This window comes from Leucoraja erinacea, chromosome 11, assembly GCF_028641065.1.
Source record: "Leucoraja erinacea ecotype New England chromosome 11, Leri_hhj_1, whole genome shotgun sequence".
Lineage (NCBI taxonomy): Eukaryota > Metazoa > Chordata > Chondrichthyes > Rajiformes > Rajidae > Leucoraja > Leucoraja erinaceus.
The window spans coordinates 8,876,432-8,937,379 of record NC_073387.1 but is presented as its reverse complement, the minus strand read 5'-3'; the positions used below and the strand labels follow the sequence as shown (position 1 = coordinate 8,937,379).

The 60,948-nt window shown below is 41.0% G+C and overlaps 1 protein-coding gene across 6 annotated transcripts; it reads right to left on the bottom strand.

The window, feature by feature from the left end:
- Window positions 1-277: 277 nt before the first annotated feature.
- LOC129701444 (myelin-associated glycoprotein-like) lies at window positions 278-48,988 on the bottom strand. Of its 6 annotated transcripts, XM_055642626.1 has the most exons (11): window positions 48,756-48,988; window positions 48,159-48,207; window positions 44,889-45,007; window positions 40,270-40,629; window positions 35,338-35,646; window positions 25,010-25,288; window positions 23,402-23,656; window positions 15,950-16,060; window positions 10,368-10,429; window positions 7,318-7,390; window positions 278-4,076 (listed from the first exon to the last, which is right to left on the bottom strand). In XM_055642626.1, the coding sequence occupies exons 3-11, from the start codon at window positions 44,938-44,940 to the stop codon at window positions 4,057-4,059; spliced, it is 1,521 nt and encodes a 506-aa protein (XP_055498601.1). In that variant the 5' UTR covers window positions 44,941-45,007; window positions 48,159-48,207; window positions 48,756-48,988; the 3' UTR covers window positions 278-4,056. The 6 variants fall into 6 exon arrangements, with proteins under 6 accessions (XP_055498601.1, XP_055498596.1, XP_055498597.1 ...); XM_055642621.1 differs by lacking the exon at window positions 7,318-7,390 and having other exon boundaries at window positions 48,756-48,984; XM_055642622.1 differs by lacking the exons at window positions 7,318-7,390; window positions 48,756-48,988 and adding an exon at window positions 48,546-48,749.
- Between the last annotated feature and the right edge of the window lie 11,960 nt (window positions 48,989-60,948).

Sequence of the window (60,948 nt, the reverse complement as noted above, 5' to 3'; positions counted from 1 at the left end):
TTATTGATCTATAAACTGCTGGGCTCCACCACCCCCTCAGGCAGTGTGTTCCAGACTCCAACCACTTTCTGGATGAAAGAATTATTTCTGATTTTCCCTCCAAATAGTTTATCCAACTGTGGCAATGAATTGAATCTGGATTGAGGCAAACCATCTTCAGAGATTATTCTCAGCAAACAAATGTTATACCTCGGGTTCCAGTATTTTTATTGATTCATAAGCAAGCAGCAAAACAACCCATCATTTCCAACAACTAAAAAGAACTGAACACAGTAGCTCTTAATAATCCACAGAGTTAATTTATTTGTCAGGATGCGTTAGTCATTAAACTGTAATTATATAATTTACATACTTTTTACATAATCTTAATGAACAGTGTAATTGATAGACAAAGCACACAGCTGTACAGTCATAAGGCTACTTTCACTAAATATATAAAATAAGATATTGAAACATACCATACATCCCCAGGCCACTGATTACTGTTTGTCAGTGGATTGCACAAAGTGTGGTTACTTTAGCTTTGGCTGAGGTCAATGATAAATTGGCTGCCCACTCTCTACCAGCGACCAATGGGGAGAGAGATCAGATGGGTTAGACACTCATGACCAATTTGATATCAGCATTGCCCAAGTTAAGATAACTGTGCAGAGTAACGCTGTAATGTTTGCCTCTGCTATAGAGCCACAGCTGTCCTGCATTTCATTGCATTACACTCTCGCCAGGCACAGCTGGATGGGTGCACCACCTCCCTTTTGCAGACTTGTTAACAAATATAAGCATTGTATAATTATCCAAATTCAGAATATTAATACAATCTCTTTGTGAAATACAAATCTCGTTTCCACTGAAGTGGCGGCATGGTTCATTCCTGAGATTCAGTGCCTGGAGATTCTGAGTATTTCTAGTAACAGAAATAAGCTTTTGTATATAAAGAATAGTGAAACACAAAAATTATTAATTCTGATTTGCTAAAATTTTGATTAATTATTGACATTATTTCTAGATTTAACTTATGGTACTTTTAATGTTAGTTTCTAGTTAAACTCCTCCCTATACCTGCATTGACAGACCATATATTTTAATTGCAATTATTTCAATAGATGCCAAAATTTAGTTCTGTAGAAGTTTTACAATGGAATGTTAGGCTACATTGTAAGTTAAAGCGAATAAAACAAATCAGAGAGAGAGAGAGAGAGAGAGAGAGAGAGAGAGAGAGCAAGAGAGTGCCAGACAGACAGAAAATGAAATAAAGTAGGTTGGGAAAAAGCAAATAGATGTTTCCATAGAAATGGAAAAATGGTGAGATATATAAAGTAAGACTAACAGAGAACAAGAGTGCGAAAGACAGGTTGAAGGAAAAAGAGACAGAAAAACGTTCAAAAATGTGATTAGATCAATACATGTGGAGATACGTATAGAGGTAGAGAGAGAAAAAAATAGCTAGCAAGCAAGCAAGCAAGCAAGATAGATAGATAGATAGATAGATAGATAGATAGATAGATAGATAGATAGATAGATAGATAGATAGATAGATAGATAGATAGATAGATAGATAGATAGATAGATAGATAGATAGATAGATAGATATGGGTTCATACAGACTAACACATAAAGGTTGTCAGTTCTCCTGGATTTTCCTGGATTTCTCAGGAGTAAAGATTAATATTCCAGGATATTGCCGACAACACCCAAAAGAAAAATCAGAGGACAGTAGAATCAATATTGGGAATCAATGAAAGAAGATTGACCAACAATGCATTAATGAATGTGGCAATGCAGTTGGCATGAGAAGGTAGCGCTCTGCAAAGACTCTCCTGTCAGATTGACTTTAATTGAAGGGAAAAAGAGTGGGATTATTGTTCTATATGGTGAACTGTCTGGAATATGCTCAAGCAGACTTGGGAACCTGAAGAGGCAGTTGATTGAATGGGAGATGGACAGTGAGAAAGGAAACCAAACATAATAATTGTAAGGAGAAGGAGAGGAAGCTTTGGAGTTTGGGAGCAGGTAATGGTATGAAAACCTTATACGTGTTCTTCTGAGAATATTTGCATACGAGGGGAAATCCCAACACAATGAATCACTGGCTAACATACAAGTGTGTGGTGTTTACGAGAAACATTGACAGATTGTGGTTTAGAAGTGCATACAATTATCTACATGTGTTGTAAAAAGGAGAAGATATTGCAGCTAAAATAACCTTTTCTGAACCCTTCATGTCTGTGTAAAGAGGCAGAGTTGACACATAATTCATCTTCATCTAGCAATGTCACATACACTATACCAGCAGCCTCCTCCTGTAAAGCTTTACCTTCCAATTAATGTTCCTCTTTATATAAATGCTTTAGATAATTAGCTGGCACAAATTACATGAGCTTCTCAGTTTAATTTGATAATATTTTGCTTGTCAACGTCAGAAGAAATGAGCACTGCACATATAAGAGAGTTATTTTTCCTATCTTATGTTGCAGACAGGACTGATAATTTCTGATAGCCTTTCATTGCCCTTCCTACACCCACTCCAGTACATCCACAGATTACTTGGTGAATGTTGTTGAAGAATTGGCTCTTTTGGAACGCAATGCATTAAACATTCATGTTGTTAAATACAATGCAAAACGCCCTCTAAGCTGCACCAGCCTGTGAGCACCTTAACACACCCAAAGTTAAACAGGGGTTTTCAGCAAGACATGACGGTCATTTAGTAAACAGGACTTGGTGTAAATTAGGATATTTGTGGTATACTTTAACAGCATCTGGAATGGTTTCAGTCACCATGCATGCTCAGCCAATTTAAATCAGATCAGTCAGACCCAGGGTAATTAAAAATTTGAATACAGCTCACTGTTCAGATCGTACCATATTAGTCAGTAGACTGAGAAAATTCTGATCCCATGTGCAGAGGATAATTCATTTTCAATGTGTCAAGGTCAAGGTCAGTTTATTGTCACATGTACCAATTAAGGTACAGTGAAATTCGATTCAGGCGCTCAAGGTAAGAGAACACCATTTTACATCCACTGTTCCATCCAATACTGGAGCTTGCACATATTTCCAGTACTGTGACTTTTTAAATGCAAAAGCAGGGGGAGACTTAGTTAACATCCACGGTTGCAAATAATGGCAGCCTTTGTACTGAGTAGAATGCAAATGGTGGATGAATTATTCTATCAATCAGGTATGATGCTCACATTACTGAGTGCCAGGTTGATTTTATGCACACAATTTGTATGTAGCATTGCTTCATGCTTTGCATTTTCTTCTAGGGAAATTATCGTGCTATTATTGGGAGAATCTTGTTTTTTCTTTATGTAGACTATTTACTGAGTTCATTGATATTGTTTGCTGCATAATACACTGTCTATGCTGTATTATAGCTCAATTCATTGGTGGAGACAATTTTGGAACAATTCTGCACATCCAAGATAAAAAGAGTTTAGAAGTATTTACAGAGCCCTCGTGTACAGCCAGGCTTGTTCAACCATTTATGGGACATTACTCACAACTATGAGAGTAAAGACTGGGTTCAAGTTGGAAGCAGAAAAAAATTGGATGAGCGAACTGGGATGGGATAAACGAAGCAGGGTAAATAAATTAATGGCGTGCAAGTTCCGTGCAAGGAGCAAAGTAAGAAGTAGAAACGTATATGATTGAAAGAGTCAGAAGAGGAGAAGTAGAAAGGGCAAACATTTGTCAGGAGAAAGTGTGCCACAAAGTGTGGAAGTAAACTGCAGAAGGACACATAATCTGCAAGGTTTCTGATATATTATATAGATAACAGCCTGTGCCTATTTTGTTTTCATTGCACAAACAAAATACAGTCAGGGTTTACCCGTAAAAACCACCACGCACCACCTTGTTCGGCTCCAGTTTCAGGTGTTGTCAATTCTGTGCTGCCTGTGTGTTATTTAACTGATTGCAGGCATTCGTTCCAGGTTCTTTCACACGGCTCCCAAGAACTCCACTCTGTTGCTCTGACCTTTAGCTTGTTTGCCATTTGATTCGTGCTGCAGGTTGGCATAGGCAAATTCATTCTCTCGTCTCCCGCTGGTCTCAGACTGAGTTCCCAGAGTCTGCAGAGAGAGGGACAATAAGAGATGCTGCTAAAGTTCAACTCTCCCTCACAATGCCTCATATTCTTCTAGTTTAGTTTGGTTTAGAGATACAGGGCGGAAACAGGCCTTCCGGCCTACCGAGTCCACACACTAACACTATCCTACACACACTAGGGGCAATTTACAATTATACCAAGCCAATGAACCTACAAACCTGTATATCTTTGGAGTGTGGGAGGAAGCGGAACATTTGGAGAAAACCCACACGGTCACGGTGGAGAACGTACAAACTCCAAACAGATAGCATAATTCAGTTTCAAAAGATGTACAAAAACACTTGTTTAAAAGGATATTGGGATGAGGATAGGTGATTGTTAGTGGGATATTTGTTATACTGTTTGTATTGGGAAGGGTGATTATAGAGTGATGGGTTGTATATATGACTAAGATACTGTATAGTATATGAGGGTTTTTTCTTTTTTGTATGGCTTTGTAAATATTTGATTAGTGTTTAAATGTAAATAATTTGGTGTACATATAGTGGCTGGTGTACATATGGTGTACATATAGCCTCTAAATTTGTACAAGATAATTACAAGCACTTGAATAAGGGGTGGGAATTAATAAGCTTTGGCTTCTTCAGCTCCTTTTCGGACACATACGATTTCATTTATTTATAGATATTGTTTATGACACTTTATAAATATTTTTGTTTTCTTTATTGTATGCTGTTTCACACTTGCTTTTTATTCTTTTATTCTGTTCGAAATAAACAATAAAATAAAATTAAATAAAATAGCACCTGAAGATGGGATTGAACCAGGATCTCTGGCGCTGCAACTCTATCGCTGTGCTGCCCATATTTGTTCATCCCCATGAATTTCCGCCCCAACCATGCTCACGGATTCATCCTTACTTTTCCAATATATCCACAATCTCACTCCTCGCCTTCACTGTAAATTCCTCTGTACCCTGAGCGCTCAATCTTATTCTGACCTCTTGTCCATCCCCAAATTTCAGCATTGCTTCATCGGCAGTTCAGGCTTGAACTATCTAAACAGAAGTCAGAAATTCCTGCAGTAATTCTTTCTTCTTGTTACAACTCCTCTACTTTAAGAAACTTCTTCAAATCTACTGGGCATCAACGCTAATGCCCATGTGTCCATTTTATCAACTTAGTCATTGAGTCATGACATACAGCACAGAAACACGCCCTTCAACCCAACTTGTCGATGATGACCAAAATGCCCATTCAAACCCGTCCCATCTGACCCACATCCCTCTAAATCTTTCCGATCCCTTTACCTGTCGAAATGTCCCTTAAATGTTGCCTTTGTACATGTCTCAATCACCTTATCTCACCTATGTAACTGAAGTGACCTAAAGTTAAGTTTCACCTGAACGTTTTATTATTTCACAGTTGCTGTACAAAAGCAAGTTTTTGTGTTATTTTGGAATGAAGAACATTCAGTAAACCAAGGAAGCCAATCTCACAGAATTTCAGATAACTGCAGTCAGAACTGTGTGCCAACATAATTAATTACCTTGCCATTGGATTCTGCAATTCTCATTGAGTAATATTCAGGACAATGACCTTGCAATGACCTTGTAGTATTTGTTTTACATTGCTCATGTAATTAAATGGGATTAAACAGATGGTGATTTATGGTCATCATATGGTGGCCTGGAGGGTCTGTTTCAGTATCTGTATCTTTCTGTGACTTTATAATTTCTATTTTTATTCTCGTGCCAGTTTAGGAACTAAGTTGATAAATTACTCCTCTATGCCTGTGATCAGATGTTTTCTTCTCGACCCAAAACATCACCCATTCCTTCTTTCCAGAGATTCTGCCTGTCCCACTGAGTTAATCCAGCATTTTGTGTCTATCTTCAAAACAAAATCCTACAGTTGGCTCCAATATTGTTACACCTTGTTACGTCTGTAACCTATGCGCCTCGACACCTCACCCACACGTTTTGTAAACATAGCTTTCCATATCTGCCTCTTTTTGTGACAACTTTCCTCATCTTCTCAATTCCTCTACCTTATTGTCCACAATTTCAAAATCCATCTTAGTATATACATAGAACGTAGAACAGTGCAGCACAGGAACAGGCCTTTAGTCTACCATGTCTGTGCTGAACATAATAGTACCTAAGCTAATCCCTTTCCCTGCATGTTTTCCATATCCCTCCATGCCTTTCCCTATCTAAAACCTTTTAAATACGTCTACCACCCTCACAATGCATTACAGGCACATACCGCACACAATATAATATACTTGCCTCGCACATCGCCTTTAAACTTTCTTCCTCTGATCTTAAAGCTATGCTCTCTAGTTTTTGACATTTCCAAGTTTTGAAAATAGTTTTGACTATCTAACCCATCTGAGCCTCCCATAATTGGAGCAACTTCTGTTAGTTCTCCCCTCAGCCTCGAACACTCCAGAGATACCAATCCAAGTTTGACCAACCTATTGTTAATACCCTCTAATCCACGCAATTTCCTGGTAAGCCTCTTCTGCACCCTTTCCAAGATCTCCACTTCCTTTCCTGTAATGGGGTGATCAGAACTACACACTATTCCAAATATGCCCAACAAAATTCAATAAAAATGTAAATTGATTTCTTGTACTCAATGCTCTTACGATGAAGAAAATCATACCATACACCATCTTTTATTACTTTATCTACTTGCGTTGTTACTTTCAGTGGAGTTATGGACTTCGACCCCAAGATCTCTCTGCACATCAATGCTGTTAAAGGGCCTGCCCCACTTGGCCATCATTTGCGCATCACGCAGATGCCGCACAAAGATTTTGTACATACCAAAATCCTGGGGAGCCATGCGCGGCCACACATCACTGCCTATGTCACCACGCACCATGCGCGCATCATGTGCGTGTCACCACACCCGCGTCGTGTGTCGTGATGTGTAAATGATGTTGCGTAAATTACGCGCAAATGACGGCCAAGTGGGACAGACCCTTAAGGGTCCTGCCATTAACTGTACCCTTTTCCCTCCCAAAGTGTGACACCTCACACTTGCCCAGATAAAATGATAAATGTCATTCCCAGCTTATATCTTAACTGATCTATATCCCACTGCATCTTTTGACAGCCTTCTTCACCCTCTGCAATTGTACCAATTTTTGTATCATTTGGAAACAACAGAGCTCCCAGCATAGATCCCTATAGAACACTCTGGTCACAGACCTCCAGCCAGGATAACATAATTCCACCTCCGCCATCTACTTACTATGGGTAAGCCAGTTCTGAATCCGAGCTACCAATTCACCATGGATCCTTGCATCTTTGCCTTCTGGATCAGTCTGCCATGTCAATGGACAATGGTTCAATATTTTTATTGTCACATGTACCGAGGTACAGTGAAACTATGCATACAATTCAGTAAAAGTATTAGTAGACATAAGTACAGATTCAGTACCAGTTATTGGAATAGTACACTGAAACAGTATACAAGAGTCACCTAGTTTGGTGACATTATCAAGTCTGAGTTGTTATAGAAGTAGAGTTCTTAACATGGCCATAAAGGCCCATTGTCTTGGCGGTATTGTAGTGTCAGCTTGGCCACTTACTTGTACTGTTGGTGACTTTGGAAGAGGAAGCATGAGGACCCTCAAACCTGTCTTTATCAATGGGACAATGGTGGAGAGAGTCAAAAAATTTGAATTCCTGGGCATGCATATTTGTGAAGATCTTTCCTGGACCCAGCACACTGATGCAATTATAAAGGAATCCTGAGAAGATTGCGGTGAGTCGGTATGTCAGATAGGACTCTCTTGAACTACAGTAGAGAGCATATTGACTGGTTGTGTCACCGCCTGGTTCCGCAAATTGAATGCCCTAGAGCGAAGAAGACTGCAAACAGTGGTGAGCACTGTCCAGTCCATCACAGGTTCTGACCTCCCCACCATCGAAGGGATTTACAGGAGTTATTGTCTCAAAAAGGCAGCCAACATCATCAGAGATCCACACCACCCTGGCCACACACTCATTTCATCTCTGCCATCAGAAAGAAGATACAGGAGCCTGAAAACTGTAATGTCCAGGTTCAGGAATGGCTTTTCCCCACTATTCCCTTTCAGCCTATTAAACACTACAAACTCCAATTAAGCTCTGAACTACATAGACTTAGTGGCATTGGCTATATATATACACACCCATTCCTTATCCATAGCCCCCACAGCAGGCTATGGGGGCTATGGATGGGCTATAGAAACACTTCAAGAGTTCAGTCTTTCCTTTGAACATCACAGAGAACAACTCAAGCCATTCCCAAATGTAAGATTCCAGCACACCCCTACCTCCCTCAGCAGCTTTAAAAAAAATCCAATTGTACTTGCCCTGTGTGTTGCAATAGCAATTTGCCCTAGCCATCTGTGAGGTGCCCTGTGAGGTGAAAAGTTCAGAGTGTTCCTGTGTCGCAACATTGTATCAAAGTGTGTTGGAAGCTGGCAGGAATGATTTTAACAATTAAAAAAATGGCTTGTGAAAGTTGGCATTTTTAAAACTTTAATTGCAAATAACGTGAAATCACTGCTAGCCAAGCCATTGTGACATCATCAGTTGATGCTGGTCGTTTTAAATTCAAAGTCTTTTGATTATTTTTAACTTATAATCAGTAATGAGTCGAGAATAAGTCGAGAAATAAAGCATAAAATGTTCAGTGAAGGTGATCTCTGCCTCGATGGGAAAATTGTCAATCAGAATATGTAAAAATGTAATCATTACCATGTAGTGTTTTTTTGATGATGTAAAGACAAAGACACACCACACACACACAACCACACACACACACACACACGTACACACACACACATACACACACACACACATACATATATATACACTTTATATATGTGTGTGTGTGTGTGTGTGTGTGTGTATGTATGTATATATAGAAAAAGTATATATTAGAATGTGTGTGTATGTATATGTAGTGTGTATGTGTATATATGTGCATATATATGTGTGTGTGTATATATATATATATATACACACACACACACACATATATATATATATAAATATACACACACACACACACATATATCATATCAAATATTTATTAAAAGTCTGATCTTGAAGTGTGCATATGTGTGTGTGTATATGTGTGTGTATATGTGGTTGTCTTTACATCTTTGCAAAAACACTACTCAGTAAAAATCACATTTTTACATATTCTGATTGATATTTTTCTCCTCGAGGCAGAGAAACCCTTCACTGAACATTTTATGTTTTATTTCTCGACATATTCTCGACTCATTACTGGATAAAAGTTTAAAAAAATCAAAAGACTAAATTTAAAACAACCAGCTTCAACTGATGACATCACAATGGCTCGGCTAGCAGTGATCAGCTTCAATTAACATTTCATCCTATATTTCACGTTATTCATGATTAAAGCTTTAAAAATGCCACCTTCCACAAGATTTTTCCTGTTAAAATTATTCCTGCCAGCTTCCAACACACTTTGATACAAAGTTTCAAGACAAAAACACTGAACTTTTCACAATGGGATTTTTCAACAGGAGGGGAAGGGCCAATTGGTATTGCAGTTCGAACTGATGTGGCAGGCAGTGGAAGTGGAATTGGAATTGAAGTGGAAATGGCAGTGGAATTGAAGTCCACTGCTGAGGTAAGCAGAGCAGTGCTGGAATCTTACGTTCGGGAATGGGTTAAGTTGTGTTGGGGGAATGACTGATGGTGGAATATTGCATTGGGAGACCACACTGTTGGGGGAGCAGACATATTGTAATTCACATTTTTCATTAAAATCATTCCTGCCAGCTTCCAATACACTTTGATAAAATGGTGTGACACAGAAACACTCTGAACTTTTCACCTCACAGGAGGGGGAGGGCGGATTGCTATTGCAACACGCAGGGCAAGTGCAATTGGATTTTTTTTTTAAGCCCACTTCTGAGGGAGGCAGGCGATTGCTGGAATCTTACATTCGGGAATGGCTTGAGTTGGAGGACCAAACCTCCCCTGGGGGGAACTGGTAGGGAACTAGTAGGGAAAGGGGGAATTAGGGGAGGCTTGTGTTTAATGTTTGCAGAGTACTATGTTTACATATTCTGTTGTGCTGCTGCAAGTAAGAATTTCATTGTTCTATTTGGTACATATGACAATAAAACACTCATGACTCTTGAACCAGTTTAAAGCAAACAGCTACACCTTGTCTCCCCTCTCTGTGACACCCCAACAGGTGATTTAATTCTTCATGAAGCAATATCAATGCAGAAAGTAGAAGCTGGATTAAATAGTATCACTTTTACCAACCTTTTTTGGTGTCTGTACCTCAGTATAGATCACTGGTTGGGAATCACTCTCCAGCTCTTGCCCTGAAACAAAACAAAGCAAGAGATAAATAAAGACCAAACATTCTTCAAATCCTATGAGAACCCAAACTCAAAAAGGAATATACACTTTATTCTTCCATGGACTTCCTTGCCTGAGCCTTTTTAAATAGGTTGAAATGAAAATAGAAAGTGTCAGTGATGAACAGATGTCCAAACACAAAGTTAAAAATAAAGAGTAATGGGCCAGTCCCACTTAGGCAATTGTTTGGGCGACTACAGGCGATTGCCGCGAAATATTCAACATGTTGAAAAATTCTCGGCGACAGTGGCAGCAATTTTTGCTGTTGTAGGTTGACATAGGTGCTGTCGAAGGTTGTCGCCAGGTGTCGTTGGTGAATTCCATTAAAACTAGTCCCTGGCAGTCGTGTACAGAATCACCTAGGTGGGACAGGCCCTTAACTAAGTATAACAGAAAATTTATAAAATGTATCAAATCTATAGTGGAGTAACATGCCATAATGATGAAGTCAAAGGGATTTCATACTTCATAGATCTGTACAATGCTCTCAGGACAAGCGGCAGATTAAATGAGCTATTGACAGGGTAGAGATTCTTGTGCTAAGACAACTTTTTATTTTCCCACTCGTTTGTAAAGAAAATCAAGAGAAACTCCTACCTGCATGCATTTTTGAGGTCCTTGGTTTTACAATACAATACACTACAATAATAATTTATTAACCAAGTATGTTTTGCAACATACGAGGAATTTCATTTGCCAAGTTAGTCATAAAAATAAAAAGCAACAGAATGCACAAAAAACATTTTAACATAAACATCCGCCACAGTGACCTCCAAATTCCTCACTGTGACTTCCCCTCTTTGTCCTACCCCAGTCAGGGGTCTTGAGCCTTCCGTTGAAGGAATGATCTTACTCCTGTAGCCGGTGGCGTTCAGGCCCTCCGCGTCGGGGCAAACACTCCTGCATCGGAGGGGAATCTCAGCTCCCCCGCGCTGAGTGATCGGATCCCAGGTCAGGGCTTGTCGAACCTTCTGCGTCATTGGAGATCCCAACATCCACAGTCTCTCCCGAGATGTGAGCTCTCATTGGTAAAGTCCGCAGGTCGCATTTGGAGCGATGGGGCTCAAAGTCACCGCGCCCCGCGGTGGGGCTCTATGTCAGTCCTAAGTGAGGCCTCCATCTCCAAGATGTTAGGCTCCAGAGCGACCGGAGAAATTAGCCGGAAAGTAATCTGGCAGGGTAAGAAAATAAAAGTTTTCCCCGACCCCTCCCCCACCCCCCACATAAAACGTCAGAGAACATTAAAACAATCTTTCAAAACAGACTAAAAATAACAAAAAAAGACGAAAAAACAGACACTGTTGGTGAGGTTGCCAATCGTACAACGCCCCTGGTTGACCTCAAAACCACAGACAGGGATTGAGATAAATATTTAAAGTGTGGGTGTCCCCCAATAAATGGAAGCACATTCACTTTGTTGGCATCATTAAAGCTCTTTCATTTTATAAACTTTTCAGATTTCCATTTTCCACCAAATACATTGTCAGATATCTGAGCATAGACCCTATGGTATAATTTGTTGAACCTCTTGAAATGATGCATCTGTCTGGTTTTATTCTTTTAAACTGTCATTGGATGGTAGTTCTTATTTTTATGGACCACGAACACTGTAATGTTGATTTTATTTTGCTCTCCAAGCCAGTCACTTGATCTGGTCAATGTTTCATCATACTGTGGTCTTTGTGGCATTCTACTTTGGTGGACGTTGTTTTTTATTCAGGAGGTAAAAGTGAATTGATTTTCTCCGCATTCAATTCAAGTCATGTCAAGTTGGGTTTTATGCACCACACAGCGATGCACAGATACAATACAGATCTTGATTGTGGCAACATCGCAGACTCATGGACTTAGACCACAATATAATATATTACACATAAAAGAAAGAAACATTTGCAAAAAAAACATTAGTCCAAAATCATAATTAGAAATAAAACAAGTCCATGGTAGTGCAAGATGTGGACCACAGTGTTTGAGATAGGATTAGGGTTGTTCAGGCTGCTTCAAAAACCTTAGAGTTGTAAGAAGATGGCTGTTCATAATTAGAAATAAAACAAGTCCATGTTAGTGCAAGATGTGGACCACAATGTTTGAGATAGGATTAGGGTTGTTCAGGCTGCTTCAAAAACCTTAGAGTTGTAAGAAGATGGCTGTTCCTTCACCTGTCAGTTTGGGACATAGGGGTTTTGGACCTCCTGCCTGATGGTAGCAATGAGAAGAGGGTATAGCCTCGATGGTGGGTATCCTTGATGATAAACTCTTGAGGCAGCGCCTCATTTAGATGTGTTCAATGGATGGTAGAGGTTGTGCGCAGGATGGATCAGGTTGACTCAACCACTCCCTGCGCCTATTGCATTCCCATGCATTGGAATTATCATACTAGACCCTGATGCAACTATTCAGTTTACTTACGACAGTGTGGAAGTTTGTTAGAGTATTCAGAGATACACCAGATCTATTTAAACTTCTAAGAAATTAGAGGCTCTGGTGTACTTTCTTAGTGATCACATCAATGTGTTGGTGCCAGATCTGAAATGTTAATGCCCAAGAATCTAAATTTGAAGATGTTAACTCTCTCCACCACCAACCTATTGATCAATTTCAATCACAAAATGACAATTAAAGTCATGTTATACAATCTAATCACAAGGCAAATGTGCCAAGAATGAATATGTACCACAGTGATGTGCTGAACCTGAAGATCACCTGGGATCTCCAGCCGCTGGAGCTCATTGTAGATTGCAAGCACTTGGAAACAATCAGGGGTCCCTTGCTCCAGTAAATTATCTAGGAGCTTCAGGCACTGGAAATCAGATGGGGCATCTACCTTCTGGCGATTATTTAGAAATCCCACCATTTGAGATGATCTGAGATCCACATCATATCATGTTGAGGGTGGCACAATGGTGCAGCGGTAGAGTTGCTGCCTTGCAGCGCCGAAGACCAGAGTTTGATCCAGACTCCGGCTGCTTTCTGTATGGAGTTTGTACGTTCTCCCTGTGATCACGTGGGTTTTCTTCAAGTGCTCTGGTTTACTTCCACACTCCAAAGATGTACAGGTTTGTAGGTTAACTGGCCTCAGTACAATTGTAAGTTGTCCCTAGTGTGCAGGAAAGTGTTAGTGCATGTGGTGATCGCTGGTCGGTGCGGACTCGGTGGGCCAAAGGGCCTGTTTCTGTACTGTCTCTCTAGAGTCTAAAGTCTAAAAAGCGATTCCAAAAGGCTGAAGAGTTCACAATCAAAACAATGAACTCAGGCTGAAGCCAAAAGCCCAAATTTTAAAATAAATACATATGATATATAAACAATTGATATGCTAAAGAATAAAATTTTAAATTAAATAGAAGCATATGACGAGGGATTTTTTTTCATATTAGGTACAGTTTATTTCTTATAACGTTTCATGAGAAAAGCTGCAAATAAGTAGTCAGTTGATGTAACAATATGGCATGAACTTCCAATGTGTCCATTATTCAGGTTTTAGCTCAGACCTGCAACCTTTGGAGTATTGCCCAGGCCGAAGAAAATTCAGAAGTCAGGCATGTCAGTCATCATCAAATCTAAACACAAATTAAATGGATGTAGTTCACCATCATCAAAATACAAACTGCTAGAGGAACTCAGCAGGTCATCTGAGGAGGGACAGCATTTCTGATTTGGACCCTTCTTCAGACAGATAATATCTCAGGGTGGCACGGTGGCGTAGCGGCAGAGCTACTGCCTACAGTGCCAGAGACCCAGGTTTGATCCTGACTACGGGTGCTTGTCTATATAGAATTTGTACGTTCTCCCCGTGACTTGCGTGGGTTTTCTCCGAGATCCTCAGCTTCCTCCCAAACTCCAAAGACAGTTAATTGTAGGTTAATTGGCTTGGTAAAATTGTCCCTAGTGTTGTAGGGTAGTGTTAATGTGCGGGAATTTTTGGTCAGTGTGGACTCGGTGGGCAAAAGGGCCTGATTCCACACTGTATCTCGAAACTAAACTGAAACTAAAGATAAAGTAGAAGGGTGATGACTAATAGAAATATGTGAGATAAAGGTGTTGGGATAGAACTGACAAGAGGTAGGTGGATTCAGGTGAGGAGGGGCTAGTGGCAGATGACAGAAGGAGGGAGATATAATGACCAATGGTGGAGGAGATAAGTGAAGATAAATGAGTAGAAAATGCTGGAATCTGATTAGAAAGGAAGGTGGGAAATAAAACGATGAACCAGAGGTTAGGCATGGCAGTGGTGGTGGAAGTGGTGGAACATGGGGCCAGGTACCGTTGAGGGTGGGTGATGAGCAGAAGGAGGAAATGCAGGAGGGAAAATGAATTGGGTGAGGGGAATGACGGTGAGTGGAAAAAAAGGCGTGCATTAGTGGATCTGGGAAGATGAGGAGATAGAATAATGGGGTGTGGGGTGCGGGGGAAGTTACTGCTTATCTGAAATAGGAAAATTCAATGTTAATGGTGTAAGGTTATGGTCCACCCAAGTGGAAGTGAGGTGCCGTTTTTTCAGCTTGGGTGTGACCTCACTTGACAATGGAGGAAGCCAGGGGGAGAAAGGTCAGAGACCACATCAAGAGCACCAAATACAATCGGTGTAGCTGGTGGAGGTACAATGGAAACCTTCGTCTCACCTGGCAGGGGAGTTGGGTTTTTAAATGGAGGCAAAGGAGAAGGTCTTGCATCGCCTGCATACCTTTCTTTCCACTTCCTTTGCCCTTGTCAAACACTTCCTTCCCCCTCTTTCAAGTCCCTCAGGTCTCCTATTGCCCATCCTGCACCTTAATTGTTACACGTGACAATAAACTGACCTCATTCCCATCTACCCACCATCCTTACCTTGGTTCAACATCCCACCCTTTCTTATCCAAATCCACCCTCTACAGCCCTCTGTCCTTCACTTATCACCTCCAGACTTTGTCACTACCCCAACCCTTCTCTCCCCACCTGAGTCATCTGTCAATTGCCCCCTCCTTATTTGGTTCCACCTATCACTTGCCAATTCTTCCCACACCCCGTCCCCTCTCCTCTCCCTACCAGCTTTCTGCCATCTACTCCAGTCTTGAAGATGTGTTCCAACCCAAAATATCACCTGTCCATTTCCGCTCAGATGCTGTGTGACCTGTTCAGATTCTCCAGCAGTTTTTTTTTTGCTCAGCATTACAGCCTCAAGTAGCTCATAATAATAACGAGCAAATGTTCACATATCAATCTCACACCATTTACCTGCTTTGCCCATGCACTATTTAATTAACACCAAAAATTACTATCCAGGAGCCAAACAACTGGTCTTTGCATGCTCAAGATTCTGAGCATGGCACCATTGCTATTAGTGCCATGAAGTGTGCTTCATCCATGCTTGGTATGGCCATACAAGAGAAGTCCTTGGATCAAGCATGTTTGCAGCTTGCTATGTTGAAATGAAAAGATCTTATCACTTGTTAAAGGGTTCCCTCTGCAAGAGGATGCAAGAGGTTCAAGGATGATAACAAGCTTACCTTCAATCACTTCTTTCTTCCGCTTCCAAGCGACAATTATAAATATAATGATGACAACTGCTCCACTGGCAATTACCCCAACGATCAGGAGCAACACTTTTGTATATGAACCTACCGAAAAAAATGGCAGAGGTAAAATTAGGTAAAGCCTGTTCATGCTCAGTATCAAACGTATGACAGTAATGAGCAAGGGTATGAAAATGGATCTAACTAACCCATAAATATTGTCATGGCCTCAAAACAAGGCTCTTGCTCAAGTTGGCCCATTCCTCTCCATTGCTGCTCCCCTGACCCCCTGTTTTAGCTTTGTTCCCCGGTAATACTGTCTCTTTTGTAAAGCAGTTTTTTTTTTCATTATAATAAAGTTGCTGAGAGATACAGCATGGAAACAGGTCCTTCGGCCTACTAATATCCCGCTGGCCACCAGGCCATTCCTTTTCTTACCCATTTTATTCTTCCTACATTCCTGGCAACTTGCTGCAGATTCTACCGCCCACCCGCACACTAAAGACAATTTACAATTGCCAGTCAACCGACCAACTCAGACATGAGAGCAGAGCAGCCAATGGAAACCCATGCACTTAGAGGATGAAGGTGCCCACTCCACACAGGCATCACCCCACATAGGGAATGAACCTCTGTTTCTGGAGCTGAGGCAACAGCACAATCTGCTGCAACACCATACCATCAAATGGTGTCATTGGCAAAAAGTAAGATTAATGTGCCCATAGATGCAATATAAGGTGCACCACCTCATCCTTACAAGCAATATTTAATTGATGAAATATTGTGGCCATGTGCAGCAAGCTATTAGATGGGACAAATCAGTTCTGGGCAACTCCAGGTGATTTCTCTTTTATTAGTAAGTGTTTGATGAAGCAACACATACTAAACAGTAGCAATGAAATATGTCTGCAGAGCAAGAGATTCTACAAAATTACACATGATGGTTACAAATCAGGAGAACCATTTTGGACATTTGAGGATTGAGGAGTCAGGGAGATTCTTTATGTGGTAAATGCAGGAACCTGAGTTCAAAGGGAGCAACGGTCAGAGAATTTAATCTCTAGCCTTTTTCCAACTACATTCACATCTTTTCGCATGACCCATCACTTGCTAACTTTTGTCCTGCCCTCTTCTCTTCCAGCTTTCTTACCTCTCCTCCTCATCACATTCAGTCTGAAGAAGGGTCTCGTCCTGAAACATCGCCTATCCATGTTCTCCAGAGATCATGACTGGGATCCGCATTTACTCCAGCTGTTTGCGTCTTTTTTTGTAAGCCAGCATCTGTAGAGAACTGGCTACACAACTTTCAGCCTTAAATATGGCTGCTAAGAATTGACCCAATGAGAGGCTTGTTCTGAGAAGCCTTTCAGCTTGGCTTGGAGCTGGTTTGTGAGCTTTCACCCACATAAATCACCTCTTGCAACTTAACCCAATATCTCTATCTTCTTCACTGTATTACAGAGATTGATAATTTCCTCAAATACATCAATAAAGACGCTCAATTATATGGAGAAACAAAAATTGTTCTTCTAAGAGAATCAGGAGTCAAGAAATGTGTGAACTATTAATAGTATTAAACAGCAAAGAAACTGGCCCTGGCCCAACTCATCCAAACTGACCAAGATACCCAATCTTTTCCCATGTTTGGCCCATATCCCTCTAAAACATTCCAATCCATATGTTGTTTAAATATTGCTTTTGTACCTGCCTCAACTTCTTCCTCTTGTACTTCATTTGGCTTATTTTGTGTGTCTTTAAATTTTAGACTGCCCGTTATTATGTGGGTGGGATTTATGACGTATTCTAAGGTGTGTTTGGAGCTAGGTTTCTTGCGCAGAAGCTTAGTTTTTAGTTTAGTTTTGAACTTAGATGGGGAAGGTTAACTCTTTGACCATGTGACGTTTAACCGAGACACGAGGAGTTTTCTAATGTTTAAGCGATATGCTAGAGTTTAATAACTGAGTTATTAATCTTTTGATTAATAAAGAAACTATTCATCAAAAGACAGTGTATGAAGATTTAAATGTGAAGAAGCTCTGACGGCCTTATGGAGAGCTCACATGCATATTACGACATTCTCCTTAATCATGTAGTTCAACTAACTGGCTAGAGGGAGTAATCTCTTGAATGATATAAAAATCTGCTGCTACATAAGGTACAAGAATACCTCTGATGGGAGGGGGGTGGAAGCCAGTCCCAGAGAGTGGGACAGAAGAAAGACTAGGACCTCGAAAGAGGTATTAGTCAAAAGGATGGTTCCAGCCGAGGAACTGAAGATAATAGATCTCGGCCAGAGATGGCCTAGAGGTTTATCAACAGCGACAGGACTTATCTGAAGATCTGAATACATTTTAACGAACGTGAATGGAAATCGACTATTATTTCTTTTAATTTTGAAGTTGCAAAGCTTTAATTTAACCCGCTTCTGTAAAAGAAGAGCCAGAAAAAATAAATGTGAGCCACTTGCTTGGAAGATAGCCAAATAAGTGTTTGTTCCAATCTGTCTGAAAAAACAGAAGAGACTGACCTTGGATTATTTTGAAGTCTAGAATACACACATTCCTTCTGAACTAATGTCATTGTTAAGCCTGTGGATGTTTGAGAGATGTTGCCTACAATCTCAGTTTGTTATTATTCTGATGAAGATGTTGACAAAACAAAATTAAAGCAACTGGAAGAAGACTTTGTTTGTTCGATTTAAAGACTTGGCAATCTGCCAAGACCTCTTTTTAAATGATGGAGCAAGAAGATGAAGAAAGTGCCACGCCAGAAGAACCATAAGGTGGTGAAGTCAAGCTCAGTCAAGGACAAGCTGCCTACCTGAAAGAATCCAAGAAGAAGAGAAACAAGTTACGGCAGCAGGTTACCAAATCAATTGAAAAACAGAAGAAACTAATGGAATCCGTTAAGAACATGATCAAAGTAGAATCTAATCTGGGCCAACTATGGAACTTGTGCCAAGAGGTTGGAAAGAAACAAAATGTTCTGCTGTGTTCACAGCCACCTCGGGAAGAACGCGTAAGACACATCCAGTGGTTGAAAGACAGGGTGGAGGTATTCAATGGTTTCATGGATAAGGCAGAGGAGTGGTTATCTGAAATTATACCACCACTTACGTGCTTAAGAGCTGGAGGTGCGATGCAACAAGGTGTTGGAATGGAAGGTGAAATTACATCACAAGATAATATCTCGAACGTATCTACACGATGATCAGGACAAATCTGGTTCTAGAGCCAGTTCAGTATCAAGGGTTTCTGCCCGATTGAGAGTTGAAGCTGATCTAGCCTCGCTCTCAATTGAAGCGGATGCCTTGAAGAAGAACCATGAGATTGAGCGACAGAATGAAGAGATGACATGACAAGAAGAACAACTGGAACTAGAGACAAAGATGGCGGTGGTCAAATCTAAGAAGAAGATATTGGAAAGTGAGGGTTCAAGATGCAGTTCCAGAGCATCGAAGATGATGAACCCTGGACAATGAGGAAAAACTGCTCCAAGTGAGTCAGCAGTTGGATCAATTCCACAATTGAGGTCCACTGAAAGCCCATTGGAACAGAGTAAGATGGGTAAAACTTAATCTCAGCTAATGAGTGCTAGATCGAAACAAACTACTTATGGAGCGCCTGTGGATGCTCGCGACAAACCAATAGCGGACAATGTTTTTCAGAGGCCTGGCATTGGTGAAAAGTCAAGCTTAATTCATAGCTCGACAAAATACCTCTCTCACTCTATCACCAGCAGAAATTCCTACATATGATGGAGATCCTTTGTGGTATGAAGCTTTCGTAAGGGCATTAGAAGAAGTATTAGAAACAAGAATTATGGATGAAAAGGAGCGCTTATGATTTCTGGTGAAGTACACAAGCGGAGATGTTCAGGTACTTGCTTGTGAAAAGTTGTCAAAATGAGCCTGACAACAAAGGGTATAAAGTGGCAAGAAGGTTACTTAAAGAACGTTGTGGTAATGAACAGAGGATTGCTAATGCATACATGGAGAAGGTCCATGCATTGGAAAGAAATCAAGCCAGAAGATGGGGAGGCATTGAGTATTTATACAATATTTCTGAGAGGTTGTTGCAGCTCGATAAGAAATCTCGGCCACATGGAGCAAATGAATCTTGCAAGTAATACTAGAATCATCATTAGCAAGTTGCCCAGAAAACTGAGAGAAAGATGGAGATATGAAGCAGGCGGAATATTGGATAAGAGAAACCAAGGAGCCAGGCTACCAGACCTGGTGGATTTCTTAGAAAGGGAAGTACAGTACATGTTAGAACCACACCACGGGACTATTGAAGACTATAAACCAATTGCAACTAACAAAGGTTCTACCTTTACCAAAACTAAAGAAAGATCAGAACCTATGAGAAGCAGTTTTGCTACCACAACCATAGCTGTGGAAATGACAGACGGAATGAAAGGAAATGTATTTACTAGCAAGCAAATAATATTTTGTTTGCTATGTGATGAAGTTGGTCACACCATAAGATGGTGTTGAAGATTCAAGATGAAAGAATATGAAAAAAAGATGGATTTCTTGAAAGGAGGGAATCTGTTTTGGATGTTTGAAAAAAGGACATATGGTGAGAGACTGTAAGGGTCCTATAATTTGTTATAAGTGCAGGCAATATCATCCTGAAGCACTTCACATTGCAAAGAAGCCACCAGAGCATTGGGAAGAGGAAGAACCAGAGCAAGTAGAAGAAGAGCTGTCAGAGCAAATAGAAGAGGATGAACCGGAGCAAACAGAACAGAAGAAGAAGCCAGCTACTAGTGATGCCATCACCTCACCTCAAGTCATATTGGGGCTGGGGTTGAAGCCTGTATCTTTTCTAACTTACTAGTGCAGGTGAGGAATAGCAAAACGAATACAGTGTTGCAAACATATACTTTTTCGGATCACGGAAGTTCGACTACCTTTTGTACAGAAAACCTGATGAGAAGACTGAACATCACAGGAGAAGAGACTAAGATTCGATTGCGTACCATGAAAAAAGATAAAGAGAGCAGGAGTCATTACATTACAAGTGTGGAGATATCCAGTCTGGATGAAGATAATTTTATAACAATATCAGAAGTGTTTACACATGGAACCATGCCTGTTGGTCTTCAAAATATACCAAGACATGAATTCATGGCAGGAAACATGGCCTTAACTTCAGGATGTCAAGATATCTGAAATAAATTATAGTGTTGACCTATTGATGAAAACAAATGCTTTGAAGGCATTTTTACCTATACAGATTGTGAGGAGCCAAGGTGATGGACCGTATGCTGTGAAAATCTGACTTGGATGGGTTATCTATGGCTCCTTGAGAAGGAATAACAAAAACTGGATCCGGAAGAACTATCCTACCATTGCTGTTAATCAAATATCTACTGATAAATTAGAAAAGCCGGTGATGAAGCAATAAGATCAATAATCAAGTTATGCTTGCGTCTAGAAAGCAAAAGTGAAGAGGGAAGAGTTGTTGAAGAATTCTGATTGCTGATATATAGTGCATGCTATTTTCCTCGTTAGTATAGTGGTTAGTATCCCTGCCGGTCATGCAGGAGACCGGGGTTCAATTCCCCGACCTTTTGCTTTTGATATATGACCTTCATGGCTACTTTTTTGATGTTTATTAATAATTGGCTCGTTATATACTCAGAACCATTAGGGGCCAGTATGTAGTGGCCATTTGGCTTATTTTGTGTTTCATTAATTATGGCATGTGTTTTAGACTGCCCGTTATTATGTGGGTGGGATTTATGACGTATTCTAGGGTGTGCTTGGAGCTAGGTTTCTTGCGCAGAATCTTAGTTTTTAGTTTAGTTTTTAATTTAGATGGGGAAGGTTAACCTTTCGACCATGTGATGTTTAACTGAGACACGAGGAGTTTTCTAATGTTTAAGCGATATGCTGGAGTTTGAGGAAGATTAAAGTGTACGAGTCGAAGTATAAGGTCGGATGATTACCTTATTATTTTTCTTTAACAATAAAGAAACTATTAATCAAAAGACTGTGTTATGAAGATTTATCTGTGACAAAGCTCTGAAGGTCTCACGGAGAGCTCACATGCGTATTACAACATTTTCCTTAACTATGTAGTTCAACAGTGGCTAGAGGGAGTAATCTCTTGAATGATATAAAAATCTGCCGCTACACTTCATTCCATATATCTATTCATAAGAAAGTTGTCACTCAAGTTCTTATTAAATCTTTCCTCTCTCACCTCCTTAAAATCACCCTCGCTCTCCTATGCTCCAAGGAATTAAGTCCTAGCCTGCCCGACCTCTCCCTATTATTTGACCCTTGAATCCTGGTCACATCCTCAAAGATTTTCTCTGGACTCTTTCCAACTGAATGGTATCTTTCCCATAGCAAGGTGATCTAAACTGAACATCAAGTGCGGCCTCACCAACATCTTGTACAATTGTAACAAAATATCGTAACTTCTATACTCCATTGCCAGAATAACGTCAATGTTTAAAAGCCTTCTTCACCACCTTTTCCAGCTGTATCCCCATTAATATTAATGTTTTAATGAGAACATAAGAAGAAGATGCTACAAATAGCATGGGGGAAGTCAGTAATACAGATTTAAGATGATTGGCCAAAGAAATTAAGCCCACCAGAAGAAATCTGCTTATGGAGCAAGTTGTTATGATCTACATCGTCTGAATATGTGGTAGAAGCAGATTCAGAATATCTTTCAAACAAAAAAATTGTCAAGGGAAAAGATTTATAGGGCTATGGCATAAGGCCAAGTGGTGGGACCAATTGGTTGGCTGTACTAAATTGCAGACACAATTACAATGGACATATTTTTGCACCGTATTCCCAATGGTTCTGTGATACCATCACCATCTTGTTCCACCGCAACACATGTATCAAATCCGTCATTCCCACTGCCCCCATTGTAAAAAACACCTGCAAAATTATTTATCTAATCTTGAATAGTTAATCCAAAATGAATAATCTAATTGGATTTTTTTTTTAATCATCAATGGTTTAAATTTTAAAGTTTGTTTCTAATTCATCCCTTTTCCAATGAAAAGTACCAAAAGGCAACACAACCTCATTACTGCATCCTCATAATTTGAGCAACATCTAACTTTGCTGCTCAAAAGTTAAGTGTTCAATACTTATTTTCTGTAAGGAAGCCATAATGAAACATGGCATCCAGTTGTGGTCTAATCATGGCTCAATATTAAACTAATGCTCCTTACGATTCAGACTGGCACACCATTCTATAACTATTATTATCAAAGCTAACTTTTGGCCTACAGCGTTAATGTGACAGAACTAAGCAGCCCCTGCTGAACGAGACAAGATGTGATTGTACAGTTAGTCTTTATTCATGTTATGTGAAACTATTGTTGCTGAACAATGTAAGGATTAATTAAAACATGCATTGAAAGTACTTACTCTTTGTTAAGTTAGAGAACTCCTTTTATACTTACCAGGTGGGCACCTCTCTGTCACCGACACTCCATGTTTATTCTGAGCTAGGCACGAAACACAAAAGCTTGCTGTTGTTTCCAATTTCAGTGTACTAACTGTATGAGTGCCATTGAATTCTGACTTTATACTGACCCTGGGATCAGTGAGATTTATACTGTCGTCACTGATCTTCCATGTGATGACTGCAGGAGGACTGGCCTCAGCAATGCACTTGTATAGAAGTTCCTGGCTGATTGTAACTTTATCCGGTTTGTCTGCAACACAAAATTAAACTTGTTGCTTAGAAAGATTGAAATGTCACCTTAATGGACTAATGCACTGCTCTAAGTTCACTCCTAACTCTACAGGTATGAATCTTAGCTTTAGCTTTTCAGTTCAGTTTTAGAGATACAGCAAGGAAACAGGCCCTTCAGCCCTCTGAGCCCACAGTGACCATCGATCACACATTCACACTAGTTCTATTTTATCTCACTTTCTCATCCACACCCGACAAATTAGGGGAAACGTTCTCTACAGAGCCCAAGTAATTCACAAACCTGCATTCCTTTGGAATGTGGAAGGAAACCTGAGCACCCAGAGGAAACCCGTGTGGTCACAGGGAGAATGTGCAAACTGCACACAGACAGCACCTGAGATCAGTATTGAACCTGTGTCTCTGGAGCTGTAAGGCAGCAGGTCTACCAGTTGTACCACTGTGGCTCCATAATCTCATTACAATAGCCAATGCTTAATTAATATTAATTCATTCAATTAACTAATCTCATTCAGGAATTTCTGAAGCCGTCTTAAGTAAGGAATCATTTCTGACCATGCTTATTTACTTTTGCATATTCATACGTGCCTGTTAATCTGGACTGCATGTGGGTGAAATGGATGTATGTGTGTAATATATTCACTTGCTTAAGGAAACGTGCCATTAAGCTGGAAAGAATGCAGAGAAGATTCATGAGGATGTTGTCAGGATTTGAGGTGATGAGATATAGGGAGAAGTTGCACAGGTTAGGACTTTATACTTTGGAGCACAGGAGGCTGAGAGATGATCTTACAAAGGTTTATTAAATCATGAGAGGAATAGATAGGGTGAATGCAGTCTTTTAACCAGTGCAGGGGAATCAAGATATTTGTTAGATATAGCTCTTAGGCATAATGGAATCAAGGGATATGGGGAAAAAGCAGGAACAGGATATTGATTCAGGATGATCAGCCATGATCATATTGAATGGCGATGCTGGCTCAAAGGGCTGAATGGCCTAGTCCTGCAGCCACTTTCTATGCTTCTAACAACAAGAGGACATTTGTTCAAGGTGAGAGGGGCAAGATTTAATGCAAACTTGAGGGGCAGCTTTTCCACTCAGAGGGTGCTGAGTATATAGAACAAGCTTACAGAAGAGGTAGTTGAGACAGATACTGTAAGTGCATTTAAAAGGTGCTTGGACAGGTACATGGGTAAGAAAAGCTCAGAGAGATATGGGCCAAATGCGGACAAATGGCTATATTAGCTGTGGCATCATGGTTGACAGGGACAGGTTGTGCTGTAGGGCCTGTTCCTGTACGGTATAATTCCATCACTTTCCTCGAACAGAGCAAAGAGACACCCAAATACTCACACTGCACGTCAATTTCTACTTCTGAAGACAAACTGTGTCCCAAATAATTTGTAGCCATGCAGTTATAGAATCCGGAATTCTTCCTTGAAATTTTTTTGAATAATATATCGCCGCTTGCAGTATTAAGGATCTCCGTTTTATTCATGGATTGTTCTTTTTTGTACCAGGTGTAGTTAGCCTCAGGGAAACTGTTCCCAACACACACAAGCGTAACGCAGTCACCTTCTTTTACTTCCTCCTGCGTTGCATTCACAAGGAGGATAGTATTTCTTGGAGGGTCTAGATGTACAAGGAAACACGTATGGTCAGTGACTCTTAAGGCACAAGAAACACTTCTCAATAGTTAATACCAAAGCTATACACTATATACACTATAGACATTTGAAATTTGAAATAAAACAGAAGATGGTGGAAATACTCAGCAGGCCAGGGGGGTCTTTGGAGTGAGAAATAGAATCAAAATTTCGGACTGATAACCCTTCATCAGAACAGAACAGAACACTCACCAATTTTATAAACTAATCAGACTAAAAGATTAACTCTCTCTACTGATCCTGCCTGATCCATTGAGGCACAGATGGCTGTGGAGGCCAAGTCAATGGCTATTTTAAAGGTAGAGATAGGTAGATTCTTGATTAGTAACGGTGTCAGGGGTTACGGGGAGAAGGGGTTGAGAGGGAAAGATAGACTGGCCATGATTTAAGTACACCAGACTGGATGGGCCAAATTGCCTAATTCTGCTCCTATCACTTGCGAACTTATGAACATGAGTATTTTCACCATTTCATGTTACCTTGCAGCTGTTTGATAACAATACACGTAATTCTGCTATGATATATTTTCATAATGGATATAATGCAACTGGTGAGTTAGTTCTAATGTGATTTTGATCAGGGGCTAGAGAACCACTTTGATACTAATGGGAAATTAAAAAATACAAATTTATAAAAGACACACAATGTTGAGGTACACCGGTACTTTATGTCGTTTTTTTGTAAAACACCACCTGTAGTCCCTTATATCTCCAATTTTAAAAATAAAAGCTGGCTTGGGAAAAAAAGTCAAGAGAAAAATAACTTTCCCACAGTAATCAGGTACCATTATCTTTTAACAACACAGTCTGTCAGCTTCACCACAGGAGGTCATTGCAATTGACAAGCAATCACTTCTATTAACAGTTGTGCAAAGATACCCTATTAAACAATGTAACATACAGCCACAGAATACTTAGCTTGCAGTTAGAAAAATAGATTTACATCTATTGAAAATAAATTTATTTTTGAAAATCCTGCAGGAAAAATAACTTTGCTATCATGAGTCTTAAATTCTCTAGCACATAAACTCCTTTTCCCAATGAAATAATTGTTTTTATGATGTGACTTTTTTTTAATAAATATGACATTTTTTAGGAATGCAAATATTGTGCTATAGCAAACCTGTCTGCAACATGGGAAATGGGCAGAGTCTTTTGCAGTTGGTACAATTAATCTTCACAACCGAACCAAGCTTCATCTTCTATCCAGATTCCACCCATTCAATTATCATCAGATGCAACGGTTATAACTGTACATATAATGTTCAGATATAATGATATACTGTATGTATGTAGCACATATACAATAAAGGATACACTAGGTATAAAGTTTAAAGGATGCACTGCATGTACACAGTACAATGAAGCATGCATACATGCATGCATTAAGTTTAACTGAAAGTTCAATACAGTTTTAAGCCATTGATTATTATTCATAAAGGTACCCACTGTCTGTTTTAATATACCATACCACCAATGTATTCACTATTGTAGGTATATGTTATACCCGTGTAGAACACAGCACCTACAGTTGCAAGGTAAATTGCTTCTCGCCAGTGTCGTCTGCAGGGAAAAAATTCAACTGTAGATTCATACACGTAATAACAATTTTATGTACCAAGAATACCACCGTGTGCTTGGACATATACACTTCCCCTGATATAGAGAGGAAACTACAATTTGCTTAAGGAAGTTACATTTGTGTTTATTGTGTGTTTTTGTTATTTTTATTATATGTATGACTGCAGGCACGAAATTTTGTTCAGACCGAAAGGTCTGAATAACAATAAAGGATACTTTGACTGACTTTGACTTTGAAACCCTATATCCATAAATATCAAGAAAACCATTGTATAATGCAGACATGATTATGTATAAGATAATTACAAGCAGTTGAATAAGGGGTGGGAATTAATAAGCTTTGGCTTCTTCCTGCTCCTTTTCAGACACATATGATATCATTTATTTATAGATATTGTTTGTGACACTTATATAAGTGTTTTTGTTTTGTTTTTTGTATGCTGTTTCACATTTGCTTTTTGTTCTTTTATTCTGTTCGAAATAAATAATAAAATAAATAAATAAATAAATATAGTCATGAATACACACTCTTTGGCCCACTGAATTCACAATGAATACCAAACACCCATCTACATCAATCCCATTGTATTCTATCCACATTCCTTTCAACACCCCACAGATTCTGCCACTCATCTATACCACAGAGGGAATCCACAATGTCAAATTAACCTTCCAGACCTAAACTTCTTGGGATGTGTGAGGAGCAGGTAGCTGAAACCAAACTGCTCACACGACACAGAAGCATCAAACCTCCAAGACTGAACCCCAGTCACTAGAGCCATGATGCAGAGCTGTACTAGCCATGTTGTTATTCCCCTATTGCTACTCATATCTATTGCTTTATATGTTTACCCTCCTCCCATCCGGGAGGCGCTACAGGTCTCTCCATTGACGGACCAGCATGTTCAGGAACAGCTTCTTCCCTGCGGCTGTTACATTACTTAACTCTACACCTTGGTGATTGCCAGTCACCCCCCCCCCACCCCGGACACTCCCTCCCCCAGAAAAATTGCACTAATGTAAGTACATATATATATTCTGCTGTTCATTATTCTATGTTCGCTCTTCTGGGTGAGATGCTACCTGTATTTTGTTGTCTCTGTAGTGTACACTGCACAATGACATTAAAGATTGAATCTGAATCTGCTATTCAATACATCAATGTATCACTATCTATTTTTACTGAACAGAAACTTGAAGGAAAATATATGATGCTATGTCACATATAGGAACCAAGAATTCAAAGTATATGTATATAAATATATAAATATATCTTCTGGAGCGCTAGTATGGGTGTTGGGGGCTGAAGGGACTGGTTTCCAGAGGGCTAGTAAGGGCATTGTGGGTTGAACGGATTCTTGGGCTGGCGGCTCATTCACTCAAGCCTGTTGTGCTGGCAGCTCACTCATTCACAGCTGGTGGGCAGGCAGTTGACTCATGGCTATTCCTTGAAATTCCATTTCAAACAGGGTGCAAGGCCACCAAATTGAAGTGCAGTTTCATACCATTTCAAGCAGGGTGCAAGACCACTAAAAACAGCAAGTCGTGACCTCTCCCTCCTCCATCTTGCAGAGACTGAGTGACGCCCACACCTCTGGGCTTTATAGTCCCTCCCCCCCTCCCACCAGAAGGGGCTTGGCCTTCATGGCATAATTGACAGGAGAGAGAATCTCAACATTTTTCAAACAGTAATAACTCTTTTATTTTTCATCGATGGGAAAAATCCTCGGCACCTGATGAGCGGAGGGGGACTGAGTAAGCCAAAAATCACAGCCGTACGTGGTAGTGTTTTTTTCTAAAGTCAATATAAAGCGCAAACAGGAAGTGGTCAAGATTAGACTTTTAATTAAATAGAAGGCAAGGCAACTTTAATTGGGCAAGGCAACTTTAATTAGGCAAGGCAACTTTAATTAGACAAGGCAACTTTAATTAGGCAACACTGCTTTAGCATTTCCAAACCAAAGGCAACACAGCTTTAACATTTCCAAACTATATTTTCAAACCACATTAAGGGCACTGACAGGTCAGTAAAACCACTCAAAGTTTAGTCGACATGTGTTCAGTGTTATACACAGCTCAGATTGAGAGACATGACCCTCTCGCTCCCCCATCTTGCAGAGACTGACTGAGGAACTCAACACTTCCAGGTTATATTGTCCCTCCAGAAGGGGCGTGGCCTTCAGGAGAGAGAATCTCAACATTTTTTAAACACTAAAACTCTTTTATTTTTCATCAATGGGAAAAATCCTCTTGTCCTGCACAGCGAAAGGGGACTCTGAGTAAGATGGCCAAAAATTACAGCCGTAAGTGGCAGCATTTTCCTAAAATCAATATGCCGAACAGCAGGAAGTGGTCAAGATCAGACTTTTAGTAATATATGTATACATACTATACATGTATATACATATGGCAGATATTACCTGCAATTGAAAGGCAAACACATGCATATATCTACACACCATGCCACTTAGAGGTGACAAGCTATATTATCATTACATACTATGTATATATACTCATCACTTGGTAATATTGGAAATATCACTTCATGTCTATACTCCGCACAAAACAATATTTGGCACTGACAGAATATGCAGGCTTACATATTTATAAACTCCACATAGGTTTTTCAGACTTATAACAAATATTGTTTACCTAGCTTACCTTGGTCCACCTATTGAAGCATCAATGGCCCTCTGATCATGGTTGCTTCCGTCTCAATTGTCTCCTACTCCTTTCTATGGTCTATGTAGCATAGCTTGTCCATGAATAAACTTTCTGCTCTCATAAGTGTGTTTCACCTTTCCCTGACTGACTTCAAGTGAGTTGAAATTGTGAAAGATTCTCTCTTGAGATACAATCCTCATCTTTGAATGTGTCAACATTACCCCTCTCCCTAAAAAACGACCCATATGTCTTTGCAAACTGCCATTATCAACTCAACACTCTCATTCCTCCAAATTCCAAGCCTGCCTCCAAAATTCAAAAGTCATGAACATGATGACAAGCGACCTTAGAAATTCACTCCTTTCAGTAGAGTTTCTGTTCTCCAAAACAGTCCAGAAATGGTCCTCTTGGTCAACTGTTCTAATATTCCATCCTTTGGTTCAGTTCCTACTGTAAAATATGTTCCTGTACTAAAACTGTTCTACAACATCAAGCTGCTGGTCAATGCTTTCAAATATAAATATATGACCCCTACAACATGAAGCTTGCCTTATCTTTCTGTTGCCTCTTCAAAGAATTTTATCATGATAGCCAAACATGATGTAATCTTCAGGAACGTACACTGCCTATTTTTAATTCAACATTCTGCCTCTTGATACGCATATATAACTTTGTTCAGTTTAGGTGCTGCTCTTTAAAGTGCCTGGCTTGCAGGTTCCTCCATTCCATCACCCTTTCCAAGTATGGACAATCATTAGTCTTCCCCTCTACTCATGGGACTCAGCTATTTTCACTGCAGCCTTTCATTTGGACATGGTGTCTGATCCTCTTTTAGCTTTGGCAGCTTGTCAATAGACATTTCCCTTTTTTATCCCAAGTGTTGCAATATATTTTTAAAAGATCCTCAGTTTCATATCTGCTTTGACTTTCGTTTAACATAACCAAAGCAATAATTTCATATCTATATTACATCAGCAATTGGTTTCCTTATCAGTAAGTCTGAATGTTATTTTGGAACTATACGAGACCACTGATGCTGGAATCTGGAGCAAATAACAAACTCTGGGTGAACTCCTCAAATCAAGCAGCATCTGTGGAGGCCAGGGTTCAGATTGAGACCCTGCACCAGGGCAGGTTCCCCATTCAACCTTTGCCTCCACAGATGCTGCTTGACCCAACGAGTTCTTCCAGCAGTTTTTATTTTGCTGTTCAGAATTACTTTATATGGGAAATGTAATACCTGAGAAATATGCACTATTAGTCTCTCACTTATTTAATGATTGATTCTGTCTCCTTGTAAGCTCCCGAGTACTAACGTACCTCGGTGACTGCCAAAGTACCTCGATGACTGCCAATCACCACCCCCCCCACCCCCGGACACTTATTATTATTTATTCAAATCATTTGCTATGTCGCTCTTCCAGGGAGATGCTAAATGCATTTCGTTGTCTCTGTACTGTACACTGACAATGACAATTAAAATTGAATCTGAATCTGATCTGATCTAATAGACATCAGGGAATATTCAGGCTAGACACAAAATGCTGGAGTAACTCAGCGGGACAGGCAGCATCTCTGGAGAGAAGGGATGGGTGATGTTTTGGGTCGAGACCCTTCTTCCGACTCTACAGAATATTCAGGTGCGGACATACTATGAACACTGATACTCAGCAAACAGTCCAAACATCAAAAGTAGCAGGAGTATGTAATTTACCCCTTCTGGCTTGCTCCAGCATTCAATAAGACGATGGTTAATTGTATACCATATCTCTGCTCTCCCTCTGGGCACCATTTTCTGTACATCATTTGTGGACTCCAGAAATACTGACATATGGTTCTAAACTACAAACTGTCTGCAAATATGGCTTATAACATATAACTAGCTGTAGGCTGGAGTGAAATTCTGCATGCATGTTTAAAGCACAACACTTGTAAGCATCAGGCAAGCACGTTGTTTCCATTAAGGCAATACCAATAGAAGCTGTTTGAGTTTATATAAAGCCCGCCAGGGGCTGGCTGTAATGCTGTGGATTTTAATTAAATATGTTTTCTGTGTTTACAAGTGTGCATGAGTTAAATACACCACCAACATGCACAAGCGCAGCGCGTGCATGCATAATACACCCATTTCAGGGTCAAAGAAGTTATACAAAAACACACACACAAAACACTGAAGGTGCATACATGGAACACAGCTATGATAGGTTTAGGTTTATTATTGTAACGTCTACCAAGGTACCGTGAAAAATGTAACTATCATTGCCATACAATCAAATCTGATAGTAATATACATAAATACAACCGTGAAACTCAAGTATAATAGGTAAAGGCACTGAGTGCAGAATATAGTTCTCATTACACTACATGTTGCTATACCCTGTAAAATACAGACTAAAGGAATTGCCCCGTGCTCGATTTATGTTAATCCTTTCTATTACTTATGTTGATCTGTAATACTCAGTTAAAATTAAAATTTAGTTGGCTCTGGGTGACTGGCATTGGGTCAATGTGATCTTATTTCTCCCAGTAGCACTTTTAATTGAGCATTGCTTTAGAAAAATATATTGCTTTATATGTATCCTATTGCAAAATTGGTCACTATCTGAATCATGACAATCAGAGTTGTATAGCAGATAAACTAATGCTGCGGCCCACTATGTCCATGCCAACCTTTCCAGCCATCAACATTAATTCCATTTGCAGACCTACAATAAGTCTGCATCTTTCTGTCCCATGCCTTTTGAACTTTGCATCTAAATGCCTCCTAAACATACTGACTGTATCTGATTCCACCATCTCCTCTAGCATCACATTCTAGATATCAGCCGTTCCCTGTAAAAAAATGTACTCCTCAGATCCCATTTAAAGCTCCTTCCTCTCAACTTAGACAATAGATAATAGACAATATGTGCAGGAGTAGGCCATTCGGCCCATCGAGCCCGCACTGCCATTCATTGTGATCATGGCTGACCATCCACAATCAGTACTCCGTTCCTGCCTCCTCCCCATAACCCTTGACTCCGCTATATTTAAGAGCTCTAACCAACTCTCTCTTGAAAGCATCCAGAGAATTGGCCTCCACTGACCTCTGAGGCAGAGAATTCACAACTCTCTGGGTGAAAACGTTTTTCCTAATCACCATTCTAAATGGCCTACCCCTTATTCTTAAACTGTGGCCCCCTGGTTCTGCACTCCCTCAACATCGGGAAATCTATGTTTTCCTATTTTTGTTACCCAAGTGCCCTGTTAATTTTTTGGCCATTCTGGAAATGTTGCAAATCTGCTCAGATACCGGAGTACTTAACTCTGTGTAAGAACAACTTTTATATGTGTTGCACTGGTAAAGGCATTGCTATATCACTGAATTCTGAGTCAATTACCCACAGGTTCAAAATATATCATTGCAATTTTACGTACAACATAATGTCCAGTGTAGAAACAATGGAAATGGCAATATATCCTCACACAACACACCTGAAAGGCTCAGGGAATATTACAATATGTTTAACCCAAACAACACCACAGAGATCCAACTTCAAATTGATATTGAACATTAATAAATGGCCAAGAGACTACCACCGGGTAATATTCAACACAACAGCTGTAGGCACAAAATATACCAAAGTATGTTGAAACTAAAAAAAAAATCACCTGAATAAACCCAAAGCTGCCACATGTAGTCACACACACAAAGCAAATTGATGCAAACTGTATCACAACAACCTGCCAGAAGATGCAGGAAAGGCAACTTGTAGTCTGAATACAACACTCATTCTGTAGGGACAAATGATGCTATTTCACTCAATCTACAGTGACAAGGCACACCACATTATGTATATTCATAGAGCCAATAGGTAGGCTGTAGTGACTCTACAACTATATATATATTTAAGAGACACCAGATCAAGATATTCTGCTTCATATTTATTCATAGAACACTTTCTGTTTTTAAAGAGAAAAATCACTGCACATACATCACCCAGCTCTAAAGCTTTTGACTCAATTCCCGCTAGTTAGGACCTTTCAACGTCTAACCTATCTATTCCTTTAATAACTTAAACACAATTAGATAGCCTCTTAATCTTCCAGGAACAAAGGATCACCTGCCTAGTCTTGTGGTTTATCTTTGTATTTAAACATTTTTAGTTTGCCAACAACCCAGTGAATCTGTAGCAATTGCCCTCCGTCGCCATTTGCATCACTAGTGCTGAGGAAGAATGGGACCAGATGGATCGTATCTTGCCCTTACAGCTTCATACTGGGGTGGGCACAGATAGTGATCTTAATCATTTGAATGGAGTGACCAAGCCGGTGGAAAAAAAGGTATGTATTTGAGTTGTTTCAATGTTTTAAATTATGTGTCAGTTTTAACCCTTTACATTGTTAAAATAGCTGAATTTACACAATCTCCTACACTTCTTAAATAATGGAGTTACATTGGCAATTTTCTAACCCATTGATAAATTCTGGACCAAAAGCATTGAGAATGGCCATGTCCTGATAGAAGTGCCATCAAATCTTGTTAATCCAACACTGTACCCCTCTCCTCGCTTACTTCCTTTAGCACAATGAATAACAAGAAGATCGACTGCCTTGTTTCCTTCATTCATCAGAGGTATCACCTTAGCGGGACAGGCATCACCTCTGGATAGAAGGAATGGGTGACGTTTCAGGTCCAGACGTTCTTCAGACTGTAGATACAAGGAATGGGTGATGTTTCGGATCAAGAAACGTCTTCAGACTCAACCTGAAAAGTCACCCATTCCTTTTATCAGTGTCTGAAGAAGGATCTCGGCCAAAATGTCACCCGTTCCTTCTACCCAGAGATGCTGCCTGGCCTGTTGAGTTACTCCAGCATTTTGTGTTTATCTTCAATGTAAACGAGCATCTGCTGGTCCTTCCAACACAGCTATCTTCTTGTTCTCTTCCTCCTGCCTTCCTTGGCATCTATTCTCAATTGACTACTGTCTGCTTTTAGTCCAGTTTCTTTTCTGATTCCATTTTTTATTCTTCCCTATGGTTTCCAACCATTACAAACACCCCTATCATCCCACACTCGCGATTCCTTTCCAATCTGAGAATAGAAAATGAAAATCCCTCCAGAGGTCCTTTTTCTGCAAATATCAGTCATAGATTTACATGATCAATCCCTTTCAGTTCAATTTCAGTGTAGTTTATTATCACATGTACTGAGGTGCAGTGAAAAGCTTTTGTTGCATGCTATCCAGTCAGTAGAAAGACAATACATGGTTACATTCAAGCCATTTACAGTGTATAGATACATGGTAAGGGAATAACATTTAATGCATGGTAAAGCCAGCAAAGTCTTTTATTGAGTTTCCTCTGCTTACTCAAATCATTAGCAATGAAGAGTCAAGAGTGTTTAATTGTTTAGTGCAATTCTTACTGGTTTTGTAGGGCGTGTAATTCTCTGCCACAGAAGGCAGTGGAGACCAATTCACTGGAAGTTTTTAAGAGAGAATTAGATTTAGCTCTTAGGGCTAACGGAATCAAGGGATATGGGGGAAAAGCAAGAACAGGGTACTGATTTTGGATGATCAGCCTTGATCATATTGAATGGCGGTGCTGGCTGGAAGGGCCGAATGGCCTACGCCTGCACCTATTTTCTACTTGCTGCAGCTTTGCAGGCATATTAATTCATCAACACAACAAATAAACACAATCCTGATTGAAGACTTCTAACCCACACCACCAATGCATCCCAAGACTTGCCATAACTGTGAATCATCTGAAAACCATTTGAACTTACATCTTATTTGCAGCGTGATGTAGGTTTCATCGGAGTATGGATATGGCGTGTAGTTGACCGTGCATTTGATGAGCTGGTTGTGGTGCTGGTGGGATGGGATGAAGGCCAGGTTGCTCTTAAGTGACCAGGAGTAACCAGCCCATTGTTCCTCACTCTTGGGGGTCCAGTCCGTCAGGTCTTCGACACCTTCCCAGCTCAGGCTAGCCTTTCCTCTTTGATCAATGTTGCCGGTGGAACAGGTCAAAGTTACAATTTCATCACTTTCAATGACTTCCGTGGGGACGGATATGTATGGTTTTGTTGGGCGAGCTGTAGAGGTTAGATAGAACAACGGTTAGAGGTTAGAGAGAACAAACAAGCTTATTGAATGGAATTGTTACAGAGCCTTTAAGTCAGAGATCAAAGGACAGGTAGTACGATGCGATTTATTGCCCCGGATGAGTATTCAATAGATGCCTCTATAGTAGATCAGGTAGGGCAGTCCTTTGGTATCAAGTCAGGTATGTCAGCAGGTATCTCCAAGTTATTGGTAATCTCTGACCCTACTCCTGAAACCCTAGTGCCTGTGACTACCTCCTATTGCCCATTTAAAGAGCTAGCTGGTCACTACTGATGGCAGTAAAAAATATCACCCATAGTGACTGACACTGAGTACAAGGAATGACAATGGAAGTGTTGGATAGTGGTTACTCTAATGAGCGAGTTGGGCAGGAGTGGCAGAGTGGGTTGCAGTTAGTGCAGCTGCCTGACCGTTTAGTTCTGAATTTGAGTGCCATTTGTGTGGAGGATGGCACTGTGGTCATTTGTCCTGTGGTCTGCATGGGTTTCCTCTGGGCACCGCTTCCTCCCAACTCCTTAAGATGTGCTGGTCCTGTGGTTAATTGGTCACTGCAAATTACCCTTCGAGAAAATGTGTAGGAAGGAATTACAGATGCTGGTTTACACCGAAGATAGAAAAGAAAATGCTGGATAACTCAGCATCTCTGGAGAAAAGGAATGAGTGACGTTTTGCGTCAAGACCCTTCTTCTGAACCATTCCTTCTCTCCACACATGTTGCCGGTCCCGCTGAGCTACTCCAGCATTTTGTGTCTACCCTTCGAGAAGGTGGTTGGAGGGAGAATAGGCAGAGTGTTAACGGGCATGTGAGAAAGAATCGGTTGAATGAAAGGAAGGGAGGAAATGGTGTTGATGTGATTGCTGTGACAATTGGCGTACAGTTCATTGACGAATATAGGCATAAAATGCTGAAGTAACTCAACGGGTCAGGCAGCATCTCTGTAGAAAAGGAATAGGTGACTATTCTATGTTCTATGTACTTGTATTACTGGGCAGGCATGATCTGACTGTGGTGAGCTATTTGTAGAGCATGGTAGCCAGCCCTGAGATAGATGAAGATTGTCAACTTGTGCAAGGTACCCTAAGCTGCTTCATGTGTTAGGAAACCTGCACGTCAAAACAATGTGCTAGTTGGCTGCACACAAACCATTCTCAATCTCCTTATATGTATATTTCATTGCTGAGCTGGGAAGAGATATCGTGGTCTGATGAAGACATCTTCACACCTGCCATATGCCACCAGTCTGAAGAAGGGTCTCGACCCATCATCCATTCCTTCTCTCCAGAGATGCTGCCTGTTCCGCTGAGTTACTTCAGCATTTTGTGTCTAAACCAGCACCTGCAGTTCCTTCTTACACATATGCCACCTCATATTGCACCCATCTCTACTAAATAAGGACCAAATGCATGTTCCCCGATTTGATACAAGTTCAGGTCTATGTCTGTGTTTTAGTTTAGTTTAGTTTAGTTTAGAGATACAGCGTGGAAACAGGCCTTTCGGCCCACTGAGTCCGCACCGAACCGCACATTAACATTATCCTACACGAGGGACATTTTTTACATTAATACCAAGCCAATCAACCTACAAACCTGCATGTTATTGGGGTGTGGGGGGAAACTGAAGTTCTTGGAGAAAACCCCACGCAGGTCACAGGGAGAACATACAAACTCCAGACAGACAAGCATCCATAGCCAGGCTAGAACCCGGGACTCTGGTTGTAAGGCAGCAACTCTACCGCTGCGCCATTGTGGATTCCTCTCCCTCTATTCCTGCCAATTACTTTGTTAAGAAGATTGTTGAATACTTTTATAAGGGCAGTAGAATTTATTTGCACTCTATGGTGCTATATCCTTTAACTTTTTCCCTCTTTTTAATTTTTACTCTCATAGAAAATCCTACACCCTTAACTGCTGTACTTTCTATATCCTCTTGTAGCTGAAATCTACTCCAGTGCTAATAAGCTGAGGAAAGAAAATGGAGTGGGAAGAGTACACTCCCAGCTGTTAACCATTCTGAAGTGGACTCCACCCACACTAGAAAATCTGGGCATGTATCCAATCATTGGATGCCTAAGATGACAGTTTAAACCTCCAGCAATAGCAGCCCACACCCAAATGTCTGTGTTGAAGGTGGTAGGAATCATAATTTCTACTTCAGAAACTTCAGCACAAAATGTGGTGCCACAGGGCAGTATTGAGGGGTTGCTGCATTGGTAAGCCTAATGCACGACAAACTTCTACACATACACTGACAGGATGCATCTCAGCCTGGTTTGGCAGATGCTCTGCTCTTGACTTCCTGAACTTGCAGAGTGCAGTGAACACAGCCCAGTCCATGGGCTTGTCACTGCCTTCCATCTATACCATCTTCACATGTGTTGAGTCACGAAGGTTGGAGGTATCCTCAAGGATGTCTGCCATCCTGGTCTTTCCCTCATCGCTCTTCTACCCACCAACCGGTGAAGATACAGGAGTTAGAAATCGTGGACTTCCGGACAGCTTGGACACAAAAAGGAGTAACTCAGCGGGACCGGCAGCATCTCTGGAGAGAAGGAATGGCGTTTTGGGTCGAGACCTTTCTTCAGACTCAACTTGAAACATCACTCTTTCCTTCTCTCTAGAGGTGTTGCCTGTCCCGCTGAGTTACTCCAGCTTTTTATATCTGTCTTTGGTTTAAACCAGCATCTGCAGTTCCTTCCTACTCATAAGAACAGCTTCTTCACCACCGTTATCAGACTTGTAAGATATTACGGCTTCAGCATGTAGATAGAAACAAGCACAGGTTTTCAGTACACATTGTTGCCAGTGTGGGTCATCTTTATTTTGCAAAGTACACTGCGTATACTCACACATATTCACGAGTGATAACATATAGAAAAGATCACATGATACAAATCATGCCATTATAGTACTGTTTTTAAAGTTATAGTTACTATTATAGATACTGCACTGCACTCCACTTAAAAAGTAAAATAACTTGTAAATTAGACAAACAAGAATAATTTTATAAATTTAATTCTGATCTCCTGAGTGGTTTAGGGTGAGTGTCAGGTTGTGGTTCTAAAGGAGAGTCAAGTTCAGGATCATTTACCTCTGTCTCTACTTTATTTTTGGAGATTCTGATTTTACATCTGAACTTGGAATAATACCAAAGTCTGACAGATCTACTTCTGTGTCTGTGCTTTGCTCTTGTACCGGTTCATCCCTTGCTGGGATCATATGGTTTATGTGCACACTTCTAACACGTCCTCCAATTTCTACCAAGTACCTCCTGGTACCAGACACGTCAATGGAACAGGCAGCATTTCTGGAGAGAAGGAATGAGTGACGTTTCGGGTTGAGACCCTTCTTCAGACTTTTCCTATCTCTTAAAGAGGTTGTTCAGCATCTCCATGGTGATCACTTGCTAAACTTTAAAGAGTTTGTACGAAGTCTCCGTAACCGCGAGGGGTATCCTCTGGGTGCTACGGTTTCCTCGCACGTTCCAAAGACGTGCACGTTTATAGGTTAATTGGCTTTGGTAAAATTGTAAATTGTCTCCGATGTGTAGGACGGTTCTAGCGTACAGTAATCGCTGGTCAGCGTTGACCTGGTGGGCTGAATGGTCTGTTTCTATGTATCTCTAATCGAAATGAAACAAAATTAAACTAAACTAAACTAAACTAAACTAAACTAAATAAACCAAAAGCAAACAAAACTAAACTAAACTAGACAAAACTTGACTAAACTAAACTAAACTTCACAGATGATCACTTTAAATAACTCTGAAATAAGGAGAATGCCCTGCATAACAGTGCATATGCATCACTATGTGGTTGGGGGGAAATATCAGCTGGAAGTGAGCCGACTGATAGCACAATCCGCATGGTAGGATTTCACTCTGACTGTACCAGTCTCCTCAGCAATAAGGCATTCAATCTGTATTATATCAATGATGAGAGGGAGTGCACGTTGGATTCCTTTTGGAAGTGAAATTTCACCTACAGAGCCCAACGCAAACATGCTGCTCCTCACAGTTGTGTCTTCAAATACTTTCTGCAAGAATAATGGCAAAGGGTGCAAAGAACATTCCTCAAAACGTGGCCTGGGATGGAGTGGTTCAGCCAAGAGGAAACCCAAAACAGGCTGATGTTTGCTTTTTCATCAGCCGAGGAGGCTGAGGGATGGTGATGGATGGGGTGGGGATGGGAGGTGGATGTGCGGGATGTGGTGCAGAGGTGTAAAAAAATTATAAGAAGCATTGAAAATGTAGACAGCAGGAAGCATTTTTCCAGAAGCAGATATGTCTATGACTAGAGAGTGTAGGTTTAAGGTAAGGAGTAAGAAGTTGTGAGGGGATCGGAGGGAGAATACTGTTTACCCAAAGCATGTTGGAATATGCTGGCTGAGGGAGTGAAGGGGGCAGATAACACTGCAACATTTAGGAAATATCTTAAATGAGCACTGGAATGATTAAGACAGAGAAAGCCATGCACCAAGTGCAGATAAAAGGGATTAGTTTAGGTGTGTTCCCGATGGTCACCATGGACTTGGTGGATCGAAAGGCCTGCTCTTGTGTCCCTTAACTCCAGGATTGCATAAGAATTCCAGCTTACCATATACATAGACACTGATCCCATCTTCTCCTGACCAGTTGTTTCCCTGCCCCAGTTCGAATCTGAAGTAGTAAGTCCCGGTGTCTGCCTTGTGGATGTTCTCTATCTGGAGTGAACAGTTTCTCTCATTCAGGTCCCCGATCAGCTGCACTTCAGATGACACTCTCTCCAGGTTTTTGTTGTTGTATATTTCAGCAGCCTGGCTGCTAGGAAAGGGCGAGTTCTTCAGCCACCGGGCAGTTACCGTAGATGGATCTCGGACCGGATCCGGGTATTGAAAGGAACAGTTTAATACCACGGTCTCCCCTTCCCAAACGGAAATGGAACGATCGACCCAAACAGACCACTGGCAGATTGACCCTGGGGAGATGAACACAGGTAGGTTATTTCATATTGATTCCAGGCATTCTGCAATGTGCAATATTCTATTTGAAGGACCCATGCAAAGGCTTCCAGAATCCCCACCATCGAAGTCATTTACTGGAGTCGCTGCCTCAAAAAGGCAGGCAGCATCATCAGAGACCCACACCATCCTGGCCACACATTCATTTCACCGTTGTCATCTGGAAGAAGGTACAGGAGTCTGAAAACTGTAACGTTCAAGTTCAGGAACAGCTAGGCGGCACGACTGACATTGCAGCGGCCTCTGCAGACCGCCTGTCTTTTAAAAAAAAAATTGTCCTGTTGAGTGTATAGTTTGTAGAGGGTTATATATTGTTTTCAACTGTGTATATGTGGGGGGCGGTGGGGGAAACCTTTAGATCTCTTCCCTGTACGGGGGACCCAAACTTTTCTCTGTCGGGTCTCCATTGTTGTTGGGGCCTAGCACTGTGGAGCGGCCTCCAACCTGAACGACCTGGGGGCTCCAGTTGTGGACCCTGCTGATTCGCCCTCGTGGAGCTGGCTGGCTTCGGAGCGTGGAGAGCTGTGGCGGCGCGCGGCTGCGACCCGACATCGGAGCTCGGAGCCTCCAGCCGCAGGTCTGGTGGACGGTGACATCGGGAGCTCGCGGGTTCCTGGTGGGAGACTACTTTTCGGAGCTCCCGCCATGGTAACTTCTCCCGCCCGAGTTGCGGGGCTGAGGGCGACCCGGAGCGGGGCCTTACATCGCCCGGCGCGGGACGTGTGTCGCCCGCTAGGGGCTCCAAAATCGGGAGAAGAATAAGGAACAGGGGAGAGACAAGACTTTGCCTTCCATCACAGTGAGGAGGTGTTTGGAGATTCACTGTGATGGATGCTTATGTAAAATGTGTTAATTGCGTCGTTTTTTTTCTGGTTTGTATGACTGCAGAAACGTAATCTCGTTTGAAATTAGGTTCAAATGACATAATAAAATATCTTGTATCTTGTAGCTTCTTCCCTGCAGCCATTCGGCTATTAAACATTACAACCTCAAATAAGCTCTGAACGAAAATAGACTATCAGAATAGAATAGAATAGAATGCCATTTATTGTCATTCAAACCTAGGTTTGAACGAAATTATAATTTCTACAGTTTTTTACATTACAAAACAATCCAAGACCCACACTTAACACAGTTTACATAAACATCCATCACAGTGAGTCTCCAACATCTCTTCACTGTGATGGAAGGCAAAGTCTTTATCTCTTCCCTTTGTTCCTTCTCCCGCGGTCCAGCAGTCCAACTGCAGTGTCGAGGCGAACTGGGGCTCCGATGTTAAAGCCCCCGGTGGGCGATGCTAAGTCCTGAGGCCGTTTAAGCCACGCGGGGCGATGTTAGGCCCCGGCTCCATGTCCTTAAACCCACGATTCCAGCGGGAGAAGTCGCTGTTGCTGAGCTCGGAAAAGCGGTCTCCCACCAGGGACCTGGAGCTCCCGATGTTCCCGTCCACCGGGTCTGCGGCCGGTGCCTCCGAACTCCAAAAGTTGGGTCGCAGCCGCGCGCCACACCACAGCTCTTCCCTCTCCGGTTGGCCAGCTCCGCGATCTCAGTTCCGCAGGCTCTGCAACTGGAGCCCTCAGGTTAGTCCCGGCCGGAGGTCACCGCCGACTCCACGATGTTAGGCCCAACGACATCCGAGACCCGATAGGGAATAGTCGGGTCCCCGCACAGGGAGAAATTAACGGTTTCCCCTACAGCCCCCCACATATACACAGCTAAAAAAATATATAATAAAAACTGACATACATTTAACAAGACAAAAATAAAAAAAGACAGACGACTGTAGTCGAGCCGCTGCCGTTAGGCGCCACCACTCCCACTATTATTGTTTTTAATGCACTGTTTGTTGTTTATGTGTGTATATATATATATATTTATATAATTTATGAATTATATATATATATATATATGTGATTTATGTATATTTAAATATATATATATATATATGTATATATTATGTATATGTGAGTATGTGTATATGTACACACACTGACCATTTTTTCTCATTTGTTACACTGTTTACAGTGCACTATGTTTACATATTCTGTTGTGCTGCTGCAAGTAAGAATTTCATTGTTCTATCTGGGACATATGACAAAAAACACACTTGACTCCACAAACTTTGACTCTCTTGACTCTTTAATGAGTTTTAGCCTTAAATATTGAAAAGAGTTGAGACAGGTTTAGAATGATCTATTGCTCTCCACCCACTGGCCATTGTTAATAGAAGATCCTGATCTGCGATATCGGTAGAGTTGTTCCCTTACAGCACTTGCAGCGCAGGAGACCCTTTTTGTCATCATTTTGAGTTGGGACCCTGGGCCTCTTCCATGGCCAGAGTGAGACCCACTGTAAATTGGAGGAGCAGCACCTCATATTTCGCATGGGCAGTTTACATTGGGCAGAGGTATGGCCCCCAACATCTTGACTTCTCCCAATTTCAGATAGCTCCCAACTGCTTTCCCATTCCTCCAAATACAAGGCATAGCTATGGGCACACGCATGGGCCCAAGCTATGCCTGTCTCTTGTCGGGTACGTCCCAATCCTTCCCAGCTCAAACCCTCAGCCCACTGTCCATCCGGCACTCAAATACACCTGGACCATTTCTGCCCATCTCACTATCTCCATTGATAGACTACTGACCGACATCTACTATAAACCCAATGACTCCCACGGCTAACTGGGGTACACATCTTCCCCCCCCCTGCACCCCAAACCAGTGCATCGAGATGTCGCCTATTTCCTTCGCTCCCATCCTAGATGCTGCCTCACCCACTGAGTTTCTCCAGCATTTTTGTCTACCTTCGATTTTCCAGCATCTGCAGTTCCTTCTTAAACATACTGAATTTCTCCAGCACTTTGTAAGTCATTGATTCATCTCAGGCTATAGTTCTTTAGGCAGGAGCACTCCTTCATTCAATAGTCTCATAGAGTCATAGAGTCAGAGTGATACAGTGTGCAAGCAGGCCCTTTGGCCCAACTTGCCCATACTGGCCAACATCACCCAGCTACACTAATTCTACCTGCCTGCATTTGGCTCATATCTCTCCAAACCTGTCTCAATCATGTATTTGTCTAACTGTTTCTTAAATGTTGGGATAGTCCATGCGTTAACTACTGTACCTCCTCTGGCAGCTTGTTCCATACCCCCACCAACTTTTGTGTGGAATTAGGTACCACTGAGATTCCTATTAAATCTTTTCCCTTTCACCTTAAACCTATGTCCTCTTGTCCTTGATTCGCCTACTCTGGTCAAGAGACTTTGTGCATCTCCCGGTCTATTCCTCTTATGATTTTATACACTGATTGTATAGTCTGCCCTGTTCTTTGGAGCCATGTCCACATGCTATTACGTGCAGGGAACAACATTGCATTGTTTGTTCCAGTCCTCTTTTCATGTACCTGATGCACAGAAAAACTCCATTGAGGCTCCTCTAAGTGGTTATCAGGAACATAGGGATCTCTCAGTCTGAGCCTGTTTCACCACACAAATAGTGTTGCAATGGTAGTGCCATGGGATTGGAAAGTGCTTGAATTCTGATTGTGGCCCAGGTTGTCAATTTTCCAGGAACCACTCACCTAACATTGGATCCATGTGAGCTGATGGACAAAGATGGATGAAGGAGATGATTGTAATCATCACCCATCATTCTGTAATCATCAGAAAACCATCAGATGTTGAAAATATTTGCAAAAATTGATTTTTTTTATCCAGAAGGTAGAATCAACGATTCTTCTTCTTAGAGTAGTTAAGTTAGAAAGTTAAGACATGATTTAACAGAAGTCTGCATCGTTATGGAAGGCTTTGGCATTATAAAGTGTATATAATTTCAAGTGAATATCCAATTCCTATTTTAAAACTAATATGTTCCATCCTCATGCACTTTTAGATAAATGAATTCCAGGCACATAACCTTCACATCAAATAAAATGTAAATCTTGTCAGCTGGTGTGCTGACCAGTCATTGGAGAGCAAGAATTTAGCATAATTGGACAAAGAAGCAGAGGGAATGTTGAGTTGATTTTTTTTATTCCAAAAGGTAACAAAAATAAGCTTCAAAATGCAATTCAATGCAAACCGAATCATCAGTCTCTGAAAATAAGAGGTGCACCAATCAAAGAAACAGCAGAGACATAACGGTTCCAATGACCACCTTCTTAGCATTGCATCCAATAATTTCTTAAGAATACAGCTAGTTGTCGATGGACACTTACCCTGGATGAGACACAAGGCTATAAGTGCCAGGGTGTAGTGTGACGTGCTCATTGTGTCGATCTCAGCCTCAATAGGATATGTACACACAGCAGCTGGGCACAATCAGACACATTGATACCTGCACAATGGACAATGAACCACAGTCAACAAAGAGATGATTTAAGACATGTTTCGCAATGACTGTAGCACAAGCCCCCACATCTGTCAAACTGAGCACTGAACTCCTATTGTACTGGGTGGACTCTAATTCCTCTCCTTTGCCACTGTGCAAATATTACAGATATGGATGGCAGGGCTGAAATGATAACAGTCCCTGACAAGAGATTTGAATTTTATGAAATAAAACTACCTTGTGCTTTTCTCACGTTACATTTTCTTCCCAGCGTCGGTATTTGCAACTACTCAAACAGGGCGATTATTTTAGTATCTCGTTCCAAATAACCACACTCAATGTATAGCAGGACATTCAGCTGTGAGGGCATTCTGTATATGCCTGCTTTTTCCAGACCTGCCAAGCAATTTTTTGTTCTCCTAGTTGAAGATCTAATTTTGACTTGTTGATGTCACAATCTCTCCTTGCAAGAAACAAGCTGCTGGAACTACTAGGGCAGCATGGTAGAGTCGCAGCGGTAGAGTTGCTGCCTGACAGTGCCAGGGACTCGGGTTCGATCCTGAACATGGGTGCTGTCTGTATGGAGTTTGTACGTTCCCCCCGTGACCACGTGGGTTTTCTCCAGGGTCTACGGTTGCTTCCCACACTCCAAAGACATACAGGTTTGTAGGTTAATTGGCTTGGTATCATTGTAAATTGTCTCTAGTGTGTGTGTGTGTGTAGAATAGAGTTAGTGTGCGGGGATCGCTGGTCTGTGTGTTCCTCCCGCAGTTTGTTTTTTTTATTTCAGATTACAGCATCTGCATTCTCTTGTATCATCTTTTCTTCCATGCTTTCAATTTCCAGAGCTGGACTTTGATCATACCATCCCAACAATAATATCTTGCCTATTGGCAAATTGATTATAAATTGATGAAAATTCACACCAATTCCATTCCTATGGTAAGAGTTGCACTTTTCTTATTAAAATACTTGACTCAATTTATACCTCACGCTGCCTCGGCAAGGCCAGCAGCATAATCAAGGACGGGTCTCACCCTGGCCACTCCCTCTTTTCCCCTCTCCCATCGGGCCAAAAATATGGAATTGTGAAAACGCACACCTCCAAATTCAGGGACAGTTTCTTCCCAGGTGATAGCAGGCAACTGAACCAACCTTTCACAACTCGAGAGCAGACCTCCACTACTATCTACCTCATTGGTGACCCTCGGACTATCTTTGATCGGACTTTACTGGCTTTATCTTGCTCTAAATGTTATTCATGTTCCTCCCTGCACACTGCAAATGGATGGATTGTAATCATGTATTGTCTTCCCACTGACTGGAGAGTTGTTGATAGCAGATATTTTAGTACCTCAGATATGTAAATTGTAAATAATAGCAAATCAGATCAAGTACCACATTTTACAAATTTGACAGCAAAAGAATGGGGACAAGTGCCTTGACAATCCTATCCAGAATTCTCAAAAAATACCCAGGAACCTGAGAACAAAAGATTTTTGCTGTACAAAGCTGACAGATCAATTTCACTCTGCAGGAGAATAAAGTAAAAACAGCCCTGAAGCCTGGTCTAAAAATCGCTTCTCATACCCTCATCTGCCAAAACCCATTTTGGCCTCATCATGCTCAATCCACAGAGATAATTCAAACCCAGACACAATAAGTTATAACTCCTCTAGACTGTTCCATTCACCAGACCCTGCAACACCCAGTCTAATTATTAACTCTTTTTTTCTGAACCCATTAGTTTAGTTTGGTTTAGAGATACAGCTTGGGAAGAGGCCCTTCAGCCCACCGAGTCCACATTGACCATCGACCTCCCGTACACACTCGTTCTATGTTATCTCATTTTCTCATCCACTCCCTGTGTATTAGGGGCATTTCATTTTACAGAGACCACCCGGATGAAATTCGTGCAGTCACAGGGAGTACATGCAAACTCCACACAGACAGCACTTAAGGTCAGGATTGAACCTGGTCTCTGGCACCGTGAGGCAGCAGCTCTACCAGCCATGCCAATGTGCCAGTCACAAACATGCTGCCAACATGCTGAATAATAATCCTGAGTTGAAACCCACTCACCTCAGCCCAATGAGAGCTGATACCGTTTGAAATATCCGAATATTTTCCTGGTAAAACAGGGTTCTGAGTTCAGGTCTTTTGACTGTCTCATTTGTATTACATCCACCTTAGCTGTGTGTCATTAGCAATCGAGAGCTTGTGAGTGCAGATGCGCACTCTACACACCTTGATATGAGCATAAGACATAAGAGCAGAATTAGGCCATTCAGCCCATCGAATCTACTCCATCATTCTATCGTGGCTGATCTATTTTTCTCTCTCAACCTCATTCTCCTGCCTTCTCCCTGTAACTTTTGACACCCTTCCTAATCAAGAAAATATGGGTAATATATTCTTATATTTGAGTGTGTCCCAGGAGGAGATCAATTACTGCAGAAATGGTTATTTCGGACACCCCTCCCCAATCTCTGCACATCCCCAATCCTTTCCACTCGTTTAATTTAATGTTTCATGTATTTTGTGTTTTATGACTGCTGGCAGATCAATTTCCCTCCTGGGATAAATAGTTCTATTCTATCGTATCATATCGTTATCTGAGGTCTTCTTCAACCCTCCTGGTCCGAATCATTCCTACCCCAATTTTTAGATTATCCCTGACATCACACAAGAAGAACAGTTTGTATTTTTCTTGGAGCCTCAACTGAAATAACAAAACCAAATTTTCTGATTGCTATTACATTCTTGCAACCCAATTGTGTATACATTTGTTAACTTCAGCAAATACTTGTTTCCCTCTCTCACCAGCGATTGTACATCAAAAGCAAACCTATTCAATTAATTATAAAGTTCTTTGGACATCCAAAGGTCTCAACGGGCACTTTCTTCATGAAGGGATTCGGTCCGCTCACTAAAAACATCCACTAAACTCATCAAGGCAAACTACAGCTGTTGTGCACTCACACAAAATCTTTTGATGATTGGTTGATCCCGGAGTGTAAAGCTAGATTTAGTTTCAGTTCAAGAATTAAACTTGCACACAGTAAACAAGATTACTAACTATAGCGTTACATTACAAAAAATGCTTTCAATTAAGTCACAGAGAACACTGCCTCAAACAAATCTAAATAGTACTTACAGTTGAATCCTTGCTCCTTTGAAATGGTGCAAGAGACGCCAAACCCACACTGTGTATAAACAAGGCAATGATGGAGCAATGTGAAGAAATTGAACACTTGTCCCAAAACAGACACACAAGAGGTTAAATGGCCCTCTCCACGCCTATAGAGCCACTGATTATAAACTGAAAGGCCACAATAACTGAGCAACCCCTTTCATATTTAAAAATATATAAAAATTCCACACAATATATTCATTTTTAAAATGGCTTTGTAGTAAGAAATATGCATGGTGAATTGACATTTACAATGTTAAACAGCCAACCCCAGACTCGAAGGCATTTTTGTTAGCTCAATCACATTCTATAAAAGGCTACATTGAACAGAAACCATTAAATTGTTCTTACTTTTTCATCAAGACATGTTTGAATTAATTTCTTTCCCAGTTAACCAGACATTAAGAGATATCATTAACTCTTCCGACACCAATCACATGCTCCATTGTAGCCCAAAGGTTGTCACTCATCATATTCGCATTTTTTTCCGGTTACATTCCTTTAAAGAATTTTTTTTTTCAGCTAATACAATGCAAAGACAAACCGATGAGAATTCCTAACCTGCAGAAGATGCTTTTGGAGACTGTCCACTTCAATGGTGCAGATAGCTGAGCATCATAAGGGATTGTTAGAGTTTGTGGGTGTGCATGGCACAGTGCAGTCTGAAAATCACACCACCCGCTCCTCACCACTCACAAAGAAAGGCTTCTGAAATGTGACAAGAAGTCACAATAGAGACACAGTTTGTATGATGGGCACACTCCAGCATGCAAGGGAGAACGTGTCCTGGAGTGGGGCAATCTCAATCAACTGTTTGTACTGCCCATTGCAGACACAGCCTCTGTAACTTCAACACAATGCAGTGCCTGGTCTGAGTCAATCCTCCCCCAGCTTTGGCTTTGTCCCTGATATCGCCTGCTCTGGTGAAGTCAGTACTGTTGTTTGAAAACTAACTTCTTTTTGCTGAGTGCTCTAGGTGCTAGGTTGTTTTCATTATGCTTGCCCTTGGTAGGGGATAATTTTTCACATTGAGCAATTGTGTAACAGTAGGTAATATCTGATCACCAACCATATACATCCCATAGGCCCGAAACATTGCCTATCTCCTTCGCTCCATAGATGCTGCTGCACCCGCTGAGTTTCTCCAGCATTTTTGTGTACCTTTGATTTTCCAGCATCTGCAGTTCCTTCTTAAACACATAATATACATCCCATATCTGATCACCAACAATATACAACCATATACAGAATGGTCTCGACCCAAAACGTCACCCATTCCTTCTTTACAGAGATGCTGTAACTGATCAAGATCCTGCTGTAACCCTTGATAACCATCGTTGCAATTTACAATACTACCCACTTTCGTGTCATCTGCAAAATTACTAACCATGGCTTGTATGTTAACATCAAAATCTAAACCACAAACAGGAAAGGGTCCAGCACTAATCTCTGAGACATACCACTAGTCACAGGCCTCCAGTCACAAAAACAACCTTTCGGCCCGAAACGTTGCCTATTTCCTTCGCTCCATAGATGCTGCTGCACCCGCTGAGTTTCTCCAGCTTTTCTGTGTAACCTCCCACCATCACCCTCTGCTTCCCCCTCCTGTAGCACTAGCAAACCTGCCTGCCAGGATATTGGTTCCCCTCCAGTTCACAAGATCCGCTTGTAGGGGTCACCTCTTCCTCAGATGGTCTAAAAATCTGAATCCCTGCCCCCTGCACCAACTCCTCAGCTGCACACTCATCTTCCCTATCTTCCTGTTCCAACCCTCACTAGCATGTGGCACTGAATGTAATCTAGAGTCACTGCTCTGGAGGTTGTGCTTTTTAGCCTTTTACGTAAATCCCTACACTCATTTTGCAGTGCCTCATCCCTTTTCCTATCTATGTCGTTTGTGCCAACATGCACAAGGGCTCCTGGCTGCTCGCCCTCCCCCTTTAGAAGGTCATGCAGCTGCTCTGAAATACCCTGGACCCTGGCGCCAGGGAGGTAACACACCATCCTGGAGTAACCTGCTGCCACAGAATCTCCTGTGTGTGCTCTAATTAAAGATTCTCCTACCACAGCGGCTCTGCCTGACTGTAGTCTTCCCTGCTGTGTTTCAGAGCCAGGGCTGTGGTTGTTGGTAGCAGCCTCAACCCTGCCTGCTACTGGTGCTCAACCCTGATGTGTGATTCCCCCGATAGCACTCAAAAGGGTGCGCCTGTTTTGAAGGGTTAATGGCCACAGGGGTCACCTGCACTCCCTATCTATTTCCCTTCCTCGGGATCACCCACCTTCTCTTTTCCTGGACCTTGGACTTGACCATCTCTCTACATGGCTTACCCAGGAAACTCTCATTCTCCCGGATGTTCCCGGGGACATCCAGTTGCAGTTCCCGTTCCCTAACACTTCTTGTTCCTGATGACTACACAATTCCCACTGGTGTGATCATCAGGAACACCAACAGATTCCCTGAATTCCCGCATCCTGCAGGAGGAATATTGTACCATTTCACCTGACATCACCACCGCACTGAACCAAATCAAAAATCACAAGACTCACAAACAAGAGGGGACTTTACCTTATTCTCTTGGTCACCTCTGTTCTAGCATCCTTGTCTCAGCTTCCTCACCAAAGACTCCTGAGCCAATGACTCACACTTGCCCTCCACACGGCACTTCAACACAACACAGCCTCTCTCCAAACCTGGCCGCTCCCAATAGGCTGCACCGCTACACCTTGACTTCTTTTTATTGGCTGATCAATTAGACGGTTTGGTTGCTCGAACCAATCAACGGGCTTGCTTGTCAAGACTCCCGCTCCTGCTCCAACCTGGGATCAACTTGCTCCAAAGCTGTCAACATGCTTGCTCTTTGGAGTGTATAGAATGGTAACTGTATCTTTGGGAACTGAGTGTACGAGATGGTGTGATTTGAGACAGGAGATGCCTTGATACCTTATCAGTCCTTTATGTGATGTATTAATACCTTATCAGTGAGCACATTGGCAATTGCTTGACTGAAACCCATGTCTGTTTCTGTCGACTACCGTAAAATCTTACACTTTTCAAGGCTCCTGCTACTTTTGCGAACTCAAATTAACTTGTTTCAAACCTGTCCATGGACTTGCCTTTTCAGACTCCCACTCCTGCTCTGAACTGAACTTGCCTTATCCACACTGTAGATACGTCATCATCATTGGTATTGGTTTACTAACATAATGTGTCCAAAGATACAGTGAAAATCACTGCATGCTATTCAGTAATAAATCATACGACACAAAAATACAATCAAGCCATTACAGGAGTACACCAGGTAGTTCTAAGAGAAAAAATATCAGACAGAATAAGGATGAGAATGGGATACATCAGCCGAGAAGGGATATTCGGCAAGAGCCGTAAATTCTTTACCTCGTACTGTGAGCGAATTGAAATGTTTTTTTGTGCAAATAATTTTATTGAGGCTGAGGAAATGGAGGATAGTGATCAAGCATAGGTAAGGGCACAAAACAAGATCATCGGAGAATGCAAACAGATCACTCTTTGAACTGAAATTGGCCCTGAAGTTTATGCAACACAAGCATGACAAGGCAGGGAAAAGGCCTCCACTGGGAAAAGCACAGACACTGCTATCGATTCAATGGCCTGTACAAAGCAAATTAGCGCGGGTTCGAGGACTCAACGTGCTGCAACTACCTGAAGAAAGGCCATCACCTCAATCCGAAACGTCACCCACTCAAGCAATAACCCTTCTCTCCAGAGATGCTGCCTGTCCCGCTGAGCTACTCCAGCATTTTGTGTCTACCTTCAATTTAAACCAGCATCTGCAGTTCTTCCTTACACAAAAGAAAGACCATCTTGCATCAGCATGTAGAACACCATCACAGGACAAAGCAAAACAAAAGACTCGACAAAACCAAACGCTTGGGGTTCACAACAGCGAAAAACATTCAGACAGCAAGGGACTTGTGCTGGACTGCATCTACACTGTGAATGGTGGGTCTGAAAAGAAGTGAGTGTAATTATGCACAAATCCAGAAATAAACCCTTAGATTCAAGAAATTTCATCAGCATCTGTTGGGTAGGAAATTCACCCTGATTACAGATTATGAGCCACATCGCTATTTTTGGTCCTCAATCTGCTATACCTACAATGACAGCCTGCAATGACAGGATGCAATGCTGGGCAGTTCTCCTGTCCCAGTATGACTACAGCATTGAGTATCGCAGCTCAAAAGAAAGTGCTAACACTGATGCATTGTCGTGCTAGCCTCATGAAGAGTCAGATGTGAGCACTGAAGGTGCTATCTACGTCACAGAGGTAGTGGACAATGACTTTCCAGTCAAACTCAAAAGGACACAGTGCTAAAACAAGTGTAGGACCAAACTTAGAGCGGACAGTCTGATGAACCGACCTTATCACAATAGACGACAATTGAAATTGCCATGTGATCAAGGATGTATTAAATGGGGTCTCAGAGTAGCAGTGTCAAATCCTTTGAGGCAAAGATTACATACAGAGTGCAGAGTGAACATACAGGTACTGTAGGAATGAAGTCTATAACCAGGGGTTACATGTGCTGACCAGGATTAGGCAAGGAGATAGAAGAAATGGTAAGCAAATGTAACATCTCTCAGAACTGCAGAAGTAGACCTGGCCAACCCCCTTTTGCAAACATGGTCTTGGCCCACTGGACCTTTTCAGAGAGTTCGTGTGGAATTTTTTGAACAAGGGAATAATAATTTTCTTGTTTCAGTAGATAGTCACTCAAAGTGGACGGAGGCGACGCATACAGGTGCAAAAACAACTACAGAAAGAACAATAAATGCAAAGCAGACTCTCTTTGCTTATCATGGCTTACCTGAAGAGTTCGTCTCTGACAAAGACCCCCAATTCCGTGCTGCACTATTCCAAATTTTCATGCAGCTAAACGGTCTCATACCTTAATCCCTATTTACCATCCGGCATCTAGCGGCGCAGCCAAAACGATGGTCAGGAATGTTGGTTAAGGAAGCTCTAAAGACCCAAGGTTCTTGTAGGGAATTTGAAATTCAGTATGTCACAGCAGCTAGTAATTTCTTACTGAAATACCACACAACTCCGCAATCTACCACAGAGTATATCCCAGCTGAACTTCTCATGAAAAGAATGCTCAGGACTAGACTGAGTTTAGTTCTGCATAAGCTGCCACCCAAGGCAGAATGCAAACAATCTGATCAGAAATGTCATTATGGTGGAAATCATAAAGAACGCAGGTTCAATACACATGATCAGGTTCATGTTCTCAGCCCCCCCTCACAAAGCAAAAAAAAAAATAGGAGGTGGGAACAGCAGTTGCAGTGTGTGGTACCAGGAGGTGCTTGGTAGAAATTGGTGGAGGTGTGGGAAATGTACACACACACCATATGATCTCAGCAAAGGATGAACTGATTCAAGAACAAAGCAAAGGCAAAGAAGCAGATTCCTCAGACTTTGGTATCATTCCAAGTCCACCTTCAGTTGTCGGATAAGATTCTCCAAAAAAAGTGGAGACAACGGCAAATGATCCACAACCTGACTCGCACTCAGAGGCACAACCTGACTCTTCCCTTACACCCGTCAGAAGGTCAGAAAGAGTGTGTAAACCAACCGTTAGATTATATTTGGAAAAGTAAAGAAAGTGCAATTAATAGTTTGAATGTTTTTAAAAAGTTTAATTGATGTAATACATAAGATCATGCTCATGAGTAATGTACATTTTAGAAATTTTAGTAGCAAAGAAAAAGAAAATTGTACTTGTGTGGAAGATTTTCCAAGTTCCTTTCTTATCTAAGGGGAAAGCAGTGTAATGTATAAAATGGTGACTTTAAGATCAGAGTGTACCAGGTAACGTGGGTCAGGTGATGTATTCATACTTTATCAGTCTCATGGACATCATCATGCTTGCAATGTACTTTTGTACGATGGAACAGACTGGCAATTGTTGGACTGAAGCCAATGTCTGTTTCTGGCAACATGTCACTACCGTAATATCTTACACTTTTCAAGGCTCCTGCTACTGCTCCAAACTCAAATTAACGTTCCAAACCTGTCCATGGACTTTGCAGTGTGCAAAGAAACTGCAGTCTGAAGAAGGGTCTCGACCTGAAACATCAGCCATTCCATCTCTCCAGAGATGCTTCCTGTCCTGCTGAGTTACTCTAGCTTTTTGTGTCTATCTTCTATGCATGGGCTTGCTTTTCCAAGGCTCCCACTCCTGCTCTGAGCTGAACTTGCCTTATCCACACTGTAGGTACACCATCACCATTGGTCAGGATCGAACCCGTATCTCTGGCGCTGCAAGCGCTGTACAGCAGCAACCCTACCGTGCCTCCCCTACAGAGGAAGATATGCCAGTGCAAAATTGGTCAAGAATTTCAGATTGGAAAACCTAGACTGATTAAGGTAGCCCAATGTCAAGCCTTCTTTTGCATTTTGGTGGGTTAACACCCAAACTAAATATTCTGTGGGCTTTTAATTTCACTGTTTTAAAAGTACTGATCTCTCAACAACGTTATTAAAAAATGTAGGAATCCCACACAAGCTGTGGGTTTTTCAGTCTTGATTGCACTCCAGCACAAGAGCAAGACTGTTTGCTTCGGACTTGTTCATTTCCACGTTGTCAATGTATATCCACAGTTTTATTTACCAGGGAGCAAGATTTCTGTTCTGTGGGAGGATTAGAGCAGCAATTGTTCTCCTTAAAGCAGAATGGGAGGGAGAGTGATGTTAAATTTATGCAGGGTTTTTAATAGGGGTTGCATAAAGCCTTGTCTTGGAGTTAATTGTCCGATAAACAAAGTTCAATATCCTAATGCCTCACAGCTCTGCTCATGAGGATTAAAATGTCTGGTTATTACAAAGTTGTGATCTGTTTTTTTCTCTGTCTGTTTTTCTGTTTTCTCCAGAAGCATTCACCCTAAACACATGCAGAGCCATGCCAGTTTTGATATTAACTATCGGTTGTCAGCCACAAGCCTAAACTACCTATGAAGAAGAGTCTCGACCCGAAACGTCACGCATTCCTTCTCTCCAGAGATGCTGCCTGTCCCACTAAGTTATGCCAGCATTTTGTGTCTATCAGACATCATCTCTGCTCTGCCACCTCTCGAACATGTCTTAGTATCATTAGCAAACTTGCAAATCATGGACATTTACATTAAAATCATTGGTAAAAATAATTAAGAGCTGCCGTCCCACCAGTCCTTAGGATATCACTAATCACTAGTCCCCAAGCATAACTAAATCCATCTACAAATGTATTTAAGATAGATTTTTTTGTGGTGTTGCTGCATTTAATGTACCTACAAATCTGAAGCAAATAAGATTTTTATTGTTCCAGTCTCGGGGCAAATGACAATGAAACAGTCCTGATTCGTGAAATGCACTCCCACCATTTCTAATTCTATTTCTTGTTTAACCATTTCAGTCTGAAGAAAGGTCTTGAGGCAATACCTCACTTGTTCCTTGTCTTTATAGATACTGTCTGACCCGCTGAGTTACTCCAGCTTTTTGTGTCCATCTCTCATTTCCTATTCCATTTACTCGAGGTGCCCAGGCAGGATGGATGATGGATGATGACTCAAGCATCTGTGTGTGTCTGTATATCGGACTTTGCCTGACTCTTCCATCATAGTCTTGATCTAAGAATGTACATGTAAAAGCTACACAATCTCCCTGGGAAAGCTGAGGGGCTCTTTTAAATGTTACTTCTCGCGTAAGATCTTGCCTTTTATTGCCATTGGAGTGCTGAGATTTGTCTTGTGGCTGCAGGGATCAGAACGAGAAATGGGGTATTGTCTTCAACTAATCATAATCCTACTTGCCTGAGGGTATTCTTGGACCTTTGGGAGAGATAGAGAGAGCTGTGATGAAGATAGAGGGCTTAACCATCTTGCAAAATAGAAGAAATGGTGCAATCCTAGCAGAAACAGGGTGTGAGAAAAATGAGCACAGAATAGGATATTGGCATCTTCCACAATGTCTTCTCCATTTTTATCAGTGGTCCCCATGGTTTTGGATGATCATGTGATGTTAACAATCCCTCTCCTCTCCACCATCAATTTAACCCATCACATAACAAGGGCTATCCCTTGTCCTCTGGAACCGGTTATGTTTGGAAACACCTTTCCTGTAAAAGGACAGAAGAATGTTAGTGAGTGTGCATTGCGTCTGCTACAGCTGACATTGTGACTAAGCTACAAGCAGGGAAACGCAAGGTATGCTCACATTTATTGCAAGCATCTTGGAGAATGGCCAGGCTCTGGGGAAAGTGTAGAGCAGAGGGCTCCAGGAGTGCAGGTACAAGGTCGCCTTGAAAGTTGTGTCACAGGTAGTTAGGGTTCAAGAAGGCTTTCGGCACATTGGCCTTCATCAGTCAGAGTATAGATATTGGGAAGTCACGTAACAGTTGTACAAACATTTAGAGTATTGTTTCAATTTTGGTCACCCTGTTATATGAAAGATGTTGTCAAGCTGGCAAGCGTGCAAAGAAAATGTATGAGGATGTTGCCAGGTCTCGAGGGCCTGAGCTATAGGGAGAGGTTGTGCAGGCTAGGACTTGGAGTGCAGAAGGATGAGGAATGATCTTATGGAGGTTGAGATCGTGAGAGGAATAGATTGGGTAAATGCTCAGAGACTTCAACACAGAGTAGGGGAATCAAGGGACTTCCGGTGGCGCTATGGAGACCTAAAGTCCAGCGCCAACCAGCTCCGACTCGAGGAAGGGAAAAAACGGGAGAAAACGGGACCTACCTGCAGCGATCGCAATCTAAACGGCAGCCTGCGTGACGTCATCAGACCTGCGACTCAAGATATGTCGATACAACACTCCCCCCCCCCCCCCCCCCCCCGCGGGGGAAAAAAATCGGGTAAAGGAAGACCCCAGATGGAAGAAGAAGGCCCTACAGAAGCCTCGGCCTCAGTTACAGTGATGGCCCAAGAAGAACTTCCAAAGAAACCCAAAGGGAGAAAATCGGAAATGGATGATCTGAGAATTTTTTTGGCTGCTGAACTGAAGATTTTTGGAGAGAAATTAGACACCTTCAAGGTAGATCTTAAAGCAGAAATACACGCCACAGTTGAACAAATGTTTGAAAACTGGAAGCGGACGAGTGAGGAAGAGGTCAAAAACCAGATGGAAGCGGTGGAAACTAGACTCGTTTCGTTGGAAACAAAGGTTCAAACAGAGATGGACCCTATCCGCCACGAACTTAATCAACACAGAATAGCGATAACCGAGCTTGAGAAATGTGCGGCGACAAGTGCAGAAACAGTAAGTCAGCTCCTTATTGAAAACCAACGTCTCACAAGTATGGTGAGCAAACTAAATGATAAATGTATTGATCTGGAAGGGCGTCAAAGACGTAAGAATCTAAGAATTGTAGGGGTGAAAGAAGGAAGCGAGAGGGAAATGGGCACTCGGGATTTCGTGGCAGACCTCCTATATAAAGTCTTAAAACTGGATCACAAACCTCTACTCGGTCGTGCCCATAGAGCACAGCGACGTCGTACGCAAGATGTTGCCCACCCAAGACAAATAATCGTAAAAGTCCTACAGGATCATGAATTTGATGAGATAATGAAGAAAAGTGTTCGGAGCGGTCAACTTCTTTTTGAAGGCGTGAGATTTAGCATATACCGAGATTACTCGACAGAGGTCTTCAAGAAAAGAATGCTGTTCAATGAGACCAAAAGAATATTGAAGAGTGTACCGGATCTGAAATACAGCCTACTCTATCCTGCAAGACTAAGAGTCACCTACAATTCCAATGAGTTATTTTTTACAGACCATGAAAAATCACTCGAATTCGCCAAGGAAGTCGGTAACACACCTCCAGATTGAAGAATCTACATCACTCCTTAGGAGACATGGTCTACGATGACCGCCAGATCTAAAAGGACCTTTAAAATTCGTTCAAGAACTTTAAAGACACTTGGAAACCGAAAATGATGGAGGACATTGGATAAAAACTGCGATCTTTCGAGGGTTTTTCCCTCTTTTTTCTCTTTTTTGTTTGGGCTCTTCTTCGGTTACTAATCACTGCTATTATATATAAATTCATATCAAACTATATAGGTAACAACTAATACTTATTAAATATCTTTATTTCCACTATTATTATTAACATATTATTATTAACATTATTAATTCTTATAAAAGTTAACACGGTATAAGATGGATAACAATGATCAACACTTAATAGTCTTTGATAAATGAAGAAAGGAATTATATAATATAGTACATAGAAAGATATGTTAGAGGTAAATTAACCTATATCATAACTAAGATAGACGGATTTCCTTTTCTTTTTTTTCGCTTTATTTTTCAATTTAAAATCATTTTGGTGGCTTGAACCTTTTTTACAGGGTTACGTGTTGATACTAATAGGCATGTGGGTATGTATACATACACATATAAGCGTATACGTAGGTAGGAGCATATATATTGTGTGGGTATAAGTATGACTAGGTAAATAAATTTGATACTCCCATAAGAAGTTTATTGAATGTTAAATATAATTTCCTCCCCCTTTTTCTTTTTTTTTTTTTTTTTCCTTTCCTTTTCCTCGGGCACGGAGCTGGGAATTTTTTCGTTTTACAAAGGCTACGGAAGTCCTTAGAATTCTAGCCACGTTAGTGTGGCTATCACTAACTACACCAATCGTAGATGTAGTTCTTTTTTCCTCACCCTACACTAACCAATCCTATCACTTTTCTTTCTTCAAATATTTTTCTAATTCAAGGTTTGAATGGAAAAACAAGACCAAGGCAAGGAGATATGATCGGAAGAATGATGTATTCAAATTTAAATTCATCTATCTGAGGTTTGGGAGCAGGGTCAGATTCTATGTGTTGTTCCTTCTGCCCGGTTATAGACCACCTCAGACGCAATATGCAAGATGCTAACATGACAAGAAGGGGTCAGGGAATAACATTTTGTAGTTGGAATGTCAAGGGAATCAATGAACCAATTAAGAGAAGTAAAGTTTTGGCACACCTAAATCTAATTAAAACAGATATAATATTTCTTCAAGAGACACATCTTAAAAAGCAATCTCAACATAGACTTAAAGCTAAGTGGATCGCCGAATCATATCATTCCTCTTTCTCCCACAAGTCAAGAGGAGTAGCAATAGTAATTCGTAAAGGAATTCCTTTTGTGTCCTCTTCAATAATAGTGGATATGGATGGCAGATATATAATAGTGGTTGGAGAGTTAAATGGAGAAAAAGTGATCCTCCTAAATGTTTATGGGCCTAACTTCGATAACCCCATTTTTTTCAACAAAACATTTGATAAAATTCCTGAATTTGCACAATACAAATTAATAATCGGAGGAGATTTCAATTGTACATTAGACCCATACTTAGATAGATCATCAAGGCAAAAAAAAACAAAATCCAATTCAAGTGTATTTTTAAATTCATTTATTAATACCACTAATATTAAGGATATCTGGAGAATAGAAAACCCAACCGGACGGGAATATTCATTTTATTCACCAGTACACAAATCATACTCAAGAATAGATTACTTTTTAGTTGACTCTACGTTTATTCCATTTATTTATAATTCAAAATATCACAACATCATAATTTCAGATCACGCACCAGTAACATTTATGATTAAATTAAATGGAATGTCCGAGAAACAAACACATTGGAGACTTAACCCACAAATCTTGAATGAAAGATCATGCCAGGAATATATTACTAAACAAATCCAAATATTTTTTGAGGTAAATGACAACCCTGACACACCTGCTTCCCTTATGTGGGAGACGTTTAAAGCGTATGCTCGAGGTACATTAATCTCTGCACAAGCATTTTATAATAAAGAAAACAGGATTAAACAACAAGCACTGGAAAGTGAAATTAAGTTACTAGATATAGAAAACGCGAGAACGCCATCTATGTTAAAACATAATAAAATTGCTGTACTGAAATATAAATTAAATAAAATGTACTCAGAACAAGTAATAAAACTTTACCAAAAAACTAAACAATTACAGTTTGAATTTGGAGACAAGCCACAAAAACTATTAGCACGCCAGTTGCGAAAAATGGAAGGGGAAAAAATAATTCATAAAATTAGAACAGAGACAGGAGAATTATTAAAAATGCCCAAAGATATAAATGATAGATTTCTACAATACTATCATAACCTTTATTCAACTAAAACGGTAGCACAATCAGAAGGAATAGCAGATTTTTTAATAAAATGTAATTTAAAAGGTTTAGATGCAAATGATAGAGAATTATTAGAAAGGGAAATTACGATAAAGGATATTGAGGAGTCTATTGGCTCTCTAAAAAATGGTAAGGCAATAGGGCCAGACGGTCTAGGTTCAGAATTTTACAAAAAATTTCATGATCTGCTGAGCCCACGCTTGCAAAGACTATATGATCACATTTACACTCAACAGAAACTCCCAGACACCTTAAATGAGTCTATAATAACGCTTATTCCTAAAGCCGATAAAGATCCGGAAGATCCGGGATCATACAGAGCAATTGCACTTCTGAACACAGACCAGAAAATACTAACTAAAATACTAGCACGTAGATTAAGTACAGTGATAAATAAATTAATACACCCTGACCAAACAGGCTTTATTCAGAAACGGTATTCATATTATAATCTAAGAAGATTATTTAATATTATATATACCAAGAGAATTATTAATGAAGATTTAGCAATAATCTCACTTGACGCTGAAAAAGCATTTGATCAGGTCGAATGGCCTTATT

Excerpts from the sequence above, each read along its gene's own strand:
- LOC129701444 (XM_055642625.1), bottom strand. The coding sequence starts at position 44,940 with ATGAGCACGTCACACTACACCCTGGCACTTATAGCCTTGTGTCTCATC. Across the intron at positions 40,630-44,888 it reads AGCCTTGTGTCTCATCCAGG|GGTCAATCTGCCAGTGGTCT; the intron begins GTAAGTGTCCAT and ends TCATCTCCCCAG. Across the intron at positions 23,657-25,009 it reads AGTAGAAATTGACGTGCAGT|ACAAACCGGATAAAGTTACA; the intron begins GTGAGTATTTGG and ends TTTGTGTTGCAG.